Here is a 72,089-nt window from a genome sequence, read left to right as displayed (position 1 = left end):
TTCTGATTTTATAAAGTGTGGATAAGCCCTTTTTTGGTCATAATAGTTTGTAATGAGGATTCAGTTTTTGTGTTTCATAGGATAAGTTTCATTTAAAAAATCAAATACAAAATTTGTAGACAAATTTGTTTGAAGTCAAAAGACTTTTGATCGCTACTTTAGTACGGACACGGACAAGATATTCGAAATATTAACTGCCCGTACCATATAGAGGTGTTTGGAAAACGCACTTAATATGTGAATTCGGAAACGTTGTCGGGGAAAATATGGATTTTTATTTTCAGACGGGAAATAATTTTCAAATACATGGATATATCATTCAGAATTATTTTTAAATCTAAAACTTGCATTAGAATATCAATCGAGAGAATATTCAATTCTATTCGTATTCCACATTATAACGCAATCCTACGCTATTTATCATTGAATTTAAAATGTATTACGCATCATGAATTTCAATTTCCCAAACCCTATTTATTTTTTATCATCAAAACCATTATTAATTGGTATCTAAATTATTGTATTATTATATTCTCTGATAAATGAATCAAATTACTTCTTCTGAAAGTTTGAAATAAAAATGTTTTTCATTTAATCCAGGAAAGTCATCAATTCAATTAATTAATTGCAGTAGCTTTCAACTCTAAATCCGTCTTCTGAAGCAATTTGTAAATATTTAGTCAAATTAAATTAATTTATTCCCACTTACTGAAATCGAATTGTTTCCACTGTATTTCGCTATCAGTTTATAACCAAGAATTTTTTGAATTCTGCATTTGTGATTCACTTGCTTGTACTGAAATTGCAAAATATTTTCTGTCATTTTTATTGAGAATTTTAAATAACGCGTCATTTTTACGAAACTAAAATAATGTTTTTATTCCGTGTCTTTGAAGTTTAATGTCGATTGATAACTATTTAATTAAATGAGTAACATCAGAGAGTAATTAATGATCCGAAGTAGGCTTTTAATTTGCATCGTGTGAATAATAGTCTCTTCTAACTTCATCTACTAATTAAATACTACGTTATTTAAACCTAATTTCATGTTCACGTCTTCTATATAGTTTGTGAATAGAATCGATAATACAAAAATATCACAAAAAGTAACTATTGTTATTCGTTTAATTTAAAAAAAAAATATTGTTGTATGAAAATATTTACCTTTTCAATTCACAAAAATGGAACACAAACAGCATGATACAGTCGAACTCGCGGTAATAACGACCTTTGTTGCAGGGCCACCTCGGCTTTAGCGTCAATAATTGGCATTACCGTCAGATTCCCGTAGGTAACAATGCAAATGAACCTTGCTGATAACGGCAATGAAATGCAATAATCTCGGATATCACAAAATATTTTTTGTCGCTTTTGCACCCGCTTTTTTTGGCGTTTTCCTAAGAAATTCTTAGAATTGGAGCTGTAGCATTTAGGAATGTTTGTCTTTTAATTGATACTTAACGATGAAAAATATATTTATTCAAAAATTATTTATTGCATGTTTGACGCTCTGGCTTACTCACTGATATGACCCGTGAAATAGACATTCCCGTATTTTCGCCCTTCCGGACTTTATTTATGGGTGTCCCGTCTTTCTCTGTTTTTTCAATAAATCTTATTTGAATTTATAATCTTTAGAATCAGGGATGAAGATGATTTGCATAGTTTAGAAATTATGTTATAAAGACTGTGTATAAATGCGTGTGATATAAAACCATACATGTGATACAAATTATCATACAAAAATGTAGATGTTCATCACATATGTGTCATATTCAACTATTTTTGTCTTGAACACATCTTAGTTCGCTGCAGACTTGCCGTAGCACTTTATTCACCGCCAAGGGCTGTTAACCACTTACCGATCAGAAACGAGATATCGCGGCCCAACGAAAATGGAAGAGAAATTCATTCCAGCTCTCGCAGTTTTCTTTTCCCCTTTTTTCATCAGGGGCCATTCAAGTATTACGTAAGCAGATTTTCAGCCATTTTTGACCCCCTCCCCCCCCGTCAGCAAAACATTGACCCCTCCCCCTCCCCCCTTGTGAGCAAAATTTCGTCAGCAGCTTAGAATATTTCATATCTTCAAAAAGGGTGGTTGATGACGTAAGCAACCTTCAAACCCTCCCCCCGCCCTTTTCATCAAAAGTCAGCAAATCCGAAACCACCTTTCCCCCCCCCCGATGCTGACGTAATAGTTGAATGACCCCTCATTGATATGCAGGGTGGCCGAGCAGTTCTGGATACATTCCAAGGATTAATATCAAATCAACCAACTGACGTAAAAATCATGGCATAGAGTTTTTTTGTTTTTTTTGATGAAATGAAGAATAATGTTCAAATTTCCCCCACCAGATGGCACTGTAAAACGAGAAACTCAACATAACACATAAAATGCAACAAACAGTGCATAGTTAATGTCTATGACAATTTCGCTTCATATAACTGCTATATTTTAATATGGCCGCCCATTCATCCGTTTTGATGTAGCCCTGAACTAAAAAGTAAAGTAAAAGTTTAACTAAAAATCAGTTTTTGAGATTTATCGCCGATACTTCAAATACAAATCGTCCAAATTTGTTGCCAAAAGCCTGTACGTGCATCCTTTAAAGAGGTACTTGAAAACTTCGCTGGCAATTGGTAACATTTTTGGCGAGAATCGGCGATATCCAGGTCCATGAGGTTTTCCTCATAAAATATAGCCATTCTAATCGTAATGAAATTTCAGCTTTAATGTGTACAATATTTGATCGCACCTGACTACATTTGTCATGTCTTAAAGTTCTTGAAAACGTCAACCTCGGCTGTAACAACACAATTTCGCGGAATCTTGGATGTCGTTATAAACGAGTTTGGTATTACATACAAATTCCCTTTAGAAATAAATACTTGTTTTTATAATTGAAATTTACTTTTTTGAATTTAAATAGCCATGAATGATATGTAACAACACGGATAATGTTCACAATTTATGATATTATGTACTTTGTGAAAATTTGACTGACCTCTCTGGATTTAGGGTGAGTATCTTGAGGAGATTTGGTTTGTTGGGATTTGTTCCTGGTATTTGAGAATCCTTTCTTTTCGGTGATAGGCGTCTGTTGCTGCAAACATCTGGAATCAGAAAAACAAAGAGATGCTTATTAAAGTGTGACAACTTTTTGATTTTTAATAGTGGTATTTACTCTTGGAATTTAATCTAAACACAGAGGTCAAAGAATCCTCAATACTGGTATCCTTCTACGAAAAATGTCTTCTCCACACGATAGCCGCTTGCATCACGTGTCTTACATCCACATTAATAAATCTTTCCACCCTACTTTCATCCAAGTTCAATATGTTCACTCACCCGCAGCTGTTCCGGTGCTAGAAAATTTTGGGTAAATCTATGGATGTAAGCTGGTGGTTGAGATGGGACGTCGCAATTACCACGCCATGTTTGAAATTAATGTCCGAAATTGACTTGGTAATTTAAAAAGGCACATTTATATCACAAAAATGTTACAAAGTTGGCATTAATGCATGCAGATTTTCTTTAGAGGGATTTAGCTCCTCGTCTTCCAGAATCTAGAATTCTTCAAGGAATTGTTACTAACTCGTTGATGGATGGAATTCCTTGCCGCGCGATGTCATGGGTGGCATCATTCAAAGTGTATGCTTCGTATTTGTTAGTCATGTGCAAGTTAATGAGATCATCTAATCTATCATATTAAGATATTAAATTAGACATATCTTAGTACATCATGTTTGAGAAATAATTGCTTTTTTCCAACCTGTTCATGATGTTTTTCATAGATGTGTTTATATATTTTTTGTACTTTGCACATGCATAAATGATGATTCCATTGTCCAATTTTTTACATTAATATATATAAATCAGTCATCACCTCCCCCCCCCCCTCCCCAGAAAGTTTGAGTCCTTGCCTCTAGAACTACACGGTATCCCATACATTCACGAATAGTTTAAAAATTCATAAAAATTCAAAGAATTGTTACTCAGGCTGTTTCACCATAATTGGACGAAATTAATATAAATTCTACGGTTCATTTTTAAAATTCAACAAAAATTACGAAACTGCTCAGCAAAGAGAACGGAATTTATCTGTGATAATTGAAACCCCCCTAAAAATCATTATCGGTGGAAATATAGAAGTTAAAACTTGTATAAGGCCTTTAATCTAAAAAAATTTCAATCAGTAAATTTTGAGTCTCTCTATGAAACTCAAAGAAATTTAACTCGTAAAATTTGGATCTAAATTCACTGAGACATTACAGTTTTTCTAATCTGACGGTTTGGGGGATTAACTAGCACATAAAAAAGGGAAACACAAAAAAATAAAATAAAACATTCCTGAAGGTAAAAACAGAATTTTTCCGAATGAACAGAATAAATTATGTTAGGATAAAGGAATCGACATACCTGTCCTCTGTAGTTCAATGGTTAGAACACTCGCCCGGACAGTTAGAGATTGGTGGTTCGTTTCCCCACAGAGGAATGTGAATTTTCTTTCCGAACTACGTCTCGATCACCGCTTGGTTATCCAGGCTTTCGTACTTTGTATGAACAGCGGAGAGTGAAATCGCTTCTCTCTATGAATTTTGAATAACTATTTTAATGATTATTTTTTCTTTCGGCAATTATAAGATAGATATTTAAGAAGAAATTGCCGCATACTGGAAAGAAACGCACACATTGCTCATGAATTATTCTGAATTAAATGCAAGAATTTCGAACCTATTGTGTGATCAGTGTTAATTAATGAATATTTTGAGATGGAATCATTTTTTATTTTTGCAGTTTCACTAAGGGATTTTGTGATGTATAAATTCAACTGTATGTTTTCTCATGCTTTATTATTCTATTTATTGTTCTGTGCTTTCATTTAGATAAATGAATAACAATAAAAATATTCACAATATCCTTTTAATCATCCTTCTGGCACTGTGGCTGAAATGACGACATTTACTCTTTTTTTAAATTTTTTTATATGGAATGCGTTAGTCCAGCATTTTCTTATGAACATAAATTTATTGATGTCTCCCCCATTTGGCTCCTCGAACACTGAATCGACTTCGAAAATTTTCCCTTGAAAAGTGCCAAAAATCACGAGTTTCGACTATCAATATCTCGACGAATTTTGATCCAAATTTTAAGGGGTGAATTTTTTTTTTTTTTGAGTTTATAGAAAAAGGCGCAAAATATTTACTCCAATTCCGATTTTTCAGATTGGGAGCCATATAGAAATTTTAATTTTTGTGTTTTCCCCATAACAGAGAAAAGATTTTTTTTGGGGGGGGGGCGGGTTCAATCATCTCAAATAAATTTCGTTCTGTCTTGCTGATAATTTTTCATATTTTTGCTGGATTTTGGAATGAACCATAGAATTTTTATTCCTTTCGGTCAGTTATGGGGAAACAAACTGTATTTGAGTGCAGTTTGTGAAAAAGTTATTTAGGGATTTTTTTTTTAGTATAGAAAAAAATTACTTTAATATTTTTTGTCAATAGAGAGCGCTGCACGAAAAAAAAATCGCTGCTGGAAATATGCAAATCAGAGTCCGACAAAATGCAGCGTATGCAATTTTCATCACATTTCTGAATTTTCCTGTTCCTGACTCTTACATAAGGTTTTCATTGTGACGTTGTTGGTGAATAAAGCACTACAGGTGAAGTTGTTTTACCTCAGCCACTGATGTAATAGTGAAGTTTCCGAACTAGAAAATATTTGCCATATGTTAGAGATAGCCCTTTATAAAGGTTTCGTTGTACCTAAAAAGGCTCGTTTACACCCGCCAAGTAATTTAGTAGTTAAGTTTATAAGTCGTCAAGTACTAAAATCTGTTCCAACGTAAGTAATCAATTAATGTGCATTGGATAATACGAGGCTACTCCCACTCTAGCATGCACATAGGACCTACTCAACCGAAAAAATAAAATGGATTCTATCCCTTGACAACTTAATAACTGAACCTGTGCAGAGGCCCTTAACGTCTACCCTAGCTCATACATTTAAAAGTACTTGACTACTTAAAATTTGGTTAACTTGAAATTACTTGACGCATGTGTGTGTAAAAACGAGCCGTTACAAACATACTATTACTACTCAACCGTACATGCACCTCGTACACATTTCTCTAAGGAATTTCAAACGAATTGGTTCATGCGGAATGTGCGTTCTGAGTATATGTATGGCACATAGGACCTACTCAACCGAAAAAATAAACTGGATTCTATCCGTCTACTTGACAACTTAATATGGCCACTCGCGTATTTATGTTGTCAGAGTTGTACTTGTTTCGTGTTCTTACTAGATGGTAAATGTTTGAATTTTCATGTTATGTAAATATGTTGTTTATGTCTGCCTGCTCTCTGCGGAGAGACCAGTCCAGTACCAGTCAAATATTTTCTAATGGGAGACCAGTTCGCATTCGCGGCACGAAGTGGGAAAACCGCAGAGAACAAATTTCAGCCGACCATCATTGTGCCACTAACGGGATTCGATTCAGGATCATCACGATGAGAGCCCAGCACGATGCCCACACGATCGCGCAGTCACATCTTCTAAACATAACGGGAGGTATTTGAGAAAATTTTCAACTCAAAATTTTTGATATCTTCATTCATTAGAAAACATTATGTACACATCATTCCTTAATATTCATAGCATGTTTCCAAACAAAAAAAGAGTTATAATCCAAAATAATGCGTTTAAATTCCTCTAAGGTTTTTCAAACGAGCTAAAAAAAATTCAAGAGCTATAATTTAAATATGAATAATAACGGGTTATGAATTTTTTAGGATATTACATATATAAAAGCTTTTAACCTCCAAGTTTTAAGTTTCCTTTTTGTGGTTTATCTTTTGTGCATATCAAAAAAAAATGTATGGAATATTTTTCTTCATTTCGTGCTCGTTTTGTGTAAGATTTACTTCTTTAAGAAGAGGGGAAAAAAATCGAACAAAAAAAAGGTCAAATTTATGAGAGGATGTGGAAGCAATCTCTTTATACTTAATGGATTGCAAGAAGTTTTTCCTTTTTAACTCCTCTCTCTCTCTCTCTTGGAAGAACTTGAATGTTCCGGGACAAATTTCTTAGAAACACATATTTTTATGATGATGAGCGAAGCGTCTTCATACAAAAGTAAAAAAAAAAATTGGAATGATAATAATCGAGTTTGACGTAGTGACTTTAGTCGGCGTGAAAATATGAACCCAGGTCTTGACTTTTTTGACTTTTACTTGGATACCGGAAGTATTCTGAGGTGGAAAAATATTTAGTTTTAGATTTATAGCGAGCTGTTGAATATTTCAGAAAATGAAAATTTAGTCCATGCATTACGAACTAAGACTATGATGTATTGGGCCCGATTTCCACATGGACAGCATGGGCATTTGCCAGGTTGCATCTATTGTAATGAGTTAAGAATGATGTAATTGAAATTGAGGAATCTAAACTGAGAAACATTGGAACATATTTTTATCGTGGAGTTAATCCATTTTTGACTGACGTTGCATTTGCGCGACGCTTCGTTTAAAACTTTTTCTTTTCACACACACACACACAAATACTTTTCATTCAAATTTTTGTATGAAATGAACATTTTTGGGAACTAAGAATTCTAATGAGAGTTATAATATTTTTTTTTAATTTGTTTACAATGAAGTTTGATTTTTATGATTTTTCAAAAGTGAAATTTTCAGAAATTTAATTTCGATTTTCTATTTGAACTTTTTTTTTCCTGACCATTAAAAGAAAATTTTTAAAAACAAAATGGAAAATAAGTAATTTTTTTGTCACGAGGTTTACCAAAATTATATCCATTAATTAATTTTTATTAAACCAAGATAATTAATTTACGTTCATTAGAAGTTAATTAAGTGGAAATTTATATTAATTACAGAGAAAAACATTCTAGATTAATATCGAACTTTTTGAAACTTCGAAAATATGTTATTTAAGTAGCCAGCCATCATAAATAAAATTTGTGCGTGGTCACGAACTGTAAGAGCGGAATATTACAATAGTTACAATGAATGAATGAATGCATTCATCAATGTTTCAGGGTTCGGTTCCTCAATTTCACATTTTTTTGACAGTAAAATGATTTATGAAACGATGACAAGTAAGTTTACAGGTGTTTAATCCACATGAGATCCTCAAATCTTCATGAAGATGCGGTATATTTGCAACGCAAAACTTTATGCGTCTGATCTCGCAAACACTTTTTTTTAGACGGACTGCAACCGTTTTCATCCTTGGTTCAGGTTATTGACAAAATGCCGAAAATACTAAATAATGCTACAGCTTTAGAAGAGACGTTTTCCAAGTGATGAGACAGCATTGAATCGTCATTAACAAAATACCCGATATCAAACTATTCTAGAGAAATATTAAAATTGATAAAATCAGCAAAATCAGCAGTTCGCTCAAGTTTTTTATAAGAATAAATGTCATCTCTTTAACTTTATTGTGCATTGAAACTGATATAACTCAAAAATTAAAAATGATGACATTATCAATGATTTTGCTCATATGAGAGTGCGAAAAAAAAAAAAAATATTGTAAGATATTACATGGAGAATTTCACATTACATGTCTCATTTAAAATAGTTCATATCCTTTTTTGATGTGTTTACAAACAACGTGTACTGTATTTGCTGACGTACCAAACCTTTTCGACTACAGTCGAAGGGCCCCCCCCCCCACCCAATACCTCATTTTGCCCAAGGCTTCATCAGGTTATAGCCACTACAATAGGGGTTACTACACCCCTATCCAGTCACCTTACATCAGGTCAAAGTCGGGGTCCTGACGATGCATGAGCTGAAAGGTATGGTTGAAAGATTTAAAAAGCAATGGGAAAGTTGATTCATGATTTAGGTTCAATTGTGAATCGTCGGTTGTGTTCCTTTATTTAAAAATAACTAGAGCAGGGATACACAACTTTTCCAGTCCGTGGGCTAGATATGCGGTAATTACACCACTTGCGGGCCAGAGACTGATATACGCAGGATGTCCTGTATTATACGAAATATTACAGTAATTTTTGTGGCCGTCCCAACTTTTTCATAACATACCCTGTGTTGTCTTTTATTTTCAACGAGGTGTTTACGTTAATATGTGAGATCAAGAAAACGAAGTTATATTCATGACAAATTATTGCCTTTGACATTTTTTTTTTTTTTTTTGCTGTAATTTGTAACTTTACATGCCTTTGACAATCTTTTTGACTGTAATTACCTTGCCTTTTACGAATTTCTTGCCTGTAATCAGCAACTTTACTTGCATTCGACAATTTTTTTGGTCAATAGTTGTGATAATCCGTATGGATTGCGATTTACCGTCTTTCCGTAAATGAAATATGGTCGGCATAGGGATTTATCGTTGTTGAATGTATTCATACTTTTCTACTGGAACACCCTTCGTGTGACGGATGGAACCTGTTGACGGGCAGTATTCGACCGGCGGGTTGTGCGCTATTGAACTGGAGGAGTTTTTATGGTTTATGAGTATTAATATATGTTTTATGTGATATTGCAACTGTTAACGGTTAATGGAATTTTGAAAGTTAGTTTTAGAACAGGAAAACCTTTTTATGGGACTGTACTACTACTACTACAATTACTTACCGCACATGCACCTCGTAAGCATTACTCTGGGGAATTTTTAACGAAACCGTACATGACAGAATGTGTGTTCTGAGTGCATACAAGCACAGCCCAAAAACATAATTATGTTGTCAGAGTTATGTGGGCATCCTGCCTTGCCTAGTGTTCCAGAGATCGATTTTATTTATAAAAAAAAAAAATCTTTGTTCATTATAAATTCAATTTTGAATAAATTCGATAAGTGGAAAAGGTCTCTCTCTTGAATGAGAGTAGACCAGTCTTCTAAACATATTTGCCTCATGATGAAACATTACACATCATTCTTGAGTTTAAAAAAAATTGTAGGAAATAATTTTTTTTATACGACATTAAAAAGGAAAACATGTCAAAAATATTGTTAAAATTAATTAGAATCCTTCGAAATCAACGTGTCACGAAAACAAAGTTATTTGAATTAATCTCAAGAGCTAGAAATTAACTTTTAAATCATTTTTGCTCAGCATTACAGGAAATTACGGTACTTATGGGGACAATTTTCCCTTTTCCTATAATTTTTTTTTAACATTACTTCTTTCTATAATTTCCAATCTTAAAACAAAATTTCATAGTTACTTTTTAAAAAAATTTTATGTAGCTTCAGAAGTCATAAAATTGCAGAAATATTCAATCATTATCCCTCCTACAAATTTTCTCATTAATTCCAGAAAATATTCGTGAAAAAATAAAAGCAATTTTTCGCAAATAACTCTCGTAAAGTTCTCGAGCTAATCAAGAATCATCGTAATTAATCCAGAACTCGCTCTCGGCAATCAATGTCCGGATCTCTTTTCCTCATCTTTTTTTTTAAATAATATAATTCACTTCCATCGTCACTGAGAGCGGAAATCAGTTTCCGTGATACTGAAATTAAATACTTAATATTGCGAGAGAGAGAATGATTTATTTATTCAAAAAATGAAAAAAAATAATTCAGATACGTGATATCATCATTAATTAATTAAGCATGAATTTTTCTTTAAAAAAAACCAAACAGATTGAAAATTCGAAAATAGTACTTCAACCATCGGAAAAACATCATTAAATTATATAATTGATGTTCTCTCGAGTGATCTTGGAACAATGATTTCGCATCTGAAATACCTGGAATATCATCACAGAAATTCGTGGATAAAAGATATTTCGTCAAATTTCAAACAATAAGTGCTATTGATCGCAAATAAATCATCGTTTCTCGTTTTAACTTGAAATTCTATTTTTGATTACTTATTTTTATGCAGATATTTTGAATGTAGATTCTTTCAAGAAATAATGTACGTGTAATGATTCTTTTATGGCATTGTTTCTCGACAGATTTATTTCCAGAAGTACTTCAATTTTGATATTTTAAAATAATCGATAATAATAATTATTGTTGTTATTATTCATTCCTCGGGTTTTTTTTTGTTATGCTCGAATTAAATTATGTATTTTGAGTTTCATAAACAGTGATTTATAAGCATTCACACTTCATATACCCCTTGAAAATTATGTGGATGCCGTACAATCTTGCATGGTGTCTCAATGTGAGTTTAGGGACACTAATTTTAGTGTTTTTAGACATTTTATTTACTTTTAAGACTAGCGGTTCTCAACCTTTATTGACTCACGGAGTAGCCTATATAATTTATGTTGTGGATCCCCTGGGAAGTGCACAGGGACCCCCCAAGGGTTCTGCCCCCTGCCGTAGTCCATAACCAATAAACGAGAAAAAAAATTTCGTCATCAAAAATATGCCTTCTAGAAAATAGAGATAGATCAGAAAATACAGTTCAATATAGTTCACATGTAGGCCTATACATAAAAACATTGGTTAAACTGGAATTTCTGTACATATACAAATGCAAGGACACAACACACGAAATATGCCCATCGAGGTGGCTGAAATTACTGTTACAATTCTTCTATTCAAACTGGTGATCGATTCTTCATTACCGTACCGCATTAAAAAAGAACTATAAGATATATGATATTATTAAACGAAGAAATAATATTCATTAAATTGTTATTTTTGCCTCGAAATTTTTGCAGTTGTTGTTTGGGTTCTGTAATATAGCAGTAGTAAAAATTTGCAAAGTTCACAAGTCCTCCTCTTTTTTTTGAATAAGTGTAATCAAAAAGCAGTGGAGGACCTGGATTTTGCAAATTTTTACTAATGGTAATTTACGACGTTTTAAAAAACAACTGTTAAATTTTCGAGGCAAATTTTATGATTCAACTATTATTATTGCTTATAAACTATTCAGTAATATAATACCCTATTGCTTTTTTGATGCAGTACGTTGATCAAGAGCCGGTCATGAATTTCAACCGAAGAATTTCAGCATTCATTTTTTTTTTTTCTATTTGACAGGTGACAGTAGAGTTTCTAGTTCAATGATGCGTTTTGCCATTTGATCATTTTTGTCAGACCTCGGTCACTTTCTGCACACGAGGGCTAATTAGACAGGGAGCAACAATTTATTGCTGATTCCGAACGACAGCTTTTTTGTATACTCACCGAGAGGTTGGTGCACTAATAACACCTTGGTGTGAGACTCCGTGTGGTAGTGATCTTTTTCTGTGGCCATTTCGCCGTTTCTGTTGTACCCTGTATCGGGAAAGTTTTCTGACAAGGATAAAACCGGGTATCGAACTCGCGACACCTCTAAACATCCTTTGGTACTTTGGGTGAGTATCTTATCGACCTGGGCTACCGCGTCCTGATGCTTCTTATACGAAAAATAATGTTGTGGGTGTGTGTGTGCATACTTGCGTGCGTATTTTTGCTGATAAAATTTTATTGGTTATGGACGAAAATAACTAAAAAAAATCCTTTTTTTTTCATGATAAACACGTTTACAAAACATGGATGTTTAGGATATGAGAATGGCTTTCTTTCTTTCCCACCTAGCACAACTCCGGTCTATCGCCATGAGCCGGCCATAATTTACTACCTTATGAGTTGTGCCAGAAATGTGAATATGTGTATCTAACAGTCCGATTGCGTATATACTGTTGTGTCTGATTTTCAATGCTGCCATCTATATTTCAGAAGTGAAGTGAGTGAAGTGTAATGATTGAATATTTATAAGGTCTGAGAATTGCTGAGAATGCTTCGGTTTGCATAGAGTTTTTTGTTGCGCAGAAAAAAATTTCCCTACATTGTATTAGGTGGTATGTTATTTTGTCATTCCTCACACATACCGAAATTCTGCGCGCAGAGTAGAGTAGCAACAGGTCTGTGCAGGGAGGAAAAGAAATAGAATATTCCCCCAATCTGGAAAAAACCTTAGAGAGCATATTTTATTCAAATGAAAATTTTCCTTTCTCCCTGCGAGCATCTCGGTGCTCACCATGAGCCATAGTGAATTTCTAGTGCAAAAAATAATAAGATTTCAGCCTCTTCCTCCCCCCCCCCATACTAGAGCTGTGCCAGTCCTTTTACCCTTGGTGGTGGGAGCCTTGAACCTTGTATTTTTGCATCTGCGTCAGTGAAATGTTAGCTAGTAAAGAACAGCAACGTGGTGTTACTCTATTTTGTGGCGGAAGAAGTTGGAACTCGCGAAATGTATCGGTGAAGGAAGACTGTACGGAGAGATGGCACCGTCATTGACTCGTATGCATGACTAGCACAAGCGTTTCCGCAACGGACGGGATTCTGTGAATGATATTACGCGAACTGATCAAAGTCACCTCGTCATCACAGAACGCTTCGGTGAAAAATGTCGACTAGAGAGAGAGAGAGAGAAGAGAGAGATGGTCAGAAGAAACAGACGATGCACCATAAAGGACATCAGCAAAAAAGAGGGAGTGCGTTTCGGTTCCGTTCGTGCTATCATCACAGAGAAACAAGCGAGTACCCAATGGAAATGGCTTGTGTAAAGCCTGCGCACGAGTCAATGACAGTGCATGCTGCCAATGAGGTGGTCGAGTGGTCCTAATGACGAACTCGCATCCCGAGAACCCGGGTTCGAACTCGACCGTCACAACAGTGGTGGTCGGATGAAGGTGGTTATGTGTGGTTCTCAACTTCGAGGCACGAATGTGAGCCGATCTCTCCGTGAAAAAGTCTCGCTACAGAGAACAACAAGCCTACAATGGTACAAATAGTCAATCATTACTTCACTCACTTCACTTCTGAAATATAGATGGCGGCACTGAAAACCAGACACAACACTATATACGCACTCAAACTGTTAGGTACACACACTCACACTTCCGGCACAACTCACTCGGTAGTAAATTGCCCATGGCGATAGACCGGAGTTGTGCTCGGTTTGAGAAAAAAGAAAAAAAAAGACAGTGCATTTTCATCGTACACTGCCTTCGTTCGCCAATGCATTTCGCAAAATCCAACTCCTTCTGCTACAAAAATAAATAAATAAATAACTCCACGTTGCTCTTCTTTACTCGTAAACTTATCGCAGACGCAGATGAGGAAACAACGGATTTCCTGCCGGGCGATACTGTTGGCTCACCGCCAGCACATATCAAGTCACGTGCTTCTGAGTGACTGCCAAGGACAAGTCCATTCCCCAGTAATGGTTGCCTTCCTTACTTTCGCTCTAGCTCTAAACATAAATGTCACTTCACTCATACAAAAATAAACCAAGTTACATCCACTGTTCCGTTTTCATTTGATCCACCATTAAATGAACTCCATGTGCGCGTAGACAAATAAAATATTACAGCAAACAAAGATAACTTTTGGCATTTAATATGATAACATTACTTTACTTAAGAAGTAGTTTCAGGTGCATTAATATGTCCCCCATATTTAGACATTCTCCTCTATACGTATCTTAATAAAGATTTCAAACATTGGTATCCTCATACATTATTGAGCTACTATGACTTCCAACTTGACATGTAGGATCCATGGCCTCATGGAGCTGCCGCGCAGTTGGATACGGGACCCATCACTCCATACCACTTGTTTCTAATCATCGATGATTCTTTGCAATGTACACTGACCTAGGCAAGATGTTGAACTCGATGTAGTGCATCAAGCAATAGTCTGCCTTATTTTAGTAGTCTTATTTAATAGTCTGCAGCTTATTTTATTTTATTTATTTAAAAACGTGATCCTCTTATACTCCCAAGAGATCTTGCATGGTCCTTTCCGGGAATAACATTGATATTTTCGAATGATAAATAATTTCGAAGCACATATGGTTGCATGGTCTGTCTACCGTCTGACTGGACTCCTCATCCAGCTTGGTGGTAATCTGGGCAAATTTCTGGCCTCGGTAGTGACCTGAACTAAAGAAACCTTTCTGACCATTATTCACTCAAGACTAGTTATGTATTGCAGTCTGCCCGATATCTTGGCATTATTATCCTGGCATGCGATCGCCTTCGAAAATGTCAGCTGATGGATAGCGATGGTCATCCAACTATGTCGAGATACTCAATTTTATTTTAGAGCTGCACAGTTTTTCTAACCCTAGTCCAGCCCTTGAGCTATATCGCCCGAGTGGTGCAGTGGTAAGATGACAGTCTTCCACCGCGAAGATTACTCTCACGGGTTCAAACCGGGGGAAGAACGTAGATAACAAGTTCTTTACCGAGCCTGGGGTGACCACCAATAGATGACGCCTTCATTTCTCACCCAACTTCAATAGTAGTATAGTAAAACCTTTTTTTTGCGGACAGTGGCGTGACAAAAAAATTCTTCCGTGAAAGAGGGTTTACTGTTAATCAGGGATTTGAAATGCATGCATTTATTATAAAAGGGGAAATTATATTATTTGGCCGTAAGAGGGGTGACCGTATTTGAGGGAAGTCCGTTAAGAGAGAGTTTTACTGTAAATTGCCGTATGACGATATGACCGGAGCTGGTGTGCGATAAAGTCGCCCTTCATCAATAACCCAAGATCATGGGACGTTTTCTCTTGGGTCTTACAGACTGGCACAGTGCAATACCGGAACTTTTTCCCCCTACGTATCTTATATAATTAAAATAAGAATAATTATAATTTATAATAAATGCAGAAATTTTATGCAAGTTAAACAAAATTTTTTCTAACGAAAACAAACCATGCATTAACTTAACCAAATATATTCTGAATATTTTTTTTCCATCTTATTCAATGAATCATAGCGTAAAGAAACTAAAAGCAAATATTTAAATATGCAAATTTCCATACACATAATAAAGAAGAAAAACATTTTTATATCTTTTTTTTTTACAAACTTCTTAAAAGAAAGTTATTCCCAGGAATCCGTTGCATGCAAATGCCAATTGCGATTAATCCGCCTTGACATTCATAAAATGAGCTCCCAAAAGTTTTTTAACTGTTCAAAACATTTGCTTGGTTATAACATATTGATTAATTACTGCACTTAATGGAACGCACGAGCACCAGAATTCTTGTGGTATGCAATGTTTGTGTTTTTTATCAAAGAATATTTTGCGATTGCAATTTTCATCTAGCGGAGACTATATATATATATGTCTCCAACCAAGACTAAGAGAAAATACGACATCGACTCGAGTATTCGAAGCACATCCTCGATCTCTCGAACACAGCTCAAACCCCTTTCTTAATGTTCACATCCCTTTCTTAACGTAAAAAAAAAACAGTCTAGTGTCTTCCTGATATTGATGAGCAAATCCGTGACGCAATTTCACTAGACGCAACAACAACAACAACAACAAATCACGGTGGCAAGAGCATGGATTCTTCAAGCAGGTGGGTACTACAGCAGCAGCAACAATATTTTCACCGGACAGCATGCAAATCCATCGCATGCAATTTAATAACACGGGGGGGAAAAAAAAGCACGTCTTAACGCAAATTTCAAACAATTTTTAGTGATAATGGTATTAAAGTTTTCTGACTAACCTGTTACAAGTGGACTGGTCCTGGTGATAAGGCTCATTTTTCGCTTTGGGTGGGCTCAGGCTTCTCGAGCTGCGATATCTTCTACTGGACATATCAGTGAAACCATCGGAAGACGAACATCAACAACAACATCAACAGAACACGCTTTTCTTTGCAGAGCAAGCCAGTCAGACAGTCAGTCTCTGCTCTGCTCATGAATGTTCGAAGAAATCGCGCGATAGATTGCTCCAGAGCATGGCATCATCATCGTGCATTTCTGGTGCGGAGTGCTTGTGTCTGATATTATTCTTTTTTTTCGTTTCTACGCCTCCTTATATTTCGCTTCTGGATCTTGACGTCACACACACGGATTCTCGAGCTCTTACTCCAGGACAACGCGGAAGTTCCCGTTTTAGGAGCAAGAGAATCTTTCTCCCGGTGGCGGTATGAGGAAGAAGTAAGGCCATTTCTACGCATGCTCCATGGATGCAAAATGATCGGGTCGCCCCCCTCCCCCTTCGTTATACTCTTCCCATGCCAACATCTCCGTCCATCTTCTCCGTCCAAAGCCCTCTTTGCCGTCTTTGTTTCATTTTCTTTTTTGCAGGGTGGGGCTGATAGGGTTTTTCCTGATTTTCTCCTGCTTCTTCCTTTTCCTATTCCTCCTGGGATTTTTTTTTTTTACTAATTTCTCCCAATTTTTTTCTGAACCGGCAAATTCTAATTGGTGTTTATATCAATATGTTTTATTTTGAGAATTTTGCGAACTCTTAAATGATTTTCACTGAGCGGTTTATGTCGGTGAAACTTCGAAAACTCCTCAATCACGTTCAAGTTTGAAGATTTTTGGAGTGGATATCGATTACTTTTTTGACGCGGGAGCCAAGTTCATGGGGAGATTCTTCCTCTGGCTCGTTTTACGGTTGTTACGCGACGGCGTCGATCGTGTAATTGATACAGGAATTGGAAATACTGCATTTATTATTAGTTTTTATATCTCTGTATATATTTGTTTCTTGCCTATACGATAGTATATGGCATATATTCTGGTTATCAAGTTGTTAAAGAGATTACAAAATCGCTTCTAAATATTCTTTTGATGCTTAACAGTATAACTTGGCAGTAATTTTATTTGAACAGGTGTTAATACCGTACTCAGTAGTTATTTTCTGCCGCGAATGATTGTTCATGTATGTGTTGCCTATCGGATCAATTCACTGATGCTTCAGACTCAATTTTACTGGGCTTTCCTCATTGAATGCGATATTTATGTGGTTTAGTTTAGTTTTTTTAACCCTTTATCTACTGACGGTACTTTAAAGTACCAGGTTAGATAAGTTTTTATGTACCAAGGGATTTTTTGAAAAACAATTTTTTTGGTCTTTAATTAAATTTGAAATAACCAATTGAATAAATTCGTATAATAATTATTTATTATTATCATTACATTTTTATTTATTATCATGCCCTTAGTTTAGTTTTCGTAATGTGGTAATAAGGGTTCGTAATAAAGGGTTAAAGGGAATGTGTTGATTTCAACGATCGAATTGATTATTTTAAAGTTTTCTGTTTGTTCATAAATGCAGTATCCAAAACATTGTTGTGCTTTTTGAGTTCTTATTAAGTCATGTGCATTGGTACCTCAAGTGACTTGTGAATAATCAAAATTAATACCGAAAAAGGCTTATACTTGTGAGCAAATATTCCACTTGCGATCCTGAAAACTTCAATGGAAAAGCTCATTCGACACACCAGTCGAAGCAGACAGTCATTTTCGTACCGTAGAGAGAGTACTATTTCTTTTCTTACGTGAACATATTTATTCTTATTCTGCGTAATTTGCACCATGTGGTAATTATGGTAATCCATTTATAATATAGGTATCAATATTGTGGGATGTAGAACAATTATATATAAAAAATATATTTCCACTATTTTAAATGAAAAAGTTTGCTTTAAGATACGAGTTTTTCCAAGATAAATGAAAACTTTCTGGAACGAATTAACTCGTAACTCGAGATACCGCTATACAGTATCTGTATTTTGTTCAGGGAATCTGAGCGAATTGATGAATATATAAGGTTCCTAGTAAACTATCCTTGAAGATTTCAGTTCTGTCAGTTGTGCAGTACTATATACAAATACTGTATATTTAAAGCACAATAATTATGCGTTATGCAAGTGAAAGCGACAGGGAGTTGCTCCAGACCAACTTAAACAGGATTGCAGCATGGGCAAATGAATGGAGCATGATGTTTAGCGTAGATAAGAGCATGGTCGCTCATTTTGGTTCGAACAACCCACGGTTCTCTTACGAGTTGAATGGTGTCACTATCCCGGATGCAACTAGGGTCACCGACTTGGCAATTCTCATTGACGAGCGACTTAAGTTTTCTGAACATTGTTCAGCGGTGGTCAAAAAAGCGCATAGAATGCTTGGTCTCATTTTCAAAAAGGTCTCTTCGCGTTCTCCTAAAGTCATTCTTCCGCTTTTTCGAGGCTTAGTTCGTCCTGGACTGGAGTATGCTGTAAGGTTTTGGAGACCATACCTACAGAGGGACATAGACATGGTTGAACGGGTGCAGAGAAGAGCTACGCGTGTCCTTATTGGCACACAGGGCTTGAGTTATGAAGAGAGACTTCATTTTTTGAATATGTTTACATTGGATGAACGCAGGTGTCGAGGAGATATGATCGAAGTGTTCAAAATTTTCAATGGGATGGATAGGATGGACCATGAACTTTTGGTACACCGCCAATCGACTGCTTTTACAAGGGGACACCAGTATCGATTGGTGAGGCACAATGCAAGGTTATGGTGTCGCAGGGAATTTTTCTCTAATAGGGTTGTTAATAAATGGAATAGCTTACCCCCGGAGGTAAATTGTGTTGTAACACAATTGACACGTTTAAAAAGAAATACGATAAACATGTTGGGGTAAATCGAGAAGCTATCCATTCTTAGAATAAGACAACCATAAGTATTCTTTATGGGCATTGTATATAATATTTTATCATGTGTATATATTGTTTATAATTTGTGTGTTGATGTATTTTTGAAATATATGACATCCATATTTTTATGGGCATCTTTTTATCAGCCACCTCGTTGGGCATTTTGTCTGTTGTGGCGTTGTATTTGTATTTGTATAAAACTACCATTATCGATTGCCAACAGAAACCCTCAATGACAGGACTTGGAGTGAATGCGAAAGGCCATAAATGCGATTTTCGAAAAAGCCATTTCTGAGAGAAAAAAAAATATTAATACAGCTATAGTAAAAATTTCACGTGAGAATTTCTGATCGATTTCAAGTTTTGCGGGATTCGTCGTGCCGACAGTGAACAAATCGGAACATGCTCTATTTACCAGATTCTTGAATGCTGCATAATCTTTGACGTTGTAACTTGAAAGAACTTCGTACAGTTCATACGCATGTTTGCGTAGTCCATATTGATCTTCATGCACGTAATAGTAAGAGCTTTACAGAGTCGTCACTCGTTATAACGAACATGAGTTAATAAGAACATCCCATTGTAACAACCAGTATGATCAGAGTTCCAAACGTTTTCTTACTCATTCCGTGTTATTGAACATCCGATATAATGACCTACAAAAACCGTTCAATCCAATACAACGTCTTAATACGGCTCTGTTCCACCTCTTTTCTTTTTTTTTGCAAAAATCCGTGTTTTACGTTTGTCAAAATTGTGTTTGACTTTGACCCTTCATATTGGAGAATTCAGTGCGTAAGTGCATGCATATAATTACAATTATTATAATTTTATTAATATTTTCTATCCTGATGTAGTTTCACTAGTACTACTTTACCGTGCATGCACCTCGTACACATTACTCTACGGAATTTCTAATGAATTGGTACATGCCGGAGTGTGTGTTCTGAGTGTATGTGTGGCCTCAACGTATTTATTCGCTTGTTTTGTGTTCTTGCTGGTGCTACCACGTTTTGAAATAAAGATGAGAATGCTTCAATTTTCATGTTATGTCAGTATCGCGTTGCAGGTCTGCCTGCTCTCTGCGGAGAGACTTTTTTGAATGGGAGATCGGCTCGCATTCACGCCTCAAAGTTGGAAAACCGCAGAAAACCAACTTGAGCCGACCACCACTGTGCATCAACGGGGTTCGAACCTAGGTGCATTTTCACTGCGACTGCTTACATATTAGTTCAAAATGAATACTATAGTATATTTTTTTTATTCCGTCTAAGAACGAATTCTTCTAAGAAACTAATTTTTTTTCTAACGTTCGATATAACTACCTCCCAATACAACGTCCTTTTCCAATGGAACGAGGGGTGTCATTATAACGAACGTCAACTGTGATTTGATACCATCAATATAATCTAGAGACAGTAAGAAAATATATTTGAAGTATGAATGTTTTATAATGTATGCATTATTTGAACAAACCTTACGGAACTCAACTATAGTTGACTAAAATATTTCCCAGTTGAAACTGCATCAATATTCTCTAAATATTTTGTATTGTATTTTGTATATATGTATTGTAATTGATAGAAATGATTATGAAATGAGTTTCAAGAAGGCCATTGGTGGTGACGAAACATATTTGGAATTGTATTATAAATTCTTTTGTATGCGTATTATATATACGTATACGAAACATTTCGCATATAAAGCATATTGTGTATGTACCAGTCGGTAAAGAATTATATTATTAAGTGGTTATTCTGAACTTCTCATTTCCAATGAATCGTGGACTTATTTGAATTATAGCATCATATAAATTCACATCGATAAGAATTTCAAAATGATGCAGATGTCAAAAAGCGCGATGCGCTCCGTTGTATAATCCTGCCTACGCACTGTACCATCGCAATTAAAGTTATTTCCAGATTTTCTGGATTAACACATAGCTCGGTATATTTCGAAGGACTGATAACACCCAAGACTTCTTTCACTTTAAAAAAAAAACTGTGCATTAGAAGGCTCTGTCTTTTATGTTGATGGAGCTCTCGCTGTCTTATTACGGAAATGCGTTTATGCAAATGACTCGTTGTTTTGGGACGATGGTACATTCTCCTTGATGACGAGAAAGCAAAAGATTCGCTTGCCAGAGTATTTAACTGTTGATTTATGCCAAAGGTGACTTCCTGCGAATGCGAGATAGAATACCGAGGAATTTCAGGAGCTCCAAATATTCCTGGAAGCAGCGGCTCGCATTATTATCACCGAAAAGATTATTATTATTTCCTCGAATCTTGAATCCCAAGCCGCATTTAAATTATCTTCGTTTTGATTATGACACTTTGACTTCGCGATTTAAATTTCAGTTTCATAAGCGGAAACAAAATACTATGAAATAAATTTTCAATTTTTTGATTAAAAAAAACAGGAGTACAATTGCAATGAACGACGGAAATGTAGGAAATACTAAAAACATTCTTAGGTCGTATTAATTTTTTTTTGCTCCCAAATATCGAAAAAATAATCTAATCCAAATCTATCGAGATCAATTTACAACAAAATTTATAAATTCACGTCAGACTGAGAAATACGTTGAAAAATTAAAATAAAATTTTAGGTCATGGTAGAGGTAAACGTGTCATCTTCTTATGTCTTTTTATCATGTCTAAACATTTTCTAGCGACGCAGGAAAATTGAATACATCGAATTGAATGGAAATTGAATCCAAGCGAAGTTGAAGTTCGGAAAGAAAATACACATGTGCCACCGCGGGAAATAGAACCACCAGCCTCCCGCAGTTCGGGAGAGTGCTCCACCATTATGTTACAGAGAACTGGCATTTTCTTCCCTTAGATCGTATATGTGCGCTGAATGGGACCAGCCTCCTGACTCAGCTAATAGCTCACAACGACAATAGCCTCCAGATGGCGACATATTGAGAGAAACGATGCGATAGCGATGTTAGCAGATTAAAATAGTTTCTCTCTATATATGTGTACAGTCTAGCTTTTGTCACAATCGGTGTATTTTGACTATTTATACAGGGTGTTCAATAAGGTTTTCTTAAGCTGCATTTCACATATTTGATGTTATGATTTGAAAAATAGCGAGAGACAAAGGAATTCTTAAAAATATACTCCCTGTTAGCCAGGGTGTCGTAAAAATTGGGAGACACCAGCTTTCTAAATGTTAAAGTCTGATCCATTCCCAGCATGCAGGGAAAAGCGAGTTTCAATGAGTATCACATGATACATTGCGAAGACCAATATCAATCAATATTAAAAGTAGAATAAATGCGCGAATCGGAATGAAATATTAGTTCTCACTGTAGCAAACGTGTTTTGCCTAAGAATTTCATAATGATACTGAAAAACAAGCATTTACTCATCGCTCTAGTCTAATCATCGCCAGCCTGATACGAAATGCAAATAATGTGTTTTGCATGTTCAGAGATTGAAGAAATATTTTGTCGCTTTTATAGTACAATATCATGCTTCGCAGTGCTAGTTTTCAATTTTTGCTCTGCTTTTTCAGACCTTGAACACATGATCAAAGCATACAAAAATATTTCAGTCTACTTATTTTTCCATTTCGCTCATTTAAACTACGAAAACGAATACGTTTAGTATCCAACATTTGCGACTAAGCCAAGATTTATGGTACCTAAAGCAAACGTGAAATTCGAACTATCTCCAACGTGGTTAGTAAGAAAGAAAGAATCCTAAAATCCAGAGAACAGACAAACTTCAAATTAGCTAATTCAATCGATTCTTTGAATCAAAACATTGACGAATTTTCCGAAATCTGACTCGAATTTCCCGGCATGCTGATTTCCTTCGCCGTTTTCTGGCATGCCGGTTAATGCGGGGAATATGGCATTTATGATGTCTAAGTAAACGATACTTTACGTGAATCAATAGTTCGAAGGTTTTGCTAAGTTTTAATCTAAGATTTTAGTCTGGAAGATTAAGATGAAAATTGAACGACCAATTGCGGTGAATAATAATGTAATGATGATGGGAATAGGAGAAATTTCAAATTGAAACATAGAAACATTCTAATTACTTGAAACATAGAAACATTCTAATTACTTGAAACATAGAAACATTCTAATTACTTGAAACATAGAAACATTCTAATTACTTGAAACATAGAAACATTCTAATTACTTGAAACATAGAAACATTCTAATTACTTGAAACATAGAAACATTCTAATTACTTGAAACATAGAAACATTCTAATTACTTGAAACATAGAAAAGGGAATCTTAATATTTCTTAAAATACTATTCAACATTTGGTGAAATTAGTCGGAAAAAAGCTCCATGAGTGAGTCGATATTCAGTGAGTGGGACATATTTCAGAAACCAGACGGAATATATCCATTTGTAAAACCTCATTTGTCTTGTCATCCAAAAAACAAATTGCACAAAATAGTCTGGGACTCTTTTTTTCACCATTATATATAACAGACATTCCACTATCACTACAATTTGTTTCGCTCCATTCAAAATTCTTTACGTGGAAAAATCTTTGCCGAAGTAGATACTGTCAAAAGCCTTTGAACCAGCTAAATCCTACAAGGACGGAATTTCGGAGATGCGCGAAAGAAATAACTTCAGACTTACGATTGTAGAAACTTCGAAGAATGGAGGCAAAATTTAATATATTTTTCCTCAGCATTTTCTAATAAATCACGAAAGAAAAAAAAACACTCAGACTTTCGGGGTGATCTGATAATTAAAAATAATTAAATAAATGTACATTTTAGTTTTTTTTGTTTGAAAAAGAAGAAGAAGAAAAGACGAACTTAAAGAATTAATATAACCTCTCGTAGAGTTACTTAAATACCTTTCTATATAAGATCCTTAACATCACGGAACTATAGTCGTTTTGTAAAGTTTCGATTTTCCGTCAAGTTTAAAAAACATGTTTTAAATATTATCATAAATGATAAATAACGAAAACAATAAAATGCAGAAATTTTGAAACTTATACGGTTAAGGTAAATAATGCTAACGGAATGAAATTCAAGTTCTTTTTTCAGTTTCATTTTTTCCCTCTTGAAATGAAATGAAAATTTATGTATAAAACTCATATTTTCATAATAATGGAATAAAAAAGATGAAAAAGTAATTTCGTTTCGAATCACTAATGATGCCTATTATTTTTCATCAGTGCAACTGCAAGGAAAGTTAAAATTTAAATATAAGTTTGATTTAAATGGGTCATCTCTAAGAAATATGTTGAAAAGTTTCGATTTTTGCCCTCTTGCACTTCAAAATCCACAAACTAAAGAAATTTCCCTACTGGTCAGTGGCGACTAAACCTGCTGAATCCAGTGGTCACTCACGAATGTGAACGGGAGGGGGGAGGAAGCTAATAATTTCAACCTTGGCTTCTTTTCTTGTGGTTATGATGGTAGTTTTATAGGGTGAGGTGTCCTTAAGAATATTCAGGCACTATTTAAAACCTGTTCTCTCAGCAACGCATTTCTTTCTTTCCCCCCCCCCCACAAAAAAAACCATGCTTTACTATTGAAACCTATTCTAACCCCTTAACGGTCAGGGACGAAACATCTCGTTCCAAAGCAAATGGAACAAAATGAAAAAAAATCCATTCTTAGAATGAATTTTTTCAAAAAAACAATGAGAGCTAGCTCTCCCTGTTTTTTACCTCTTTCCACATTATCACGAAGCTTCAATGTAACCCTATAAACGGAAATTGTTTTTTATCTTTCTTTTTAGCGATTTGTTGTTCCTATTTAGCGTTTTTTTTTCTTTAATGTATCTTTCGACCATATATATAAGAAAGAGAAAGAGAACACATAGGGAGCGAGGACGAAAGATTAATCTACTACACTTATCTTTTTCTCCCCTTCTATTTCTAAAGTGCGAACAAGGAAATCAGTTTTTTTATCAGATTTATTCCGATACTTCCAGTAGCGACCGTTATAATTTTCACCTTTACCACAAACACCTCCTGATTACCACTACCATTGGATTTGTGGAAACATTGAGTTCCATCTCCAACATACGACGACGGCCTTATAAATTGAAAAATTTTATTCACGTTATTGGAAAATTATAAGTGATGCAAATTGGTAACATTTCATTACACCTGAACTTTATGCTTGTAAAGAAAATGGCGAAGAATCATCGGAAAATTGCAGAAATATATTGAAGACTCGTAGAGGTACATTAGTAGCTTATCTTTTTTTTATTACTAAATATCTTCCCTGCAGCCAAACGAGGAAAAACTCGAATGAAAAGAGTAGACATGACAACTTCAGGTTCCTGTTAAACCTGTGATAACAGAACAGCAAACGTTGTAATGAAAGGATTTGCGAAAATCTCCCGAGTCTGGTATTGTTTATCTCGAAGAGAAAGAGCCGGAGGCTAAAGCTTCTTATCTCTGCCGAATAACTGGCAACTGGCAATAATGAAAATAATTACTCGTACTTCTTTAGATGAAAGTAGACGAGGAGTGAAGTTAAAAAATAAAATTAAATTAAATCTTGTATACACACGCAATTAATAATATAATCTACTACAATCATTTTTGAAATAATTTAGACACGAGATTTGAATCATTGAATCATTGGGAGGTTTGCTACAAAATGTATAAAACGCTAAAGTTATAGAAAAAAATTGGTGGATGACAATACATTTCGATGAAAAACTAATGTAGGCCTACATATGGTGGGCGAGTTATTTCTTTTTCTGTCAATAATTAAAATACACGAAATTTTATAAACCGTAAAATACTTTCCCACAGTTTTAAAACAATTTGTAGATTTTCAAATTCATTTGGTTCTATGAAATGTCTTATTTTTAGAGTAATTAGATTTTTAACTTCCCAAAGTACAAACACCTGCATTATGTATCTCACATGTTACTGAATTATGAACGAGTGGTCATCAGTAAAAGAAAGTTGGGAGTTCATTTTTTTTTTAATTTCGTAATTTTCAGAATAAAAGATGTTGAATCTGATGTGTATGTGGAATGACTGACCACATTTCATTGGAACTAAAGCGGGACATGCAACCCAATATTGCCAATTGGCAATCCATTAATACGATCAAAGCAATCACAACAGGGAAAGTGTTACCAATTCGATTTATAGCTACTTTATGCATAATACTGCCACTTCCCTTTGCTTTGCTTCTGGTCGTACCGAAAAATAATTCACAATAAAATGTAAGTTTCTTCCTATTTGAAATCGATTTATATGTTTAAAAAGGTATAGAAATTTCTCTCATTTTATAAAGCGTATGGTGTGAAGACGAACTTGAAAATACGAACTGTCCATACCAAATACGGATACCTGGTAATCTTATTATTCCTATGAGTTTAGTCTACTTCATAGATTGAAGGCAAATATTTAATGACTGCATCTATAATATTACAAAAAAAGTATTTTTAGTGTCATCACACTGATGTACAATCACATGTTAATACGCAACATAAGATTTATCAAACATTTTTCATGTGTAACAGCACCCTTAATAATTTCACGTACGTATCACGCGGTACCCTGACAATCTCAAAATTTTCCGGTGACCAGGGCCGTCTTAAGAGCATCGTGGGGCCTCGGCCAAGTGATTTTTTCGAGGCCCTACTCAGCAAATTCTCAAAATTTCAACCAGTTCTTATTTCGTAAAACCTTTTTTTTCTCTTGAGGCCTCTGGATGTGCCTGGGTGGGCCCATGCTTTAAGACGGCACTACCGTAGTCACTTTAAGGTGCTGCAAAAACGCCTTTGGGAATCACTGGAATACAATGAGCGTCTAAAATGTTGCATACAATGTATTTATTTCAACGTTTGATGACAACTCGTAACTCACTTAGGCACTGGGCCATAACTAGAAATGTCTTGAGAAGAGGAAAAGATTGGTACACACATATGTGCCTAAAATTTTTGTTCTCAAATGATCCAAGTAAAAATATATACCCAAATAAGTTAGATAACTAATTAATCAATAAATTCATTTTTACCCCTTTAAAGGACACACATTTTGACATACAATAAACACATTTCAATCAAAAACAATCTTTTTTTTTTTAACAGTCAGTTTTGAATTGGGTGTGGAATAATAGGTAAAGTCTATTTCCTCTATAGCATTGGTTCCGCCTCCAAAAATACCAATCTTCCCCTCTTCGAAAGAAATCGGGTCTTACTTTATAAAAAGGGCATTAAAACAAATTAAAGCCGTTAAAAATGAAGGTACACATATGTATAGTACCTCTGGAGTGAAGAGGTTAAGTCAGAGTAGCTTTTCACATTTCTGGGGGGGGGGGAGCAGGGGGGAGAGGCGGACCCCTCGCTACAACCTCACTTTAATAAGTTTCTCACTTGCAGTATTTCAATTTCCACAAGTGTCGTGAAAACTTTTTCCGGGACAGTAGAATATTCAAGTTTAAATTTATTTTTCATCTAGGCCGGCATGTGCATCACACATTATAAATAATATTTCTTGTTTGTTCAAAATTTAATATTCAGTGGAAAAACAAATTACGAACCACCCCAATGGCATTTTTAGAAATTCAAAACCGTTATCAATGACACCACTTCAGCGCCTCACGCCACAATGCTTGAAGTAAGGAAGACGTGGTGTAGATGGTAGCATTCTTGACCGGTATGCAAGAGGGCCTAGGTTCGAGTCCTGGAGAAGACAATAAGATGACTTTTCATTTCGGCATGAAGAAAAAATGTAGAAAATATATGTTTCCTTGGTATATATTGGGCTGGGTAAAAAAAGCCGCCTATCTCTCTACCGTCCCATCTGGGGGGTCATTTGCTGAAGTTAGGAGAGGCTACCAGGCCCGTTGGGGAGAGGGGCTACTGAAAAATGGCTTTGAAAAATACAATAGAAATAGACAAACAAGGTGAAATATATATATATGCATACATACATATAATTGAGTGTATGTTCTTTGCACCCCCCCCCCCCGGAAAAAGTTGAAATGACGGGACCGGAAGCAACTATACTTGCTTCCAGCCTCTACTTCATCGCCTCCCACCACGGTGAGTGAAATAAGCAAGGCAAGGTCGTGTCTCCAGTGATTTAAATGGTCGCATGCTTGCTTGGATGTTCAAAAGGGCCTGGGTTAGAGTGCTTTAAGAAACGAGATGACTTTTCTTTCCGAGTTCGCCTCAGCATAAAAAAATCCAGAAAATATCTGGGGTTTTTTTTTTGAATAACACTACTGTTCATTAAAAAAACCTAACTAAAATAAATATTGGTAACGACGGAGTGATGATAATTAGTTGGTTTCAGTAGCGCCATCTATAAAAAAAATCTCACTAAATTTTCACAATAGTTTCAGAATTATCTCAGCCAGTTAATGCTGCCATCTATGTTTCAAGTCAGCTACTCTGAGATTCTGTTTTAAATTTTTTCAAAAATCTGTCAGCCCCATGTGCGGAATTCGGGGGGGGGGGGCGTGGAAGCGCAATGCCCCTCCCCCAGCGTCAAAGGTAGAGTCAACTGATGTAATGTATATATGAATTGACATCATCATCATCATCATGCCCTTAGAGGAGAAATATAGAGAGAAATTATATTTCTTCTGGATGATCATGCCCCTCAGCGATAATGACCCCCCCCCCCCCCGACTTCCAAGTCTATCTCCACCTATGGTCAACCCTATACACACGTTGCCTTCACAAAAATATTTTTTGGTTGCCTTCGCAAAAGAAAATTGTATTTTTTCCGGGTAATTTTTATTTCACATCACAAGAAAAGGTTATCAAGAGTATATTGAAATTTCTCATTCGCCCTATGACTGCAGCTTAATCATTTACCCTCTAGATGGCAGTCAACTCTACTTTTCGGACTATAAACAGTTTTTAAAAATAAGGGTGGCAACTCACCTGTGCATGAAGATACAGAAAATTTATCCCTCTCCCTCGTGTTTCTTTTGCTGTCTTCCCGAGGAAATAAAGGTGGGGTTTTTATTAATTATATACAAAAAAACCCGATTTGGTTTTTTTTGTGTGTATCTGCGTAGGTATCTTAATTGTGTTATTTGTGGTAATTGGACGGCTTAATTAAGATGACCGCCTCCGTTAAAGGTGGTAGCGATGGACGGCATGTTTTGTTTGTCTCGCACAAAACAAGGGGTATCCGTCCACGAGGTGCTTTAGGCTATATCATATCTCGCTGTGTTGTTTATTCACTCGAGTGACTCGCTTTCACTATGAGTTAAGATACTGCGGAATATTGTGAACTTTAATCACAATATTAAAAAAAACATTTATTATTCATTGCTTATGTTCATTTGGGATGAGTAAAGCCAACGCATTGAACGTTACATTCATTTATGAAATTTGATGCCTTACATACGGTTTATGTTGTGATCAAACTCATTGCGATCAAATTGGGGGGGAAGGGGGCTGGCAAATTCGCACCCTGACCTGTCTCATTTGCATAATGTGTTCGGTGTATTAATAGAAGATGGGATGTGCCCCCGAACTTTCGGGTATCCAGCAGCTTGAACCCACTATAATTGATGAGTATTCGACGCAAAGTGCCACCTTTCAGTAAACGAGGGCAGTACTTGAGGCTCAATTACATTGAGTATTCTGGCTACTCACTGCTATTAAAGTTGTTATTGCGTAAACTCGCTCTGCTTGTGCAAGTAGAGTTGAAGGGTGGGCTACTTTTCTCGTTACTCTGGCGTTTTTATTACATCTTGAGTGCTTTTTGGGACGCCCCCCCCCCCCTTCGATTTGGCTCCCAACAAGAGAAATATACATAAAGCAAGTGAAAGAAAATAAGTTGCTCGTGTGCAACTTATTTTCTAGTGCATTACATCTAGATTATGAAATCTAGTGAGTGATTGAAATTCTGCTGCGCTAGTTGAAACCAGTCCACTCGCCCAATGTAATTGAGCCAGTTCAGGTTGGTCCAATAGCCATTCGCAAAATTTTTCTTTGACTAGAAATAAAATAACCTTTCTCTCAGGTGAGATAATAGAAATAACCAAGTCAGGGCTTGACAAATTGAAAAAAATATTTAAGTAGCCCAATTTCTCAGGAGCAAAGCCTAGTTCTTTGCTCAAGAAATGGAGCAAAGAACTAGGCTTTGCTCCTGAGAAATTGGCCTGGCGCCTAAGCGTTTTTTCGATTTGTCTTCTGAAATTGTCCTAAAATTCAATTTTGTAACCAATTCGTAACGGCACAGACTTTTAGAATTGCAAATCAGTGTATATACACACTGTCCTCTTACCCTTATTCCAGTATCACACTATAAAAGATGTTTTGTAAAATAAGTTTCACAAAGAAATATGATAGTGTACTAGTAATAGTTTGTTCATGGATAGCATGCGTAACCTTTATCTTGAAAAGAAAAGAGCATTCAGAGAGTATAAAAGGGGATGAGGTGACCTATCATTGTTTACTGATAAAAGAAGAGTGTTGAAAGTGATAAGGGATAGTAAAAAGAAAGTTGAATCTAGGTTTGCAGATAACATTGGCTGTGACTTAAAATCGATACGTCAATAATGGATGTAAGGGGATGGTTGCCCCCCCTCCTCTCGATAGGAGGCTCTAGGTTAGAGAGCAATGTAGGCATGTGTAGTGCTTTCAATGACTTTTTCGCGTCAGTTTTAATGGAGATAATGATATTCGATATACGGGTATTGCATGGAATAATAAAACCCTCAACGATATTCAAGTAGGAGACGTGGAGGTCCTGAATCTTCTAAGAAATGTATGTGCAAGCAAAGCACCAGGACCAGATGATATCTATCCCAGGGTTCTCAGGGAAGGTGCTAATGAATTGTTGGGTCCAGTCGCACAGATATACAGGAATAGTGTTGCTGAGGGTATCGTCCCAAGGGATTGGAAATTTGCTAATGTTTTTCCGATATTTAACAAGCGCAGTAGAGAAGCTGTGTCCAATTATCGTCCAGTGAGTTTGATGAGGTCCCTCTCGAAAATTTTGGAAATTATCAAAAGGCAGTTTGAAGTAGATAGACGAGAATAATGTAGTGTCGAATAATCAGCATGGGTTCAGGAAGGGGAAGTCATGTGTAACTAACCTCCTTTGTTTCTATGATCACGTGATTAAGGCTTTGGGTAAGGGAAAAATGTAGATGTTCCTAAATGTACATGACCTTGATTTCCAGAAGGCATTCGATCGTGTCCAACATGGTAAACTCTTGAAGCGTTTACACGAGATTGGAATTGGGGGCAACTTGCTGAATTGGATAGAATCGTGGGTTAAGAGATAGGTCGCAATGAGTTATGTTGAACAGGGAATTCTCTGGTTGGACAGACGTCACAAGTGGAGTTCCTCAAGGAAGTGTCCTTGGCCCCATATTTTTTTCACCTTTTATCGATAAACTCGATCAGGGTATCGATGGGATTACTAGCAAATTTGCAGATGATGTGAAGCTAATGGGGGTAATCGGGAATCAAAACTATAGGGAGTTGCTCCAGACCGACTTAAACAGGATTGCAACATGGGCAAATGAATAGAGCATTACGTTTAGCGTTGGTAAGTGCATAGTCGCCCTTTGGTTCAAACAAGCCACAGTTCTCTTACGAGTTGAATGGTGTCACTATCCTGGATGTAACTAGGGTCACCAATTTGGGAATTCTCATTGACGAGCGGCGTAGGTTTTCTGAACATTGTTCAGTGGTAGTCATAAAATCGAATAGAATGCTTGGTCTTATTTTCAAAAAGGTCTCTTCGCATTTTCCTAAAGTCATTCCGTGTTTTCGTGGGTTAGTTCCTCCTGGACTAGAGTATGCTGTAAGGTTTTGGAGACCATACCTACAGAGGGACATAGACTTGGTTGAAGGGGTGCAGAGAATAGCTACGTGTGTCGTTATTGGCACACTGGGCTTGAGTTATGAAGAGGGACTTCATTTTTTTTAATATGTTTACATTGAATGAACACAGGTGTCGAGGAGATGTGATTGAAGTGTTCAAAATTTTCAATGGGATGGATAGGATGGACCATGAACTTTTAGTACACCGCCAATCGACTGCTTTTAAATCACTTGAGAATAATTATTTTTGATAAGAATATGCTCTGGTAGTTTATAATTATAGTCCTTTGAGAGAGTATTCTCTGTCCCCATTTCTCTTCCTGTCAAGAAAATGGGAAATATTGAAATTTGTAGACCACAATATTGAAGTTTGAAAGCAAGAAAATTAAACCAATAGGGCTGATTTTTGCACAACTTTTGAAGAAATGCAAGTGATACAGAATTTAAGTGTATGTGCATTGAAGAAAGCAACAGTTCTGTATCTTAGAATTAAGGTGATTGTATACGAATGAACCGAAGTTGATTCAGGAAGGAAGTTAATTTCGTTTGTTGTGAACTTATTTCTGAAAATTTACTAATGTTTTAATTAAATGGTTTCTAAAATCTTCATAACTGAACTTTTAAAACCTCTCATCATGACCTGGAGAATATTCTCGAACTTAAAGTTGTCGTTGTGGGTGATTATGCCAAAAATAGTGTCGTTGTAAATGTTTCAGGCAATGAAAACTGATTTATATTTCACAATATAGACAAAATTAGTAAAAAAATTTAAATTATTTAAAAGAAAAATGAATATTCTTGATTATTCTACGATTTTTGCATTCAGGAGAATATTCTCGCATCTCTAGACGCAAGGCTGTAATGAGAAAATAGAGATAGAGATGGGTGATTTTTGCTGGGCCAGTGAAATCAGGCTATGTGGATATTATGCTGAGTTGAACGCGGATGTGTCACCGGGAATCAAACTCTGGACCTCTTGCACATCGGACAAATGCACTGACGATTATACCTCTGAGCCAATATTTTTTATACAAATAAAAGGCTACAACAAACAAAATGCCTAACGAGGTGACTGAGAAAAAGATGCCTGCAACAAATATAGATACTTATATTTCTAAAATACAGCAACCCAATTAAAAAATGTAATTATAAACAATAATTCAATACATATATGATTGAAATATTATACAATGCCCGGCTGTCTTATGGCGCACACTTATGGCACAATACTTATGGCTGTCTTATTCTAAGTATGGATAGCTTCTCTATTTACCCCAGCATGTTTATCGTTTTTTCGATGAACTTGAACATTGAAGGACCGGACACACCCCGCTTCCCATCTCAAGGAGATATCAAAGCGTTCCCGAAAGATGGGTGCATCCGGAATTTTATTAAATATGTATATATATCTATATAAATTTGTATAACAGAATAAAAAGTCCAATTACAAGCGTATAAATCAATGGAATAATTAACTTAATAATTAATGGATAAATTTGAACAGCAAGTAACCCCGACCGTGTGGTTTTCATTATTTTTTTAATTTTGTCTTTTGTTTTCTCAGCTTTTCGAATTGTAACCAGTGCAGATACATTAAATCTACACAATCAGCCATAACACCGAAAAAAACAGGAAATAACGTGAAAAACGTCACAGAAAAAGCAAAGCCTACTTTGAGCAAAACAAAATGGCAACATTAAGCTGGGAAAGAAAATTAGGTCAAATGGTGCCATTCTACATCATAGAACCTGGATGAATTATGTTGGCAACATATCACTGTTTTGGTGCATACAAAAATTTGGCGACAAAATGGTATACCGTATATTGGAAATTAGCCGGATGGACAACGCACAGTAAAACCATCTGGTTCACCTTCACTTATTTACATCGTACTTTGCAATTGATGCATTTTTCACTATGCTTTTGAAGTGGTCTCGAAAGAGCATCATTCTTCAATAACTTGCATGCCTTCATAATTTACTGTGCATCGTCAAAGAGAGTTGATAGACGACTGTGGAAAACTCCAAACGAATAATATATATATTGTGCATAGACACAGAAAATAATTACCTGTGTTTTGGCCAAAAATTGTTTTTGTAACCGTCATTTCTGTCATTTTGCTGTGGCTTGAGTCAATCTTATAGGACGGATACGGAAATAGTGCTATGAAAAAAAAAATAATTTAGGAATTGTTTGTAAATGCATTACGATATGATTATGGTGTCTTAAGACACCTATACATTAGCACACTCATCTTTCAACGCGCGCTCCTTGCAGCAGTTTTAATCTGTTCATGGGTATACAAACTTCCTTTGTGTTTGTTGAAAAACATCGTCCAGGTGGGTCCAGTTAAAATAACTCAAAGTATTCACAACATTACAAATTACTGAACAACCACATGCAAATGCTTTCATTTCGTGATCTGTTTGCTCTAATTTATACACTCTGTAGGGGGGGGGGGGTACCCTACTGTATAGTCCAACTTTTTTTTTAATTTTTTGAGTGGGAGCTCTGGTTCTGGTCATTGTCTTCAACAAGCCTTTCAATATTATTAAATTTCCAAAATACAAATACAACGCCACAACAGGCAAAATGCCCAACGAGGTGGCTGATAAAAAGATGCCCATAAAAATATGGTTGTCATATGTTTCAAAAATACAGCAACCCAATTAAAAATGCAATTAACACAAATTACAAACAATATATACACATGATAAAATATTATACAATGCCCATAAAGAATACTTATGGTTGTCTTATTCTAAGAATGGATAGCTTCTCGATTTACCCCAACATGTTTATCGTATTTCTTTTTAAACGTGTCAATTGTGTTACAATTTACTACCTCCGGGGGTAAGCTATTCCATTTATTAACAACCCTATTGGAGAAAAATTCCCTGCGACACCATAACCTTGCATTGTCCCTCACCAACCGATACTGGTGTCCCCTTGTAAAAGCAGTCGATTGGCGGTGTACTAAAAGTTCATGGTCCATCCTATCCATCCCATTGAAAATTTTGAACACTTCGATCATATCTCCTTGTGGCAATATTGCCGATGATGTGGAAAAAAGAGATGAACGACTCGCGAACGTATTAAACATTTTAATCCGTAATTAATCACGACATCACAATTATTAAGGAAAAGAAACATACACAGAGAAAATTGAGAACTAACTATACATGTCGAAAATCCAGAGCGAACTGACTGGGGACGACTCAGCCTCGTGGCTGTAACAAGAAGAAACTACTCGCTCGATTATACAGGCAAAATTGGCTCATCGGGCCAAAACATGCTTTTTACAAAAATTATAATAATCCCCACAGTACTCCCCCCTGAGACCGTAAGTCGGTCAGACTGGAGGAATTCGAAACCTTACAGTTCGTCCAGAACGAGTTGTGACAGTTCGTGGAGGATCAGTTTTTGTCTTGTTCGATTCGGAACAGTTTGCTTCTCTTGTAAGTTCTTGTGGAGTATTGAGGAAGAAGGACGGCTTGAGACGGTCTATCGACACCGTTTGAGACTTGCCATTGACGTCCAAGGTGTAGAACTTGTCAGTTCGTGCGAGAATCTTGTAGGGTCCGTTGTATGGTGCCTGAAGCGGTCGTCGAACTCCATCCACTCGAACGAAGACGTGGGTAGCTGTCGGCAAAGTCTTATGGACGAAGATGTCGTGCTGACCATGATGACTCGCCGGAACAGGTTTCAGGTTCTGCATGCGCTCTCGGAGATGAACCAAGAATTGGTCAGCTCGTGGGGAGATCCTGCAAGAATGAAAATACTCACCTGGCAAACGCAGCGTCTCACCATAGACAAGTTCTGCGGGACTAGCGCCAACATCTTCCTTGAGGCTGCAACGGATCCCCAGCAAGACGGATGGCAATGCTTTCGTCCAGCTGTTGGACTGGAGACACATGATGGAAGCTTTTAGCTGTCTATGGAATCTCTCGACCATCCCGTTAGCAGCTGGATGGTATGCCGTGGTTCTTGTTCTCTCTGTACCCAGTAGACGAGTGAAAGAATGGAACAGCGCAGATTCGAATTGTGCACCACGGTCAGTCGTAACAACCTCTGGGACACCAAACCTTGAAATCCATCCTGCAAAGAAAACTTCAGAAACAGATTCAGCAGTTTGATTAACCATAGGAAACACTTCGGGCCACCGAGTAAATCTGTCAACGCATGTGAGACAGTAGGTGTAGCCTTGCGAAGGTGGTAGAGGGCCAACGATGTCAATATGGACGTTCCTAAACCGAGATTTGGGTAATGCGAACTGTCCAAGTGGTGACTTGACATGTCTGCTGACCTTGCTCTTTTGGCAGGTAATGCAACATTTAGCAAAATGCATGCAGTCTTTTTCCAGAGATGGCCATATGAATCTGCTTTTTACCAGCTTTGCTGTAGCACGTCCACTTGGATGTGACAGCGAGTGCATAGAGTCAAAAACTGCTTTTCGTAAGCTTTCAGTTACAAGAGGTCGAATAGCACCTGTTGAGACGTCACATTGAAGATCGGGACCATCGGAAGAAACAGAAAATGGTTTCAAGTCCAATCCGGAATTGTCAAGCTTACAGGAATGCAAACTTTCATCGCGTTGCTGTTCCTGTGCCATGAGTTGATAGTCAGTATTGACTGGCAGTTCTATGCCTGCCATACGTGAAAAAGCATCGGCGATAGGATTTTGCCCGCCAGGAACATGCTGTATGTTGGTAGAAAACTGCGATATGAATTCGAGTTGTCGTAACTGCCTGGGAGAACACTTGTCTGTCTTCTGGCAGAAGGCATAGATGAGAGGCTTATGGTCACAAAGAATGGTGAACTGCCTACCCTCCAAGAAATGACGGAAGTGCCGAATAGCAGAATAAATTCCCAGTAACTCGCGATCGTAGACACTGTAGTTCTTTTCCGTTGCAGTGAGCTTGCGGGAAAAGAAAGCAATGGGCTCAACTGTAGTTAAATGTTTTTGATTCAGAACGGCTCCGAGACTTGTGTCTGAGGCGTCGGTCATGAGAATCAATTCAGCGTCTTGTTTAGGATAAGCCAACATGGCAGCATTGGCGATCATGTCCTTGCAAGTCTGGAAAGCTTTCTCAGTTGCAGGGGTCCAAGCAATAACGGTTTTGTCTTTCTTCTTTTTACTTTTCACCAGGTCATGAAGTGCAGCTTGTTTTTCGGCTGCTTTGTCCAGGAACCTATGGTAAAAATTTATGAGAGCTAAGAAGCGTCTCAAATCATACACCGTGGTAGGCTTCGGGTACTCGGCGATAGCACTGACCTTTTCGGGTAATGGCGATATACCCCTCGAAGATATGAGGTACCCAAGGAAGGGCAATTCGGTTTGGCCAAATACACATTTCTTGACATTGAGGACAACGCGATATTTATTGAGACGTTCAAAAATTTTGCGTAAGTCCTGCAGATGCGTGGTTTCGTCTTCACTAGCCACTAAAATGTCGTCGAGGTATACATAGCAATTGAGACCACGAACGACTTCGTCAATGAATCGCTGGAACGTCTGGCCTGCATTTCGCAAACCGAAAGTCATGCGAGTGTATTCAAAAAGTCCTATCGGAGTTATGACAGCTGTTTTTTGTATATCTTTCTCGTTAACTGGAATTTGGTTGTAAGCTCTCACGAGATCTAATTTGGAGAAAAATTTTTTACCATTCAACTCCATTCCAAAATCTTGGATGTGTGGCAGTGGGTATCGGTCCGGGATTGTAACGGCGTTGAGCCTACGAAAGTCTCCACAGACACGCCAGGATCCATCTTTCTTCGGAACGAGGTGAATGGGACTCGCCCAAGGACTTGAGGACGGACGAACTATACCCTGAGCCAAGAGCATCTGAAATTCCTGTCGTACCGCGTCTAACTTCTCTGGGCTAAGACGTCTGGCTTTTGAAGCTACAGGTTGACCATCAGTGAGAATACAGTGTGTTGTTGAATGATCAATAGGAACTTGATTGAGGGCAGTCTGCGTAATGTTTGGGAATTCGGACAGTAGCTGATGGTACTGGGAAGTACCAAAAATGGTCTTCAAACCAGGAGGCTGACCGGGCAAAACATTACCTCGTGCGTTAAGAGATGTCAATTGATCAATGAGTCGACGGTTCTTGATATCAACCAATAACTCAAATCGTTGCATAAAATCAGCTCCCAAGATAGGGCCGGAGACATTGGCGATGACAAATGACCAAGGAAAGTCTCTGCGTAAACCCAAGTCGAGCACTAAATGTTTATTGCCATATGTTTTAATAGCGGTTCCATTGGCAGCGTATAAAATGAAGTTTTCGTCAACAACTGGTTTGCGATCACGTATGTGATTCACGGGAAAGACGGAACATGCCGCGCCTGAATCGATCAGAAAACGCAACCCAGTGTTGCGATCTGGAATGAATAAGCGGCAGTTAAGTCGGCTAACATCAGATGCCGCTAGTTCTGATGAGCTCGCTCGTTTCCCGAAAAATTACAGGGGCTGATGCATTTGCGAGCTTTCTCGGCGAAACGTCTGTGATACCAACAATGATTTTCGGAGGAAACACGATTTTTAGAACGATTTCTAGTTCTCGAATTCGAACGATTTCGGCTCTGAAAATGTCTTGTCGGGGAACGCCCCCGCGACAAAAGCTCAATTTGCTCGCTGAGAGCTTCTAATTTTTTTTTAACCGGTGAAATGTCGGTAACTTCGGCGATTTTGTCTGCAACCAAGGCCAACTCTGTCAGTTGATCTTTGCTGACTGATAATATTTGCTGCATGTTAACTGGGAGTCGTTGTAAAAACAATGATCTCAACACATCGTCAGAGACATGGTCTTGTGCTAAATCCTTCATCTGTCGCAACAGCTGAGAAGGTTTCTTATCACCCAATTGTAAGTCTTGGAGAAGCGAACGTAATCGCGCATTTTCAGATTCTGCGTACTGGGCGATTATACGGTTTTTAATTGCGTCGTAGGCACCTTCGCTGGGGGGGTTGCGTACTATATCGCTAACAGAAAGCAGTACATCATTATCGAGCACGGCGACAATGTTGTGGAATTTAGTTTGGTCATTAGTTATACCGGTAACTTGAAATTGGGATTCAACCTGAATGAACCATAGTTCGGCGTTATTTTTCCAAAGAGGGGGTGCACGAAATGCGACTCTAGCGAGTTGAGATTGAGGCGTAATCGCTGTGGTTGAAGTTTCGGTTGGCATGACGAAAAATAAATTTAGCGGCGGCCAACAAAATTAGAAAAAAGCAACTCACCCCTTAAAACGGCAAACTTGAGCGTTGAAATCCCCCAGCGAAGCGTCGTTCATCCGGTAAATGTGTAGGCGTGAAGAATCAGCATCGGTGATAATCAGGCAGCACCATAGTCAGGATGAATATCGTCGTCCATTTTATGTTGAGTTATCGTGAAGGCAGCGATGTTACAGGATTTCGGGTCACCAATGTGGCAATATTGCCGATGATGTGGAAAAAAGAGATGAACGACTCGCGAACGTATTAAACATTTTAATCCGTAATTAATCACGACATCACAATTATTAAGGAAAAGAAACATACACAGAGAAAATTGAGAACTAACTATACATGTCGAAAATCCAGAGCGAACTGACTGGGGACGACTCAGCCTCGTGGCTGTAACAAGAAGAAACTACTCGCTCGATTATACAGGCAAAATTGGCTCATCGGGCCAAAACATGCTTTTTACAAAAATTATAATAATCCCCACATCCTCGACACCTGCGTTCATCCAATGTAAACATATTCAAAAAATGAAGTCTTTCTTCATAACTCAAGCCCTGTGTGCCAATAAGGACACGCGTAGCTCTTCTCTGCACCCCTTCAACCAAGTCTATGTCCCTCTGTAGGTATGGTCTCCAAAACCTTAGAGCATACTCCAGTCCAGGACGAACTAAGCCTCGAAAAAGCGGAAGAATGACTTTAGGAGAACGCGAAGAGACCTTTTTGAAAATGAGACCAAGCATTCTATTCGATTTTTTGCCAACCGCTGAACAATGTTCAGAAAACTTAAGTCGCTCGTCAATGAGAATTCCCAAATCGGTGACTCTAGTTGCATCCGGGATAGTGACACCATTCAACTCGTAAGAGAACCGTGGGTTGTTCGAACCAAAATGAGCAACCATGCACTTATCTACACTAAACGTCATGCTCCATTCATTTGCCCATGCTGCAATCTTGTTTAAGTTGGTCTGGAGCAACTCCCTATCGCTTTCATTTCCGATTACCCCCATTAGCTTCACATCATCTGCGAATTTGCTAGTAATTCCATCGATACCCTGATCGAGTTTGTCGATAAAAAGTGAAAAAAGTATAGGGCCAAGGACACTTCCCTGAGGAACTCCACTTGTGACGTCTGTCCAACCAGAGAATTCCCCGTTCACCATAACTCGTTGCGACCTATCTCTTAACCACGATTCTATCCAATTCAGCAAGTTGCCCCCTATTCCAATCTCGTGTAAACGCTTCAAGAGTTTGCCATGTTGGACCCGATCGAATGCCTTCTGGAAATCAAGGTAAACAACGTCGACATTTTTGCTCTTACCCAAAGCCTTAGTCACGTAATCATAGAAGCAAAGGAGGTTAGTTACACATGACTTCCCCTTCCTGAACCCATGCTGATTATCCGACAATACATTATTCTCGTCTATCCACTTCACAAACTGCCTTTTGATGATAATTTCCAAAATTTTCGAGAGGGAGCTCGTCAAACTCACTGGACGATAATTAGACACCACTTCTCTACTACCCTTCTTAAATATCGGAGCAACGTTAGCCAGTTTCCAATCTCTCGGGACGATACCCTCAGCAACACTACTCCTGTACATCTGCGACTGGCCCCAACAATTCATTAGCACCTTCCCTGAGAACCCTGGGATAGATATCATCTGGTCCTGGTGCTTTGCTTGCACATACATTTCTTAGAAGATTTAGGACCTCCACGTCTTCCACTTGAATATCGTTGAGCGTTTTATTACCCCATGCAACACCCGTATATCGAATATCATTATCTCCATTAAAAACCGACGCGAAAAAGTCATTGAAAGCACTACACATGCCTACATTGCTCTCTACTTTTGAGCCTCCTATCGAGAGGGGGCCAACTGTCCCCTTACATCCATTATTGACGTATCGAAAAAATGATTTTGGGTCAGAGCCAATGTTATCTGCCAACCTAGATTCAACTTGCTTTTTACTATCCCTTATCGCTTTCTTCAACAGTCTTCTTTTATCAGTAAACAATGATAGGTCACCTCGTCCACTTTTATACTCTCTGAATGCTCTTTTCTTTTCAAGATAAAGGTTCCGCACGCTATCCGTGAACCATAGAGGGTGTGATGTACAAACACGCTTTTTTCGAACAAAGGGTATGACGTCGTGCAAAACAGAGGACAGCTTCGTACTAAATTCTTCCAATTGACTTACCACCCCTACTGATTCCAACCGGTCTTTGAAAACTTCCGCTAACCTTCTTCGCAAAACATCAAAGTTAGTTCTCCGAAAACAAGGAACCAGTCTTTTGTTATCAACCTTACCCGAGGAAAAGTTACAGTGAAATCTGACGATACGATGATCACTGGAAGAAAACTATTCCCCCACCGAAACATGTTCAACTAGATCCTCAGAACTAGTAAGAACTAAATCCAAAATAGCAGTACCCCTAGTGGCTTCTGATACATGCTGATACAAAAAATTTTCGAGCACCAACTTAAGAAAGTCTCTTTCATACTGATTTCCAGATGAAAGGTTCTCCCAATCAATACCCGGGTAATTGAAATCCCCTAGTATGAGAACCCTCTTTCGCTTACACATGTAGGAAATTTCATCATGCATTCTGGCGATATAGTTTTGATCCCTATTCGGTGGATTGTAACAAACCCCAACAATAAGCTTATGACGTCTTTTGTTCTCAAGTTCAACCCATATGGTTTCAATATCACTTCTCTGCACGTTACACTCTCTAGCCTTCAAACATGATTTCACGTATATCAACACTCCACCCCCTTTCCTATCAGATCTATTTCTCAAAAAAGTATCGTATCCGGAGATGTGTAAGAAAGATTCATCCCCATCGTTTGCCCAAGATTCTGTAATGGCTATAAGATCCAAGTCCTCCACAACTATCATAGTTTCTAAAAAATCTTTCTTATTACCCAAGCTCCTGGCATTTATTAGCACACATTTTAATTTACCCGGTGATTTAGTGTCAATCGAGAAGCCATCCAAGTCAGAGGTGGGTAATTCCCCGTCAGTACTGTTGTGATTATCATTAACTAACCCGCATTCCCGACTACGTAGTCTGGGAGTAAAAAACCTGACCTAAGACTATCGTAAACCTCCCAGACCCCTCTCTTATTTAGATGGATCCCATCCGAACGAAGCCACCTATCGGTAAATGCGGGAGGAAGCTCCAAGAACGTGACCCCAAGTGAGGAGCAAATGTCCTTCAGGCCTATATTGAATAGGTACTATATACAGTATACAGCAATATACAGTATGTTGATTTGCTGATTATTTTTGCCGATGCAATTCTGGGTTTTAAGTCTGCTCCATCAAAAATTCGCTTGCATTTAATTTTTTTTTTTCCTTCCAGATGAATGCAGAGAAGTTGAGCAAGCTGCAAGCCCAGGTCAGGATTGGAGGAAAGGTAACCAGTGATAGAGATTTTCAAATGTTATATTACACTAGCTATAATACCCGGCGCTGCCCGGGTTTTCTTCAATGAGACTGTTTGGATCACGTGATATCTCCCTCTCTCTTTCTTTGAGGGACATGCAAACCGTGTCTAATTTAACCAATATGACGACTTCCTGAGCGACTTCATGAAATAAACAAATCTAGATTTAAAGAAACATAGAAACGAATATATTTTTTTTCCTTTTTTTAAGGGGCGCTAGGTATTTCGATCCCCCCCCCCTCCCTCCCTGAACTTTAATTTATCCATCTGCCTGTTTCAGCCTTCAAAAATGCTTAATCGAAGCTGTGGAATTTCTTCGATGTACTTTACGGGCCCATAATTCATTTTAAAACATCCTAAACTATGAATTAATGCAGTTGAATATCAAAAGACAATACGGAGACATTATTTTTCATGCTTGAGAAGATATAAATAAAAAGTTGAAATCAATGTTATTGCATGAATGTCTAACTCAAAAGTAGGTCCGGCTAATTACTTCATTTTTAATCTCCTGGGCTTCTAAGCGAACTGAATATTTCAGAAATTGAGAATTCAATACAATTTTTAAAATTATTGATGGGGCGGAAAATCCCACTAATTTCCGCATTTCGATAGTAAAATCGACAATTTTAGCACTGATTTCTATGAGGATCACTCTTTTCCTGACTCTCAAAGCGATGCTGATGATGACTCTGACGTCTATTCAAAAAGCCTCATTACTGGGAGTATATTGAAAATGTGGCAAACCATTATAAAGGCATAAACTATTATACATATACTAACAGGATTAAAGAAGTGACAAACCGTTGTAAAGGCACATACACGTTTGAAACGCATTGCTAGGGAACCACGGTAACCAAAGTAAACGTTCGGAAAGTGATTGTTGAGGCCCAAAAACCATTGTTGCTGGACAGTTTTTTGCCCATTTGGGGCATTTGCCCTGGGCTGGCGAAATTTTAAAGTAGCCTATCGTTCAAGTCGGGTCCCATTTGGTATATATGCAAAATTTGGCAACGATCGATCTAAAATTGTAGATTTGTATAGAGAACACACAGACAAACAGAAAATCAATTTTATATATATAGATTAGTGTATAGGATGCATAGGTGTACACCGAATTTTCTCGGGGGGGGGGGTCATATTATTTTTCCTTCTGTGGGGGTTTAAGTTAATGATATATATTATTCAGGGCTCCCACTTTTCCTACTTTTTGATGAAATGTCTTACTTTTTAGTCTTTTCTTTTTTACCAAATCCTGTCTACAATATTCGTGTAATTTGTTTTAATTGAGCAGGGAATCATCGATATATTGCCAAATAGTACAAATGTTGTAGATTGCGATTAATTCCGTCAAAGCAGAAATTGCATCATTTTTAAGGTTATTTGGGGAGGGGGGGACGTAATGTGAACCATTTGGTTTATGAGTTTTTCATTTGCTTTCGTTTGAGGGTTCAACAAGTAGAGTAGTCATTAAAAACTTCTGTCTGGATGGAAAAAATAATTTTGCATTTACTTTTCATGGTCTTGGACAGTAACTAACAGTCATCATTCAAAATTATGGTGCACATTTCGTGTATAGGTGAAACAAGTGTTTGCAGTACAAAGTAGTTGGATACATAAAGCCTTTTCTAGATTTGGTGATTCTGATAGTACCCAATAGCATTCCATTGTCTTCTGTACTTTTAGGCCATACAGAGGCGCAAACGATGTACACGACACTTGGCAAAGAGGTAGAAATTAAAGTGCTTCATTTTTCAAAAAAGATTACACTGGTATTGAACAGTAAAATGTAAACAAATCCCTTTAAAAAGAGGGATGGCAACGCAGTAAAACCATCCGGTTCACCTTGACTTATTTACATCGGAACTTATGTAATTTACACATTTTGCACTGTGCTTTTGAAAGTGGTCTGGAAGGAACATCATTCTTAAAAATCTCACATGCCTTTATAATTTGCTGTGTGTACTGACGAAGAGAGTTGAAAAATTTTTGAATAAAAAAAATCAGGAATATTTTTAATGCTACGATTATGGTGTGGAGGGGAGGGGGCTGCTTTTTCCTACTTTTTGTAATTTTTTGAGTGGGAGCACTGATTATTTCATCTTATTTTGCTTGCAGCCTGTTCAGACTAATCGTCAGAGATTAACTTTTATTTTAAAAAAAACTTAATAGGGCCCCCATAAGCATTTTGGGAAGCCATATCTTACAGCCTGTAATGTCTCTTGAGATACTGCCTCTACTTCAAGGCTTGGCTCAGGTGCCATGGTTACTACAAAATTGGTTATGACACCAATTTTCTATATGTAATTAGTAGTTTAGAAGCTAAGGATGGCACAGTTGCCTGATTTCAATGGTAGCATTTTTCTATGTTGGCCCCAACGCAAAATGTTTAACATTGTTCTGCAATGAGCCTTCGTCTTACTGGAACTGCTCTGCAATAAAAAATCCCCGTAATAGTGTTTTCCGCACTTTAAAAAAAAATCTAGATTCTTAAGTAGGGCTAATTGTTCTATGACGTACATAGCAGATTTCTGTATATTCTGCTTTTAGGCATGTTGGTAGATATACCAATTCTCATTCTACACTAATGTCTATGGTTATCCACATGAGCACGGCTAATATCTCGGCATGACTCGGCTAATATCAAAAAATTCTGGCTTTCGCCGGTCCCTATGAATCGGGGTCATCACTGAGTTGCCGTACTTTTTTTTTGATAATTATGGCCACTTATAATTAGCCATAGAAAACCATAATTATGATGGTTAGCTATGGCAACCCTAAAGATGTAAGAAATCTGAATAGTGATATCTTAGTGATACATATATAGGGATGTATAGAGATAGACATTTAAGGGCTGGTGAAATCCTGAATTTCGGACACTGGCTGAGTGGACTGGGCTTGGCACTTCCCAAAGTGGCCAACTTTGTGTTTTGGCAGCTATATATATATGCAGTGAACCTCGTGGTTGTAATGATACTCAAGGGTCTGGAGAAACATTGTTAAGGATAACAGAACTGGACTAATTGTGCAAGAAATCTTAAGTGCCAGAACAATTTTTAGGAGCCATTGTCCAGGGCATAGTGACCCTCTTCCATGTTTTTGGATACACTAATATAAATTCCAAACATTTTGTGGTGCTCTCAGCCTGCAATTTAGAAACTACGCAGGGGAAATTTTAATTGTCAATACAATTTTCTTTTTAGTCACTGGCGATCCCGCACCTAGGATTTGTCAAACCCTGATATATATAGTAGGTATTAACGCTGCGAGAAGTGCATCAGGATCAGAGTAATATTGTAAAATAAAAAGGACTGGGCGATTATTATAGTTGGCGTTGTGCAAGATTTTTGCCGTATATTCTTGGTATATTTTTGCCCATAAAGTCATTTTGGTATTATTGTCCTGATATATATTTTTAATTCTACTTCAATGTTATACAGGGAACAGCCAGACGAAAGAAGAAGGTTGTTCACAGGACGGCTACGACAGATGACAAAAAGTTGCAGAGTTCCCTGAAGAAACTTGCAGTCAGCAATATACCTGGGATCGAAGAGGTTTTTTTCCCTCTACTGATTTCTTAAATTTTGTTTTTCTTGAATTTAGAAATAACAGTTGATTTTCACACTGAAGGAAGGCCCCACATTTGTTATCTCAACGACGTTTTACTCGGCTTATGACAGTTGTAAACTAGCATGATGCAGATAAAACTTGAAAAATGAATTAAATAAGCTTTTATTCGCTGAATAAAATGATTTATTTAATATTGCATTGTCAGACATGCCAACTCCCCAGATTTAGGCAGAGGACTCCGGATTTTAGCCAAAAATTTTATTTTCCTGTCGATTTTAGCAGAAAACTTAGAGCATTGACTGCACTATACATCATTTTCGGTGTAACGCTTTGGGGATGAAGAAGGAATTATGGTAGAACATATTGATTATCCAAACAACAAAAGCCTTAAAACAATCAAATTCAGCCGGCTTATTCTGAAAAGTAAATGTAAAAAAGCAGTGTATCACAAAGGAAAAAATAAAATGGTAAAGCAAATACACATACGCACATGATAAATAACGCCTTCAAACCATTCAAAAAAAATATCTTTAATTGCTTCACCTTGCTTATGACATTCTGGAGTCTCATCCCATAGTAGTTTTAACATTAAAAATTGAAGCAGGTCAGTGTTAGGCCGCGATTCTAACAACTTGAGACATTTTGTGACACTGTTCTGCCTTGCTGTGCATTATTACATCTGCCATTGGTTCATTTTCATCACTTTCATGATCATCCTGATCAATTTGATTGTTCACTTCCACAATTTTTTCTGTCATCCAAAAAAATGATATCCCAGATCGTTACTAACAATTTTCAACCACTGATACACGTCCTCTTCATGCCAGGACTGAAATGCGGGGCATTCCTGAAGCCAGGGGTGGGAACTCTGCGCCGCACTGCGCCAAAACTAATATCTTGCGCCATCCTGCTCCAGTAGCGTATTTTCGCATTTTTCTGCGCCAAATAGCGAATTTTGCCCGGAATTTCGGAAAGGACGCCAAAAATTTTTTGTTCCTGCTAGCCACGAAACGTTTCTTTACGAGAAGAGCGTGTTTTATTCCACTATACTTAAACTATCACCTTAAACTATCGGCCCCTGATCGGGCTTTCCATCGCGAAACCCCGATATTGTCCGTGATCGTGGAATTGAAGATGGTTTGCAATGCCTTTCAGCTTTAAAGTGCAAATTCGAGTGTTTCCGTTTAAAAAAAAAAAGTCGTCACTGGAAGCAGCAGAAATTACTGTAGTCGATTGCCATTGTGTTAAATCCCGATGTTTCGTGAAAAAAGTTTTCATTCCGGGAGTAAAAAGCGCATGTTCGCCGAATTACGAATGTTAGTTTAGAAACTTTGCCGAATAACGAGCGTTAAATCGCCAATGTTGCTGGATAACGAGCGTTAAATCGCCAATGTTGCCGGATAACGAGCGTTAAATCGCCAATGTTGCCGAATAACGAGCGGTAAATCGTCAATATCGCCAAATAACGAGCGGTAAATCGTCAATCTCGCCAAATATCGAGTATCAGATCGCCAATCTCGCCAGATAATGAGTGCTGAATCGCCAAACATCGAGTTGTTTCCTCCAAAATTCTCTCCCATTTTGCAACAATTTCTTTCCAAGTATAAAAACATTTAAAACTTATAAATTTTTTTTAGCTCATTTGAAGTGCTGCTGTTCAAGGCAGCAAATAGTGTCCTCAGTAAGCAAAAATCATCTTAAATAGACGGGTGCAAAAAATTTTATGACAGCCGCTCTTTCAAACAAGGTGTCAAAAGCCTAAAACACCAAAAACAAAAATCAAGCTGATGAAAAGATGTTTGATAACAAAAGACAGTGCAGTTTTATTTTGAAAAGGGTTGAGGGTTAACGAAAATATTCTTGTTAATTTCACTGCTCCAATTTATAAATATCTGCTCCGAATCCCATATTTTGCTGCTCCAAAACTGCTCCGAAATGGACTTGGTCACTTCTCACCCCTGCTGAAGCATATCTAAGCATTCTTTTGAATCTGGAAGATTTTGATCATCTTCAGTGGTTGCATTGAAACCATGAAAATACAGGCATAACTTCCTAAAACAGCGAGACTTTAGTCCATCTGCTGTTTTCAAACTGGCTGCAAAATTTCCTATTTTATCGTAATTTTTTTAAAAATCACTGATGGTTACCACACCTAGTCCGTATTCAGCTGGAAGTTTCCACCATCACCCTCTTTCAATCATTTCACTATTTTCACTTTTTTTTTTTTTTTCTATGTTTAAAACAACACGTTTTCGTTTTGTCGCCATTCTGCACTTGAGAGAGACGAAAAGTGTTGACACTGTTAAAGCTAAAGAAAGATTGAAAATTATCTGTTTTAAGCAAGATAGGAAAGATACCCCCCCCCCCCCGAGATAAACCTGTAATAAGAACTGTTTTGTTGTCAAGAAGACACTCTTTCCCTCCCTTTCATTAAGGCGCACCCACAGGATTAAGATGAATTTGTAGACGGGAAAAAAAGATGACAGCTAAATCTGCTCCTATTCATGCATTTGTTTGCTTGTCAGTTGTTTATAATTACATACACTGTACCCCGATCCATCAACCATTGTTTACAGCTATAGCTCACAGGTACAGTATGTATGTTTGGAAGTAGGTTATTGTACAACACAACGAAGCTAGCTGGGAGATGAGAGGATTCTCAAGTTTCATGAAAATACCAGCTGTGTTGAGCATCATTGGCTATAGAAAACTGAAAAATGAGTTAGGTTGAAAAGGTGTTTGGTTGACGAAGTTCTGAAAATTGATGTTCGGATAATCAATGTTCTACTGTATATTTGCCAGACATTCACATGCAGTTTTTCCTGTCATGAAACTTACTCATTCATTAAAAAAATAGCACTCTTCTGACAACTTATATGTTCTGTCAACTTTGATGGAAAGTGATAATCAAGTCTATGAGAGCAGGAGGAGTCCCCCAAAATTTTGCGGAAGGGTCTAGAAAACACCTTTTCACAAAATATTTAATCTGAAAAATAGACCCTTTTCACAAAGTATTGATTAACAAAACTATTAATTTGAAATTCAATTTCCTTTGTGCATCCAAAAATATAAGTCATTTTCACAAAAACAAGACCGTAGTCTGGACAGAGATTCCCTGACATTTCAAATGATAGTCTTCTGAACAATGAATAAAAATATTATTACAAAAATAATGGGAATATTTTTGAATCACTGTTGCCATGTAAGTCATCATTATTTTCTTCTGAAACTTTTCTTAATTTTTATGTTGGCACAGGTGAACATGATCAAAGAAGATGGCACAGTCATTCACTTTAACAACCCTAAAGTCCAAGCATCTCTGGCAGCTAACACCTTTGCCATCACAGGTCACGCTGAACAGAAACGTAAGTCATATTTAATTTTGGCGTCAAAACATTTTTTGAGAAATTTTCCTTTAAATATTTGGTTTAATTCTTTTAATGGAATTCAATTAATTGAATTTTCTTTTAATTAACACAGTTGCATTCCCAACGTCCCTTTGGTGCCTGAATGGTCATCCATTGGTATCTGGGAAAATGAGCTAAAATAATAACAGACAAACCATTTGCCATGGCGTAGTGCAGAGATTGACAAATCCAAGGTGGCAGGTGTACATGGCAACTATATAATCGATATTGGCACCTAAAGTTTTTTTATAAGTGATTGCTAAACTGGTGTTGTGTATGAATGCATCAAAATTATCTGATTTCATGCACTGTACCTTTTAATATAGGGAAAGGATATAAAGTTGCAGCAAAACATTATTTAGGGCCTTTTTTGTGAGACTAAAATCATTCTTACCTTCTGAGAGAAGTTTGGCAGGTGCCTAAGAGTTTATTTACTCGTTTTGTCAAGGCCTGGCATAGTATACAAAAAAGTACACACATCTCCTGTTCATTTTTATGGGTGTGAATGTCCATACAATCCATGTATGAATGCCTCGTATGTATTTCCTAGTTATACAAAAGCCTCCTTTACATTTCTGGGGGTATTTGAAGCAGGAAAGGTTGGAACTACTAGTTTAATATCTAGTGAACTCTTTCTAATTCGCCACATATTGGACCAGAGTGTGCCAGGCTACTGGAAGTTAGTTGAAAAAGTCCATTTGAATAATATAAACTTTGTGCACAAACATGTTTTCCACTTCTGTGTTAAAAACTTGCTCAGGCCAGTATTACACAATAAAAGTTTTACGAAAGTCTTTTTATAAAACTTGGAAAATGCAACCGATAATCATATTGGTTTAACCAATATTGGCTTGTTTTTTTTCTAAATTTAGTAAAATATCTTTTATTAAACTTTTATAGTGTAATCCTGGCCTTAAAAATGCTGGATTGCTGTATGAGTCTAACTATTAACAGAGTACTGTATTTTATTTTAAAGAATGGCTTTTCTCAAATGCACTTCAATGTTCCCTTGTTGAGCTTCAACCTTTCATAATTTACATCTCATTTGTAGTTTTTTTGAATGATTCAAACCAAAATTCATTTCATTTAACAGCACTAATTTCTAGTACATCAATTCACTCTCCAAACCTTTATTTTTGTTTAAAATATCTATTTTTATTGCATGGGTCCACGGTTTCTCGGGCACATTTTTTTTGGGGGGGGGGGTTTACGAAATATTTCTTCATACAAAATACACTGCTCAAAACAATTAGGGGAGCACATGGTTTTAACAAAATTACGCAAAGATGTATACCGATAAGTAACATAAAATGAATCATCCATAATTTAAAGCCTAGCAGGATCGGAAGAAGAAAACTTCATATGCAAATCAAAGTTCATGACGTCAAAAACCAGGAAAAGGAGATAAGGGCAGAAATCGGGATGTTGCAGAAACGTCTGTTTTACTGCTGTAACTGTGAAATTCGATTGCGCAGTATTTTTTTTTGAGACAAGGTGACTTGACTCATGTCTCAACAATGTGATTTACCGGAATCCGTGGCATGGCGTGTTATAGGCAGACTGGAATCCGGGCAAACACAACGTAGTGTCGCAGACGCTGTTGGAGTCGCCAGAAGTGTTGTTGCAAGGCTGTGGAATCGATTCCAAGAAACAGGAAATGTTAGACGTCGACCAAGGCAAGGTCGGCCCCGCGCCACTACAGCAACTGATAACCGGTATGTACGGTTAACAGCCCGTCGAAACAGAACAAAGAATGCTACGCAGCTGCAAAGACGGTTGCTCTTGGCAACAGGACAAAGGATGTCCAGCCAAACAGTACGTAATCGGCTTCATTAGGGAGGGCTCTATGCACGTAGGCCAATGGTCTGCATTCCGTTGACCCCACGCCACCGTGCGGCCCGAAGAAGATGGGCTGCTGAACATCGAGATTGGGAGCAACATGATTGGAGCCAAGTGCTGTTTACAGACGAGTCCCGATTCAGTCTGGAGTGTGACACCCGACGTGTTCTGGTATGGAGGGACAGGGGCACTCGAAATAACCCCGCATTCGTTCGTGAAAGGTCACAATACAGATGAGCTGGTTGGATGGTGTGGGGTGGAATCAGCATAGGCGGACGTACGGACCTGCATATCATTCGGGATGGCACTTTGACGGCCCGAAGGTATGCAGACGAGATACTGCGACCTCATGTCATCCCTTACGCTGGAGCCATTGGAGATTCCTTTGTTTTCCAGGATGATAATGCCCGACCGCATAGAGCTCGTCTGGTGGAGAACATGCTTGACACTGAAACAACACAGCGTAAGGAATGGCTATCGTGCTCTCCTGACCTGAATCCAATCGAGCATGTTTGGGACATGCTCGGACGACGCATTGCTGCGCGACCAAGGTCGCCTGTTACTGTCCGAGACTTGCAGATTGCACTTCTTGAGGAGTGGAACAGTATTCCCCAGTCTGATCGATAACCTCATCGCATCCATGGCAAACAGGTATGCAGCAGTCTTAGCTGTTCGAGGGGACCACACGCCCTATTAAAACTCATGCATCATGCCTAAAACAGTACTTTTTTTTATCATTTACATAACCAAATTGTTGCCCTAAATCATCTTTTCATGTTTTTTCCATATTTTCAAAGAATTAAAGCTTAATTCCACATTTTTTTACGTCTTTTTTCTGTATTGCGCATTGATACGCTTGTACTATCCGTTGTATGCCAATACGTGGCTGTCTCGCATGGTTTTCTTCACTTTTTTGCTTGCTCCCCTAATTATTTTGAGCAGTGTACTATTGAAATATTGTCTGAGGCTTTCATGGCCGGCGTTAAACGACTTGCAAACTGTTTCCGGGTTATTAGGCCATGGTCTAGGAGATTTTCTTCTTCCGGCCTTTCTCGCTTGCCGCGGAGACTTACGTCAAATTAACCTCAGATGATGCCTGCCACAGATGTGGGCGAAACGTCAGGAAGAAGAAAATCTCCTAGACCATGGCCTAATAACCCGGAAACAGTTTGCAAGTCGTAGTGTACTATTGAGATTAATGCTTCGAGAAAATTCATAGGTAAATATAAATGATAGAGGGATATTCATGATTTTTTTCAGGTAAAGATTGGTTCATAGATTTCGGAGGAAAAAAATAAAAACTTTAAAAGCTGTCCACTGTGTCCCACCTTCCCCTACAGTCAGTGGCACTTATAAAGTTCCTAAATAGAATGTTTCCTAGCTTAGTACGACTTTTATGGTTCCAACTCTAATAAATTCTCATCAATATTACCCATTTAAAGCATTTTCTTGCTTACAATGCTTTTAAAAAAGGGGGGGATCCACACTGTAAATGAATTTTTAAGAATGTGATTAACAGAATAATTTTGTTTTTAAAATACCCATTTTCTGGGGGGGGGGGAAGAGACTTTTATTCAAAAGTTGGTTTTTTTAGGTTTAAAACCCCAAGCTCTTTCTTTTGTGGAAGGTGTCAGGCAGTAAATTTGACTGTGTGTGAAGGCTTTTTTCCCTCTTATAGCATTAAAGTGTTAATGAAATGTTCTTTATTGACACGTCCCGAAATTTTTCTGTATTCATACTTTAGTCCTTACCCCTTTCCACCTCCTCAGATTTTCTCACATAAACAAGCTTTGCTTGTGTAACTTATGAAACAATTTATAAAATGGTAATTAACTTGGATTTTCAGGAGTTTTGACTATAAAATAAGTTAATGTCATATTTTTCGCTATTGCAGAAATTGGTGAGATGCTTCCTGGTATATTGAACCAACTGGGAGCTGAAAGTCTGACGCATCTGAAGCGCTTTGCTACTGTCCAGAATGCCATGGGTGAGTTTGTACTAATTGGGAAATATGAGAAAAATATCCTGATTTTTATTTAATATCTTATCCTTGATCTTCTAATTTCAAATTTTGTAATAGAATTCTGTCATGAATCATATTTTCCCTGTTGCATTTATCTTTATTTATGCTCTTTAGTTTGTTGTCCTGAGTCAACTTGGTTTTTCTGTAATTATAGAAGTTCAGAATACAGCATGATTGTGTTTTTTAATTTTGTCAAAAGGGTTTTTTATTATTATACTTATACATTTACAAGTTTTCAAACAAATAAGACAAAATGAGTAATAAATGGCTTTGCCAAAGATGGGGTAGACAATTTTCCCCTCCATCGCCAGCTTTTTTATCCTTATCTTGACCAAAAATTAAGTTTGCTTTCATTTTCTAATGATATAGTCGGCACTCAATTTTATGAACCTCTAATTCATGAAATGCATGTTTTTACGAACTAATCTTCTGGTCCTCCAACAATATACTATTCCGACTTGCAAACTGTTTCCGGGTTATTAGGCCATGGTCTAGGAGATTTTCTTCCTGACGTTTCGCCCACATCTGTGGCAGGCATCATCTGAGGTTAATTCGACGTAAGTCTCCGCGGCAAGCGAGAAAGGCTTCGTACATCTACTGTCATCGACTTGTTCTCTATATGCATTTCTGAGACTTGATCGGCCGCAGAAGAACCGCATTGGTTGGCTTGTGTGGATGTGTTTTGCGCCGATTGGCTGCAAGTGGTGTCTGGCGACGATTGGCTGTCGAGGTCATTTTCTCTCTGGCATTCATCGGGGGCACATCTCAACTCTCTGCGGCGCTGAAGTACCGGGACCCAAGTGGGATGCACCTTCATCGTCTCCTCCTTTCGATTCATGTTGTGGTGCTTGAATATTTCAATGGCTTCTCTATGAAGACGAGCATGGTAGTGCACCTCCGACGATATTACCTCGGTCTTTTCAAATTTAATTTTGTGGCCGGTTTCCCACATATGTTCTGCAACGGCCGAACTTTCCGTTTTACCCAGGCGGCAGCTCCTCTGGTGTTCCTTTATTCTTGTAGCAGTACTTCTTTTTGTTGTTCCTATGTATACTTTTTCACACGAGCATGGAATCCTGTAGACACCTGCCATGCACAGCGGGTCTCTCGGATCTTTTGCCGAGCGTAGCGATTGTGCTAAATTTCTGGTGGGTTTGAAAATGGGCTTGACGTTGAACTTTTCCAAAACTTTACCGATTCGATCGGTGACCTTCCAGATGTAAGGTAAGTAGGCTTTGGCTCGGGGTTCCCGATTTCCTTCGTTACTATTGTTGTTACTTTCCAGGCGCGGTCGTATGGCTCTTTGAAACTCTTTTACCGAATAACCGTTAGCTTTGAAGGCCTTCCGTAGATGGATCAGTTCTGTGTCCAGATGTTGCGGCTCACAGATACGGTTAGCACGGTTTACCAGTGTCTTTATCACGCCTCTCTTCTGTCTCGGATGGTGGTTGGAGTTTTTGTGGAGGTACCGGTCGGTATGCGTCGGTTTCCTAAAAACGCTATGCCCTAAGCGGTTGTCGTCAGTTCTGTTCACCAGAACATCCAGAAACGCTAGTTGTGAATTTTTCTCCGTTTCCATTGTGAACTTTATAGCTGGGTGAATGCTGTTGAGATGTTCCATGAATCTTTGTAGTTCGAGGTCCCCATGCTGCCATAACACAAATGTATCGTCTACGTAACGAAGCCATACCAAAGGGCTTAGTGGGGCAGACCGTAAGGCTTCAGCTTCAAATCTCTCCATGAATAAATTGGCTACCACCGGACTGAGGGGGCTGCCCATTGCTACACCATCAAGTTGTTCATATATACTGCCATTCCAGATGAAGTAGGATGACGTGAGGCAGTGGCGAAACAGGTTCGCTATATCATGTGGGAACATGTCGTTGATATGTGATGGTGTAGCAATGGGCAGCCCCCTCAGTCCGGTGGTAGCCAATTTATTCATGGAGAGATTTGAAGCTGAAGCCTTACGGTCTGCCCCACTAAGCCCTTTGGTATGGCTTCGTTACGTAGACGATACATTTGTGTTATGGCAGCATGGGGACCTCGAACTACAAAGATTCATGGAACATCTCAACAGCATTCACCCAGCTATAAAGTTCACAATGGAAACGGAGAAAAATTCACAACTAGCGTTTCTGGATGTTCTGGTGAACAGAACTGACGACAACCGCTTAGGGCATAGCGTTTTTAGGAAACCGACGCATACCGACCGGTACCTCCACAAAAACTCCAACCACCATCCGAGACAGAAGAGAGGCGTGATAAAGACACTGGTAAACCGTGCTAACCGTATCTGTGAACCGCAACATCTGGACACAGAACTGATCCATCTACGGAAGGCCTTCAAAGCTAACGGTTATTCGGTAAAAGAGTTTCAAAGAGCCATACGACCGCGCCTGGAAAGTAACAACAATAGTAACGAAGGAAATCGGGAACCCCGAGCCAAAGCCTACTTACCTTACATCTGGAAGGTCACCGATCGAATCGGTAAAGTTTTGGAAAAGTTCAACGTCAAGCCCATTTTCAAACCCACCAGAAATTTAGCACAATCGCTACGCTCGGCAAAAGATCCGAGAGACCCGCTGTGCATGGCAGGTGTCTACAGGATTCCATGCTCGTGTGAAAAAGTATACATAGGAACAACAAAAAGAAGTACTGCTACAAGAATAAAGGAACACCAGAGGAGCTGCCGCCTGGGTAAAACGGAAAGTTCGGCCGTTGCAGAACATATGTGGGAAACCGGCCACAAAATTAAATTTGAAAAGACCGAGGTAATATCGTCGGAGGTGAATCGAAAGGAGGAGACGATGAAGGTGCATCCCACTTGGGTCCCGGTACTTCAGCGCCGCAGAGAGTTGAGATGTGCCCCCGATGAATGCCAGAGAGAAAATGACCTCGACAGCCAATCGTCGCCAGACACCACTTGCAGCCAATCGGCGCAAAACACATCCACACAAGCCAACCAATGCGGTTCTTCTGCGGCCGATCAAGTCTCAGAAATGCATATAGAGAACAAGTCGATGACAGTAGATGTACGAAGCCTTTCTCGCTTGCCGCGGAGACTTACGTCGAATTAACCTCAGATGATGCCTGCCACAGATGTGGGCGAAACGTCAGGAAGAAAATCTCCTAGACCATGGCCTAATAACCCGGAAACAGTTTGCAAGTCGTTTAACGCCGGCCATGAAAGCCTCAGACAATATTTCAATATACTATTCCATTAAACATTTTCCCCATTTATAAACTAGTTTTTCGTGTGTACGGATTCATAAAAACTAGAGATGGGACAAACATTCTGCCATTATTCTGTATTCGGCCCTTTAGCTGAATATTCAGTTCGGCCAAATAATGCTTAGGTATTCGGCCGAATATTTGTGTAAATCCAAATACAAAAAACTGATTTTAAAAACCATATTTATTGGAATTTTTTGGAAGATTTGCTGATTATGTTCTATTATGTAGTGTATATCCCTTTCTGTAAGAAGCCCGGGTGAATTTCTAGGATGAACAAACTGAATAGAATCCTACTTCAATAAAGTGGAAGTGAGCAATTACACAAGTTCATTAACTGAAGGATGTGCCTAGACAAGAAACATTCAGCTATTGAAAAATGCAAAAGGGGTAAAGAACACTTTTGCAGATTTTCAAGCCCACCTGAGTACTTGCCTTCGCCATTTCTTGTATCATTTCTCCTAGTTCGTCTGGATTACTGCTGATAACTGTCATCTGCAAAACGCAAATGGTTGAAAAATTCATTTATTTTAATTGCTTTTTATCCCAATCCGGTTTTCTGAATACTACTTCTAAAACAGCAATAAAGAGTTTTGGTGAAATAGTATCACCCTGTCTGACTCCTATTCCAAGTTTAATCTTCGCTTTTCCTTTATCCAAACAAATCGTTGCAGTTGCTTTGTCATATGTTTTCTTGATGTTATTGATGTAAGTCTTCATTATCCCAATTACATCTAGAGCTTTAACAACAGATGTGAAGACAGAGTCAAACACTTTTTCGAAATCAATGAAGGCCATACACCATGGTAATTCGTATTCCTTGTGTCTCTATGAGTTCCCTGATTGTTTGGATGTGATCCATTGTACTGAATCCGCTTCGAAATCCTGCCTGTTCTTTTGGTTGAGTTTTGTCCAATTTGGATTCAAGTCTATATGTCAGCACTTTGGTGAAGATTTTATAAATTACTGATAGGAGACTGGTCGATAGGTCTTTATTTTTTTTTCCCACCCTTTTTGTAAAGAATCATCATCATTGCATTATTCCAATCTTCACTCACATCTGATTTTCTGAGACAATTTGTAAACAAGGCAGCTAGCATACTGGCAAATTTTTCTGCTGCTTTAATAATGTCTATTGAAATCCCATCTTCACCTGGACATTTCCATTTTTCAGACATCTTATAGCCTTGTAGACTTCCTCTTTCAGCACAGGTGCTACTTGTAATCGAATTCGGCTCTATTTTTTTTTCTTCCTGCTCCCTTTCCTTTGTTCTGATCATTGTTACATTTGATTGTCAGTATGACAATAAAAATCGTTCAATTACCACAGTTTTTAATATTTATTTAAATAATAAATTGCATAATTGAAATGCAATATTTAAAATTACCAATAATATTTCATTTGCAGTTAAAAACAATTTTATTTATAATTTTGATGAATTTTAAGAAATTTGATATTCGACTGCTAAATATTCTGTATTCTGCCAAATCACTATTCGTCTCACCCATAATAAAAACGAGCTTCGACTGCATTTATTATAAGTGACAGGACTGAAAAGCACAATGCATGACCCAGGCCTTTATAATGGCGGACCGAATGTCATAGGTTTTTTTGTGTGCATAGGAACACTAGAATGACTAGAATTTCAAACTACCTAGAATGCCGACAGTTGTGATTTTGACCAACTGGGAGTTGAGGAAAAAAATACAGAAACTTCTTAAAACAGAATTCAACTGTGCTGGACAAATCCCAGACTCCAGGTTGTCTTGGCTCAGGTTGTATGAATCCCAGGGTTTTTAAGAGTATTTTCAATCAAAGCAGAGCTGGCAGGACTTGATATACCCAAAGCATTGTTTTGCAGTTTTAGATATGGCTTCAATTGGAAAGTCATTACGTTATATAAATGCAGGGGGGGGGGGAAACATTTTGTTGAAAATAATTCTGCAGAGAGTAGAAAATCATTTTATAACCACATTAAGTATTTATTCTTTTTATAACGTAGTCACTTTAAACAATACATGCAGTTAACATGTGTATTTCCAATGGGAATTTTTATATTGAAAAGCAATATTTGATGCTTTTGATGGAGGGTTTTGTCGACAGTTTAAACTGTCAAAAACCTGCCAACTCTGATTTGAAGCGTAATAAGTTTGAGAAATGTGCAAATGAAAGAACTGTGAGTAGCCGCCATTTCTGGGCAATTTAAAACATACATGAGAGAGCTTTTTGATGCTGATCACATTGTGCACTCATGAATTCATTTTGTTGAAAACATTGAATTATATTTTTTGCTAATCCGAAAGCATATGTTGCAAAATAATGCCTCCCCACGTCATCCAGCAAAGTCCCTAGAATTGGCCCACTGGGGCCATTCTACCATGAATTTATTATGTGCATAAACAAAAAATGGTAAGACTAGTCTCTGCCTCCGGGCATGGGTAAAATAGTGAAATATAAAGTTTTTTTTGTGGTGCAACATTGCACTTTTGCTACACTGAATTCACTGGTACAATGACCCATAAAAGTCCTAAATGAATTGTATAAAATACAAGCTTTTTCAAAAGTGTACCTTTGAGTGGTACAAAATGGGTACCGTATAAAAGCTACCACCGTGATGGAACATCTGTTCTCTCTGAATATTAATGCCTCTATTTCAGCAGACTTTCTATTGAAGCATGTTTTGGAATCATATTAAATATCTTTATAGCAGTCAAAATGACAGCTATTGTCATTCTAGGTAGGATTTCATTTCATTAAGAAACCTAGAATATTTATACTTTAAAAATTTGAGAACTACAACGAGGTGAGAAAAGTTAAGAAATTTCAAGTACCTGAGTAAAACATTGCAGCCAAAATGACTGCTTTTGTCATTCGAGTGCAGATAATTTTTCCTAAATTGAATATGCTCATGTAAAAATTTTTTTTTATTAAATATAAATTCCATGAATCAGGATATATTCATCAAGACATTGATAGCAGTGTGTCACAATGATCAATTTACTGACCAATGAAATCTAATGTTTCTGAAAAACAAAATTTTTATATACATACATATTTTTTCAAAATTGAGTTGACTTTCAAAAATTGAGTTTTCAATGTAAATGCCACTCATAAGTAGGATTTTTATCGAACAAAATGATCTATTTTAAAGGGTCATCGACTGAACAGACCAATGCCACGGGTGAAGATGATGAAGATGAAGACGAGGAAGTTCCGGGTAATTCTTTAATTGCTTTATGGATTACATGTATTTGCTGTCAGGATGATTCTATTCTATACAAAGGTTCCCAGTGACCTGGAAAGTCGGGGAAATGAATGATCGGAGAAAAGTTCTATGTATTGTATTTCTTTCAGTGTTTTGGTCAGGGATGAAAGAGTAAAGAGATCTTTTTGAGGTTTGGTTGGGGAAATGATCAAGCAGATTTTGCTGGGAACCCTGCTATATTTTATATAAAAAAATAATTTAAAATTTGTTACGAAAATTTGAGTCTTGACATTCTAGGAACGTATCTTTTCAATCTGAATGTGGTTGAGGGAGAAATAAGCTTGCTATATCACAGCACGCCTACTCACACATAGTTTTTCACTATGGCTCATAAATCTGACTGTATAGCATCACATAGTGTGAAATAAAAAATATGTTCAGTTTTTCATCTTTCATATTCTCCTTTACTCACAATTGTGAAGTTGTTTGCCTCAGCCTTCTGTCATTATTTGCATTTTTTACAGTGGTTTTTTTAATGTTTTATGAAACTTATCTCTAAATTTTGGGCAATTTTTAGAACAAATAAAACAATTTTCTATAGAAACCTAAGTGAAATTCCATTTTGGGGTTAACAAATGTTATTCTGGAACAAATTGTCTCCATTGACCAAAATATCACTATACTCCAAATTTGCATTACCTTGTCCTGTATATATTTATTGTTTAATCAGATGCACTTTGAGCAAAGCTCCGAAGTTTTATTTACGTTATTAGAGGACCTCTTGAGAGTAGCATCAAAGAGGCAAATGAATGGAAAATAGCGGCACCATCTGATCTGTATTTTATAGGATATTCACATTTTCCCTGTATTTTCTATGAAGCACTCTCAGACTTGTGATCTTTCACTAAAATTTGCAAACATAATTTTTGTTGCTTATAAACTTCATTGTAATAATTATGGCTATCTGTATGTGCGGATATTTGTGTTCGTCATGTATGTCATATTTAACTTTTTTCATTTGTGAAATATGTTTTTATTTACTGCAGATTTGCAGTGGCCTTTTATATCCTGCCCAAAGAAATATTTTTTAGCAATTTCATTAATAATCTGCCTTTTTTTTTTCTCGTATTACAGTTTTGATGGGAATTAATGATGTGTGAAATAGAACAAATATAGATTATGGTCATTATTTATTGAAACTTGGTTGCCTCATTATTTTAGTAATATATCAGCAGGGAAATATTTACCTTCACTTACCTCGTTAGCCTTAGAATAGCCTTACGTTAGCATTAGTGACTGAATGAATTAAGTCGGCATTACTATTTGTTTTGTTGCATCTAATTTGTTGGTCCTCTGCAAATATGTTTTTCATTTCAACTTTTTTCTTAGATTTGGTTGAGAACTTCGACGAGCCATCGAAAGCAGAAGGGGTGTAACAGAAACAAGATATATTCAAGAAAGATATCTAAAGGACTTTCATGTATTAACAAGTTGTTCTAAATGTGAAGGAAAAAAAATTCGGGGAGTTTAACAAACACCAGCAAATGCTCCTTGAACTGTGTATCAAAATGTGTAGTAAACAATTTGTACTGTTGGTTCAATTTCATGATTGACACTTGTTTCTGCACACTCACTTTATCGTTCACATTAAAAATTAAAATGTGTATTAAAAAAATTACTGTAGCTTTCTTTTCGTTAATTTCATTCTGGTTTAAATCTAAATGAGAATTTTCCTAAATTCTTCTATATCGGTTGATTTGGGTTTTCAGAGGTCGGGAATATTTCAGAACAGAGCGATTTTAGTTTACGAAGATCGACACATTGAGTTATCGATAAAAACAATCACAACTGTTGATATTAAAGCTCAGGTTATTTTACTTTCAAGTTATTTCAGTTCCAACCATTTACTGTTTAGCATTTTTGTGTTCAAATGTACAAAATGCCATTTCATCTAGGTTTTTAGTGGGAATGCTGCCCTTTATACACCTAAAGCATGCATGTATGCTCTGTAATAGGACAGTATATTTCTGAATCTGACCACTGAAATGTCTGGAAGAATTCCAGACATACAAAGTAGGAGTTGTGCATATGTTCAGTGAAATGCAAGGCATTTAAAATCAGGAATTAAATACATTTCAACAGGAATGCCCGTATGTTTTATGAGATAATTTTTTCCCCTTTCCAAGTTTTTCGTAAAATTGTCCTTTTTTTCAACAAAGCTTATTTGAATTTTTAATCTTTACTAAAAATCATGAATAAAGATAATTTTCACAAGCTATAAATTATATGGTAATTATGGCTATAAATACATATATTTTTTTCATATTCTCAATGTGTTGCTTCTTGAATGAGTTTAAGCTCATTAATTTCCAGTGGCTCGTTATTTCTCATGTATTGCTAATTTCAGCAACAATTGATTTTACCAACTTTGGCAACATTTTTAGTGACAATATAGGAGATTGGAATCCCCCGGTATTTTTTCGATAAAATAAGATCAAAAATCAATATGGTGAATGTTATTTCGATTCGCAGCAGCTCTCTGTTCGCGCACCCTTCAGAGATTTCAGCAATAATTTGCTTTTTTTGGCTGTTTAGTGATATCTTCTATAGGATCGGAATTTCTCTCGAGGTATGATTGTTATTAAACCCCAGAAGGATATGCAAGTCCGATATAAAATATATGGTTTATAACGACTATCTCGATATAGAGTCAAAGCTAATGCCTAACATCCGCTTATAACAAGGAATCCGTTTTAACGAAAATTTTTCCCGTGATTGTGCGTTCCCGTTATAACGGACTTCTGTATATCGATATCAATTACAACAATTAAATAGCTTTTCATTCAGTTAAAAGTAAGTTATTAAGTCTGCCTGTGCGGACCATAGGTTGAGAAACGTTATAAACTTGTAATATTCACGAAATCTACATCACATGATATTGTGTTATTAGTCATGTTTTGAAAACTGTTTTCATGGGGAGGGGATAATGTATATTAATGGTAGTTATTCTCATAAATTTAATGGCTCCGAGAACCAAATGTGTTTCATCCTGTCGACACTTGGGAGATTAGATTAGGAAAATACGGATAACAACTGCACACAAACACTATAATATTAATGTGACAGGATGAATGAATGCTGAGAAACTGCACGAAACACCAATAAAAGTAATTGCATTTCTCCTTTTATGGGAAAACACAATTGCACAACATCTTTCTACTACGCGAAATATCGATCCGTTTTCACGTAAAAGTAATCAATCTTTCAATTTGACAATGAATGGATATTACTGAGAAGCATATGTATAATGAATAAACAATGGCTTCCAATTTGAATATTTTAAAAGGAATCGATTTTATTGTCAATACATCAGAGACATACGTTTCTTCTAACTGCCGCTCGTATTGGTAAACTTGCAACGACAAAAAATGTACCCCTTTTGTATGCTTGAAGTCTATCAAGTCAAAAAATATTTCCTCGAGGAGCTTTAAAATTTGTTATATGCTCTTATATAAAGTGGGAATATCTTTTTCTCAGCCACACCTCGTTAGGCATTTTGCCTGTTGCGGCTTTGTATAGTCCTCTATTCAATCTTTTTACAACTGCGGACCGGTGTGGAAGTTTTTCCCGGAAATTGGAATAAATAGCGTACCGGCAAAAATAAACTTGATTGAGAGACGTTTTTTTCTTTAAGGCCGGGATTATACACTATAAAAGTTTCCTAAAAGTACTTTTAAAAATTTGAAAAATTCAGCCAATAAGATTATCGGTTGTATTTGCACAAATGTAACCTATGAGCTTTATTGGGTTGGATTTTTCGTTTCATGAAATTCATTTATAAAACTTAAAAAATTCAACCCCAATAAGGTTATTGATTGAATTTTTCAAGTTTTATAAATGAAACTTTTACAGTGTAAGGCCGGCATTACACTATAAAAGTCATTATTGCCGTCCAATGCCGTTATTGGTTGGATTTTATAAAAGAACTATTATCAAACTTTTATAGTGTAATCCCGGCTTAAGCCTAAAATTCACCCTTAATAACTCGGCCAGTTTTGGTTTTTAATGCATGACCCTCACAAGACGGAGGTTGACAGGGCTCCAGCCTGGGGTGAATCAGCACCTACTAGAGATAGAAATCCTCTCTGCACTGTTTGCCATAAATGTCATTCAGACTACCTAGCAAGTTTGCCACATTTTGAAACACAGCATCCTATTTCGTTTCTTCTTATTTTGGCGCAGAATTGATGATTGGCTCACAAATACCGCATAGTGATTGGATGTGAGGGTATAGAAATCGCCGATTCTGAGTCCGATCATTCCTTGTCTTCACAACGATGATACTGGCACGAGCAGGGAATTTTTCCCCCTGAATATTCTGAGGGAAAATGGACTACTTACTGACGTCACAAGCAGACTGCGGAGGCCTAGAGGTGCTGGATGAGTCCTATAATTTTTTTTTTATTTAACGCTATAAATTTACTTTAGAGCAGCGTTTCTGAACCCAAGGACTGGTAGAATGCCTGAAAAAAATTGACGGACCACTTGTAATTTTGGTTGTTTTCGACTTTTTTTATATAATTAATATTGGATTTCTAATATTTACGAAGGTCCTTAATACACACCGTTTTCATAATATATAAATTGTTCTAAGATAATTATGATAATAAATATTTATCTCATATTTTTCAGGTTCAGTGCTTTTTTCGCAATTTTAGTGAAAATTGGTGATTGTGCCTATAATTTCCGGCAACGTTTTTGATTATAATTGGCGATGTCCTGCATTTTGCCTTTTTTAAAAAAGATCCCTGTTTAACGTATTTTTCTCAATGAAATATGGTCATCTGATCATTTGAATATACCCCACCCCCTCTCCGAAATACATTTTTGTTTACTACGATTACTAGCAGTCCACCCTCCAGTAATTAGCAAATTGCATTTTTTGACAAAATTTAGTGATTCTCCGTCTATAACACTGCTTTGACTCTCGTGAAATATCTCAGGGATTTCCTGCTGCAGGTGAATAAAATGCGTAGGAAAATAACTTAGTTCAACATTTGTTTTACTAGGCATGGGCTCATAACTAATCTCACACATTTCCCCTATAAAAATACGGGGAAAATGGAAAGGAAATCGCCATTTTTGGTTGTCGCTAAAAATGATGCTAAGGAAAGTTGTAAATTATTGCCAAAATCATTAATGTCGTTAAAAATAGCGCTACTGTAAATCGCAGTGTATTAAAATGAATTCTCCGGGGTTGTGTGGTGGGGAGTTTAACATGACAAACACAGAGGATATTTATAATCATAGTTAACATGACGATATAATCAGGGTCGGAACTAAAGAGGGCAATTGCCCCGGGCGGCAAAATTTAGGTGGAAACACCATTACAAAATTATCGTAATGTGAATTAGTGGGGAGAGGGGGTGGCAAAATCATGTTTTTCACGGGCGGCAAAAATCCTAGTTACGGCCCTGATATAACCGATATTTCCCGAAACATTCTCCCATTTTTCAGTTATTTTGGCCATCATGTTACTAGATTCGAATACTGAGAAAGGAGAACGCCTGCGCACTGACTCTTAGAGACGTCACTTATTTCAATTTCCCCAATAAATGACGCCACTATTCCGACCAATAAAGCACAACAAATTTTCACAACTCTAAAACAGAACTGCTAAAAAACGCAGAAACTGAAAAAATTCTGGGAATTTCAGCAGCTATTGGTGAATTTGTGCGGGGGAAAAAATCAGTTATATCAATGAAAAAATATGTTTCAAAGTGGGAAAAAAAAAATTTCCGCAGGAAAAAATAACAATAATTCCGGAAATCTGAAAAGGAGCATAAAAGGGCGATATTTCCGAAACGCAGGAGGACGCTTGAAATGACATAAAAAAGAAGGACATATTTTTCTAAAGGAGGTCGGTTGGTAACCCCGAGCATGGCCGGAGATACGCCCCCCCCCCCCCTCCCCAGCGTCAAAGGTGGAGTCGACTGATCTAATGTATATATGTATATATGAGCTGACATCATCATCATCATCGTGCTCCCCCAGCAATAATGACCTTGCCCCCCCCCCCCCAGACTTCCAAGTCAGTCTCCGCCTATGACCCCGAGTCCTGGCCTTTCCTCAAAAATGTCCCGTTTTTTTCCGTACTTTCAACGAAGAATACGTGAATTTTCATTCTTCGCTGAAATGAAGGATTACAATTATTTTCCTAACCTAATGGTAGTATGATAATTATGACTGAAAATAAAAGTATTCATCTCACATATTCGTCTTGTTTAACGGGTTTTGTTTTTTCATTCTGATCCATTTTCTTTCAAGTCAAGCGCAACTCTGGTCTATCGCCACGGGTAATTTACAACCAAGGGAGTTATGCTGGAGGTGTGAGTGTGTGTACATAACAGTCTGAGTGCGTAAATAGTGTTGTGTCTTATTTTTCAGTGCTGCCATCTATATTTCAGAAATGAGTGAAGTGTGTGATGATTGAATATTTGTACCGTTGTAGGTCTGTTGCTCTCTGTTGTGGGAATTTAACGGGGGGAATCGGCTTGTATGTTTTTTTTTTATCTACTACGTAAGGCTTTATTTCCCGCCAATTAGTTATCTTTCTTTTTCTTTTTTAGTTATAATTAGCAAAAAAAGAAATAAAGCCAATTGGCGGGAAATAACTTTTTTCAGTTACAATTGGTTTAGTTTTCTGTGGTTCCCAACTTCGAGGCGCGAATGTGAGCTCATCTCCCCGTTAAAAAGTCTCGCCATAGAGGACAACAGGCCTCAAACGGTACAAATGTTCAATCATTGCACTTCACCTCTGTAATATAGATGGCAACACTGAAAAATCACACACAACACTAAATATACACTCAGATTGTTAGGTACACACATTGTTAGGTGCATAACTAGGGTGGCAATACGCCCCGTATTTCCCAGGATAGTCCCGGTATTTTCCTGTTTTTTTGGCCGTCCAGACTTTTTGGCAAAAGTGTCCCGGTTTTCCCCGTATTTTCCACGAAGCCTACTTGAATTTTTATTCTTTATTGAAGTCAAAGATTGAATTTTTTTTTCAACTCATAAATTATATTATGATAATTACAACTATAAATGAGAATATTAATCTCCCACATTTGTCTTGGTGAACGTTTTTTTCCCCCTGGAAAGCCTTCTAATCCACTGCAATTTGCAGTAGTGCTTCATTTCCCGCCGTTGTAGTTTTTCCGTGAATTCAACAATATTTGGCAACTTTGTTTGGTTTTAGCGTGATTTTTGGCGATGTCCCGTATTTTCCTGTATTTAGAATCTCAATTTCCCGTATTTCTCTGGACGAAATATGGTCAGTCTAAGCATAACTCACTAGGTAGTATGGTCATAGACCTGAGTTGTGCTCGGTTTGAAAAAAAAGTTATAATTGGCAGTTTTACTCGCCTTTGGCATCATTTTTGATGGTAATTGGTAGTTCCTTGTATTTGGGATACCGAATTCCCGTGATTTTTTTTTTACGGGAAAACTGTCAGCCTGTTTTTAGGCTAACGTTTGAGAAATCAGCTATTGCACAACGATAAGAGTTCATGTATATTATTATCAATATCGAATGTGATATCCTATAAGGAATAAAATTGGACGTTAATAATGTAATAGAATAAATATAGAAGAAGGGGCTATGAGATCTTGTACTGGGATAAGGTATCAGAATTTACACACGAAGCCACCATCTTGGTTCTTTTAATTAGGGTTATCAGTTTCATGTTATGAAACTCTGAATGAAGTTCCTCATTGTTTCTAAAGAGTTATTTTGTCCTTGGTATTCAATCAATTAGATTTCAGGGAAGTGTCTCCGACCCTATTTTGTTCCTCTGTTAATTCTCCGTGGGAAGGTGTTGTGTTTCTATTCATGAAGAATTTAAAGGAAGTTTCCGCTCCGTCAAATTTCTCTGCAAATTTACTGACACAACAATCTTATTTTGTTTATTTCTTATCGTTACTCGACACCATCAGACCCGTAACTCGAGAATTGCTTTGAATAAATAAGAAGTAATACAACGGCGCCTGTGTTTGAGTCAGCGCCTAGGCGGAGACGTTGCGAACACCGCCCTAAATTGAAAATAGAAAAGCAAAATGATTGAAACTCTTGATTTGCATGACCGTGTGACTGGCGTGGCCATATGACCCGTATTTCCCGGGACATTTCCGTATTACAGTGAATGCTTTTTTTTACGAACTCGTACGCAGACTATGAGGAAATAAAAAATGAGTTAATCATATCACCTTTATTGATGATTTCAAAAGGGGTTACTTATTTCTGTTTGCTTCATAGTAACATTTTGGTAAATATAAGATTCCATAGAAATTATGATGTGAGATAACATTTCACGCGTGAATCTTGCTTCCCTGAAATATTTTCAGGATTGTGGAACGCCACTGGAGTCACTTGCCGTAGAAACGATTTTTTGTTGATCTTTGATTAGAGCAGCGTTTTTCAACCTATGGTCGTGGTAGATGTACCACGTAATGTGCCATGTAACCTATGTCGACGATGACATAGGTGGTCCGCAGGCACATTTGATAAAATTATTCACCCGTTGTGATTGATATTACTAATACCATATGCGTTCAAACAAAATCATACCGTCATACTTAAGTTCACCATACATCATCGAGGGGAATGCGGAAAATTGCGATATTGAATACGGGATATCACAAATTTTTGCCAAAAATTGCTATTTACTGCTTTAAATGCAATTTGCTAAAATTGCTGAAGGGCGGGGAAATAAAGGACTGCTACAAATCGCAGATAAAGAAACAGTATTTCACGAAAAAAATATTGAACTGATCCGTGATGGTCATAATTCATTGAGAAAAAAATACGGTAAACTGGGATTTTAAATGATTATGCGTAAAATACTGGACTGGCAAGATAACCAATCATAATTAAAATTGCAGAAAAAACGTTAAACCTGACAAATATGTGAGATGAATATTTACTATAATGTTTACCCATATTTATCATGATATAAATTATTTTATGGAAATGCTATGTTTGTGTGTATGTTACGAATTTAGTAGTTATTGCAAATTCAATTAAGTATCGTTGAAAAAACGGGACAAATGTACAAAAAAATATTCGATAAACCAAAATTACAGGAATGCCACGCAATACGGGACACAAGTGGTCCGTCAAATTTTTTCAGGCATTTTACTGGTCCTTGTTTTAAGAAAGGTTGACAAAAACTGGATTAGAGGATTGTAGTTTTTTTTTAATCCCGTACTTTTTGGTAATTTCTGTCTTTTTGTAAGAGTTTGGACATTAATTTCTCTCAAAATATATTATTTCTGAAACCATCAGCTTATCCAATCATAATGTACAAAAAGGAATTATGTTGTCAACGCATCTCCAATTCATGGTCATCCCCGACAATAATCGAGCCTTCCTTCCTGGCAAATGTTCGCAAAACACCTGCATGTTGGTTATTGACTCTTAAGCAGGGCCGGACAACTCACAGGCGCCAGGTCACCATATTGACTAAAAAATTGGCATTGACACCTAAAGTTACTAATATATATATATATATATATTAACATTAACTGTGTGGCAAGCTATCTGGGACAGAAGACAGCTCGTAAAAAAAGAGCTTGTTCGTAAATTGGAGGTTCGTAAAATCGAGCATCGACTGCATCACGTAATTTTTGAATTTTTGAATTCCCAACTTTTTTTTCAACGAAGCATTTCCGAATTTCCTTTTTTTTTTAAATCATGGATTAAAATTATTTTTGCAAGTTTATGGATCATTATTATGATGGTTAAATGACTAAGCCTCGGATTTTTATGCCCCTAAAGATGAAACGTCGTTGCTGATCGGTGAATTCAAGTTTTTAATCTATCAGCAACGAGGTTCCATGTTTAGGGCATAAAAATCCGAGCCATAGTTATGACTATTAGTATGCATATTCCTCTCATGTTTGCCATGTTGAACGTTCTCATAGAATTCATTTTAATCCATTTTTTGCAATAGAGCTTCATTTCCCGCTATTGGCGATTTTTCGATGATTGTAGCAATAATTGGCATCATATTTTTGTCGACAATCGGTGACTTCTCGTATTTGAGATCTCAAATTCCCATATACATGTATTAATGTACTGAATCCCTGTTCCAAAGTTCAATATTCACTGAGATTCAAGGCAATGTGTGTCAGCATAAGTGTGAGCCGTTATCTTAGTAGGCATTATTGTATTTTTCCAGTAAATTTTTTTTTGACTGGTGTCGACTTTTTTTTTTCTAATGAATTTTCAATTTTTTTCAATTTCAATCAATTTTCAATTTTTTCCCCCAACAGAGCTCACTTGAATTTGTGATCTTCACTAAAAATTGTGTATGAAGAAAATTTTCCCAACGTATTAAATCTTCTGAATGATTGTAGTTTTATGACTGGAAATATTAAATAAAATATATTTGTCATTTTTTTAACTTTTTTCTTCTAAAATGCATTTAAATTTACTGCGTTCTGCAATAGCTAATTTCAGCGATTCTAATAACAACCGGCAACTTTTCAGACGATAATTATACGCGATATGCCGTGTTTTTTTTATCACATATTTGTCTTTTTAATGTTCTTTCTTTTGCACGTGAAATTCATTTCAATTCGCTGTTAATTTGCAATATCCTTTTATTTGTTCGTTTTCCATAAGTTTTGTCAGTAATTGACAATTTCACTGGCAATTTGCTGTTTTTGTTATTTTCCCCACATTTAAGATACCAGTCTTCTGTATTTTTAGCAAAGGAATGCTGTCACCCCTTGATTTTCTACTTCGTGTTGTTGAGTGAGCATATATCGAGATACATAAAGAGAAAAATACAGAAAATGTTGATCCAAAATACGGGACAACTCCAGCAAAATCGGCAATTATTGCTCAAATCGGCGATGGGGGGAGATGAAGTGTTTTCTGACATTAACTTTCCAGGGACCATTGCATTAGTTTCTCATAGATTCTTAGCGTAAAAGAAACTAAAAATATAGAGGGTTGATCTCCGGAACCACCGGTGGCTTATAGGACTACTCATGGCCCCACATCCTTGAAAAGGGCGCCCTAGACTGGGATCTTTGACGGGGTCCTAAGCCAGACTTTTTTATACGGACCTTTCTATAATGAATTTAAAGCATGAAAAAACACACACAAAAAGTGATGGTAATTGTTCAAGGCAACAGGGCTGGAACCCTGTCAGACCCACCCTTATGGGGGGCAATTCCCATGATCGATCGGGAAAGGGAATGTGAACTTTTCTGCACCCCTAGATTCTCTTTCCGGGAATGTTCCGAATTTATAGATCATCCTGGATTGAAAGTCAGCTGCTTAGATTATTATCGATAAGACAGTGATTTTCAAAGCGGCATCCAAGCACAACTTCGGTCTACCGCCATGGCCCCGACAGGAGGTAGGCTGACAGCTTTAGCTGGAGGGCCCAAAGCGAATTTAGCACTTTCAAGTTTTTTTTTTTTGCTGTGGTATTTTGCACATGACAGGGTGATTCCAAATTCATGGGACAAACTTTAGTGAGAAAACAAGAGATGATATAAGACACTTAAACAAGCATTTTGATCACAGAATGTGCGGTAGAATGGCGATAGCAAAGGAGGTAGAGCGTGTTTTCAGAGAGTGCTCAACAGCACTTCACCAAACATTATATTTTTATTTTATAATCAAGGTAGACGAAATATTCTAATTACAAATTAATGTACAAAACAGCATTTTCCGAAAAATGAATTTATTTGATCAGTTCTCGCAGACCCTGCATATTTACGGTTAGGATTGCCATACGTCTCATGTTCACCGAATTTTCATGTATTTCAAGAAATGTCCGTGTTTCGAAAAATTCATTTATTTATATTCATTTATTTGCTGTTTTAATTCGTTTTAATGTATTTAGAAAGATTAACGAGATCTT

General features: G+C 37.2%; 1 protein-coding gene across 1 annotated transcript; it reads left to right on the top strand.

The window, feature by feature from the left end:
• Nucleotides 1-29,244: 29,244 nt before the first annotated feature.
• On the top strand, nucleotides 29,245-61,741 carry bic (bicaudal). The gene is made up of 7 exons (XM_089240588.1): nucleotides 29,245-29,351; nucleotides 42,785-42,838; nucleotides 46,309-46,422; nucleotides 49,695-49,803; nucleotides 53,579-53,671; nucleotides 60,094-60,159; nucleotides 61,537-61,741. Exons 1-7 carry the CDS (start codon nucleotides 29,286-29,288, stop codon nucleotides 61,581-61,583), a joined length of 549 nt encoding a protein of 182 aa, XP_089096714.1. The 5' UTR covers nucleotides 29,245-29,285; the 3' UTR covers nucleotides 61,584-61,741.
• The last annotated feature ends 10,348 nt before the right edge of the window (nucleotides 61,742-72,089 follow it).

The sequence above is a fragment of the Pholcus phalangioides genome, unplaced genomic scaffold, assembly GCF_987345545.1.
Source record: "Pholcus phalangioides strain wild (caught in Gottingen) unplaced genomic scaffold, Ppha-v1.0 ptg000013l_1, whole genome shotgun sequence".
Classification (NCBI taxonomy): Eukaryota; Metazoa; Arthropoda; class Arachnida; order Araneae; family Pholcidae; genus Pholcus; species Pholcus phalangioides.
The sequence above is the reverse complement of the archived record's forward strand: the minus strand, read 5'-3'. Positions and strand labels throughout refer to the sequence as shown.

Excerpts from the sequence above, each read along its gene's own strand:
- bic (XM_089240588.1), top strand. The coding sequence starts at position 29,286 with ATGAAGATACAGAAAATTTATCCCTCTCCCTCGTGTTTCTTTTGCTGT. Across the intron at positions 29,352-42,784 it reads GTCTTCCCGAGGAAATAAAG|ATGAATGCAGAGAAGTTGAG; the intron begins GTGGGGTTTTTA and ends TTTTCCTTCCAG. Across the intron at positions 42,839-46,308 it reads AGGTCAGGATTGGAGGAAAG|GGAACAGCCAGACGAAAGAA; the intron begins GTAACCAGTGAT and ends AATGTTATACAG.